Source organism: Gossypium hirsutum, chromosome A06 (genome assembly GCF_007990345.1).
Source record: "Gossypium hirsutum isolate 1008001.06 chromosome A06, Gossypium_hirsutum_v2.1, whole genome shotgun sequence".
NCBI classification, from domain to species: domain Eukaryota; kingdom Viridiplantae; phylum Streptophyta; class Magnoliopsida; order Malvales; family Malvaceae; genus Gossypium; species Gossypium hirsutum.
Genome location: NC_053429.1, coordinates 9169217 through 9241305, shown reverse-complemented (window position 1 = coordinate 9241305; position 72089 = coordinate 9169217). Strand labels below are relative to the sequence as shown.

At 33.7% G+C, this 72089-nt stretch overlaps 1 long non-coding RNA gene and 1 pseudogene across 2 annotated transcripts; both read right to left on the bottom strand.

Moving 5' to 3' along the window:
- Positions 1 to 49537: 49537 nt before the first annotated feature.
- LOC107963530 (protein SRG1-like) lies at positions 49538 to 51849 on the bottom strand (annotated as a pseudogene).
- Positions 51850 to 61817: 9968 nt separating this feature from the next.
- LOC107962566 (uncharacterized) lies at positions 61818 to 64793 on the bottom strand. Of its 2 annotated transcripts, none has more exons than XR_001701683.2 (3): positions 64151 to 64793; positions 62615 to 62718; positions 61818 to 62323 (listed from the first exon to the last, which is right to left on the bottom strand). It is a non-coding gene; the product is annotated as an uncharacterized lncRNA (long non-coding RNA). The 2 variants fall into 2 exon arrangements; XR_001701682.2 differs by having other exon boundaries at positions 64627 to 64791.
- Between the last annotated feature and the right edge of the window lie 7296 nt (positions 64794 to 72089).

The window sequence follows — 72089 nt, the reverse complement described above, 5'->3', positions numbered from 1 at the left end:
GGTACTTTTTGGATAGTAGAGATGGGTAGGTTGATTATATCCCCACATGGAGTGTAAGGTTGGACAGAGTTTGAATGTAAAGGCTAGCTGGGTAGGATTTGATACTACATAACTGTTACTGTACTGAATATTGATACTGTAATGGGCTTAGGCCCAAACTATGATTGTATTCTGACTGCTTGTTTATATGGGGATTACACACTGATTTTACATAAACTCACCCCTTCTGTTTAATCTGTTCAGGTAATCCCCAGACATAGGCGGGTCGGTGCGACAGAGGACTCAGTGGTGGCTACACGTTTTCTGTTACACTGTTTATTAAGTATTTAAGATTTTACTTTTAATTGGGAATATTTTACTGTAATATGACCTCTATGGATTTTTACTTAACTTTGGATTTGCATTTTTGGTTTATTACTGCTAGCAGTAGAAAAGGACATAGGTTTTCAAAAAGATAGATTTTTATCAAAAATACCACAAATACGCAATCTGTTTTAAAAGCTTCCGCATTGAATAAACGTTTTCAAAACACTCGACTGATTAAATAACTCGAGATTAGAAGTAATAGGTAATAATACAAAGTTTCTAAACAAAAATTATTTTTAGGAAAAGTTATGGTTTTCAAAATACTACCTTGTGACATCACCTAATCCGGCCATAACATCCAGACCGGGTTTGGGGTGTTACACGGCCTACCACATGCCCGTGTGCTAGGCAGTATGATAAATTCAATTTTTCACAATTTAGGTGCAGGTTTCACACGGCCAAGACACACGCCCGTGTTCTAGGTCATGCATCACACACTGCTGAGACACACGCTCGTGTCTCTGCCCATGTGCCCAATTCTGAGCATTCTATTTCTCAAATTTTAAGATGCAGGGGACACACAGCCAGGCCATATACCATGTGCTAGGCTGTGTGTTATACACGACTGAGATACACGCCCGTGTCTCTACCCGTGTGGACGAAAATAGGCTATTTTCCAAGCCACATTTATCACCCATCTAATCATATACATACACTAACACTTAAACATATTCACAAGTCATATCAAGACAATTAATTTAAGTAAAAACCAAGTCTCATGCATGACATAATATCACATACAACTAATGTACTCTTCGGTACCTCAGATAACAATTTATTATCATGTTAATTTATCATTCATACTTACCAATTTACCAAATTCATATATGTATGATCACATTCATTCTTTAAACATGATAAATTCACTTATAATTATATCAAAACATGTTCATCACAGGCCATTCCAATGGCTAGTTATAACCAAATCATTACATGCCAATATGGCCAATTAACCTATAACTGTCATTATAACCATAATTGATTTACCATATGTACCTAAATGGGCGTATGGATAGTGTGAGTGATCTCCGCCAAGCTTCTCAATCCAACGAGCTTCCAAATTACTGTAGAATAGGGGAAAATAAAATAGAATAAGCATATTATGCTTAGTAAGTTCGTATAACATGGTAATAAACTTGTCATTCATTTAAATTCAATATAAACGTACAAGGCATATTTAATCAACTAAATCACGAGCCCTAACATATATCCTCGTCACCTGTGTTAGTTATGCATTCCACTATAACATCAAGAAACATATATGGGTTCAACAATAATCAAATTTCCATATTCATATGCTTTTCACATCATGTATTTATGTAACATGTACAAATCATATCCTTGTATTTCAAGTTAAATTTCATAATAATTCATCTCGATCTTTGATTATTCCATGTTAAAACTTTATTCATTAAATCATTCGAAATATCAATGTCACACAAATAGTACACTCAAGGTGTACAAATCTATAATTATGGATGAACGTATCCATCAAATAAATTTCATGTACAGATATCATCATCTCATATTTCCATATATCATGTTTCATCACTTTCATGTATTTCAGGCAGATACGTGTAATAATACATTTCCTATTCATATCTTCTCATGTCAGGATTTTTACCTGTTGAATTTATTAGAAATATCAATGGATACACATGTAGTACACTTGATGTGTACAAATCAGGATTCGTCAATTCATATTCAGGGGTACCCGTTAGGGCACATAACCAGGGAGCACACTCTCGAGCCACATATTAGGATGCTCAGATGAGCCATGTAACAGGACACTTATCAGGGCTAAACACGAAACTCATAAGAGTTTTACTCAGAAAGCTTATAGAGCTTATCAGACATCTTTGAAGAGATAATATCAAGGAGCACCGGATAAGGTAACAGGGAGTTCAAGCGAGCTTAACAGTACGCTCATAAAGAGTTGCATTTGTGTCCGTATTATATGCAGGATCACAACCGATCGCACATTAGGACGCTCACAAAGAGTTGCGGTAGTGCGCAACACATGCTAAATCACTACCGATCAGGATGCTCGTAGGAACTATATAACAGGATGCTCGAGAAGGATTTTTTCAGGATTACTCGTCCGAGCTAAATTCCGTCTGCAACATATGCATGACATTAATATTAATACAGGAAAATAATGTATCCATCAACTTTCATTTATTCAAACAGGATTTAACATTTTTCAGGCATTATCAGCCATGTGATTATTTCTTACATTTACAATATTCACAATACTCAAATAAACACATTTCACATTCATTTCAAGCATAAAAGTAACATTTTTATCATTTATCATTTATCGGGCATTATCTTTAATCGAGTTTTTTCGAATATGTTTTCAATTTCATACATATTTGACATTTATACAATTCACATACACAAAATCTAATTCAAGCATATAAATATACAATTTAGTTACACGAACTTACCTCGACAAATGTTGGTGTATGTAAAATCCACTAATCCGATATTTTCCTCTTTTTCTAGTTCTAACTCCGAATTTGGTCTATCCGAATCTAAACAAGTAAATTTAACATCAGTTTAATACAATTTAAACTCAGTTCAGTCTAATTCACATCTTAGGAATAATTAATATTTTGCCCCTAAACTTTTAATTAATGACGATTTCATCCCTAGGCTCGGAAAATGAAATTCATGCAATTTAATCATTGTTCCAAGCCTAACTGATTTTTACATGTAACATTTACAGCCCATGTATTTCATAAAATTCAGAATTTTTCCATGATTTTTACAACTTTTCAATTTAGTCTCTAAATCATGTTTTCATCAAAATTCACTTTGTAAAAGTTGTTTATCTATCAACAAACTTTCATATTCTACCATAAATTTTAAAATTTCAGCATATTCATCCATGGTAAAATTTTCATACTTTGATAAATTTACAAATTAAACCCTAAAATAGATAAATTAAGCTATCTTGATCTCAAAAATATAAAATTACTAAAAACGGGACTAGATTACTTACCCAATTAAGCCTAGAAAGCTTGCTTTATCTTTCCTAGGGTTTCCATGTATTTTGGGGAAGAATATGACATAAAATGATGATATTTTTTTATTTAATTAATTTATCACCTTTTATTTTTCATCTTTCCAATTTCATCTTTTTCTTTATTTTATTTTCCATGGATGAATCATCATCCTTAACAACTAAGCATTTTTAATGGTCTAATTACCATATAAGGACCTCCAACTTAAATTTCTATAGCTATTTAATCCCTTTAGCTATTAGAACTCAACTTTTTCACTTTTGTGCAATTTGGTCCTTTATCAAATTAAACATGTAATCGATAAAATTTCTTTATGAAATTTTCACACAATATTATTAGCACACTATAGATCATAAAATAATATTAAAATAAATTTTTATTTTTGAACTCGGATTTGTGGTCCCGAAACCACTATTTTGAGTTTATCGAAAATAGGTTGTTATATATGGAGCCCTATTGCTCAGTGTATGGTTTGTTTATTTTCGTGCGATGGTACTGTAGATCTAGAAGTGTCAAAGTGATCAGCAACATCCAATTCCAATTCTCGACTTAACAAAGTTTGTATATATTTTGTTAAGCTTAAGGCAAATGGAATGTACTTAGGGTTTTGACTTGTTTTTAGGTCCATTTTTGAGTGTTTTGGTTTAAATGGTAAGTTATAAAATTTTGAAAGTCACTATATGAACTTGATGACATGTTTATATTCTAATCAAGTAACACAAGTGTATACGATTTGAAGAAGGTTTAAACGAAGACATAAAGTTATTGGTTGGCATTTTGGAATTAAAAGAATTTGCTGTACTGGTTGACCGAGTACAAAAAGCTGAAGAATTGAGTAAAGAAAAGAGACAAGCTGAGATGGAAGCTTGGACTTCAAGTAAAAGATTTGTTGGAAAGTCATATCAGTCATCCTCAAAAAAATTAAAGAAATATCATGATCGTTCCACTACCTCTACGGGGTATTTTGGGAAAGATAGATGTATATCATGCTCCAGTCCAAGAACCCAGGTTACATCTGTAGCGAGTGCAGGTAGTGTTAGAAATACCAAACCCAGATGTAAGCACTATAATAAAATACATTTTGGGGAGTGCCACATGAAAAGTAAAGCTTGTTTTAGATGTAGTTCCTGTGACCACTATCTCAGAGACTGCCCAGAAAAGCTTGAACAAAATACTGTTCAAACCTCAAGGCCGAGCAACTCCGCTAGAGGTAGACCACTTTGTAATCTTGGCAATGTGAGTGGTAGCCAGGGTATGAAAAAGATTCAACCGTCAGATCTAAAGTACGAGCATCGGGTAGAACTTATGCTATTCGTGCACGTGAGAATAATTTCGCACCCGATGTTATTACTAGTACTTTTTCTCTTCTTGATACTGATATAATTGCTTTGATTGATCTTGGTTCAACATACTCATACATTTTCACGAATTTAGTGCCTAATAAAAATTTACCTGTCGAGTCCACTGACTTTGTAGTTAAAGTATCGAATCCCTGGGCCAGTATGTGATAGTGGATAAAATTTGCAAGAATTATCCGTTAATGGTATGGGGTTATTATTTCTCGGCTGATTTGATGTTATTACCATTTGATGAATTTGATGTAATTCTAGGCATGGATTGGTTAACTCAACATGATGCTGTGGTAAATTGTAAACAGAAGCATATTGTGTTGAAATGTCAGAATGGTGAAATGCTCTGTATGGAATCTGATAATTTGGATGGGTTGTGTAATGTGATATCAGCCATGTCAGCACAGAAATATGTTAGGAAAGGCTATGATGCTTATCTTTTTTCCGTGTTGGATACTAAAGTGTCTGAATTGAAGATTAAATTAGTGCCAGTTGTCTGTGAGTATCTTGATGTGTTTCCAAAAGAATTACTTGGATTACCGCCGGTAAGAGAAGTTGAATTTTCTATAAATCTTGTACCGAAAACAGTACTGATATCTATAGCACCATATAGAATGGCTCCTACTTGTAACGCCCCGAATTTTGGGCCTAGAAGTTTTGGATTTTTTGCATAGCGTCAGTGAGGAGGTTGCACATATGTGTTTTGTCGTGCAATTTAATGACAGAATAGTCTTGCTAGTTTGGTGGTTAAGTGGAGTGTTAGAAAATCTTAAGGTTCTAGGTTCGAGCTTTTGGGTGTTCATGTTTGCTTTTTATTTAATTTAATTTGATTTGTTTTAGTTAATAATTATAATCATTTATAATTATTAATTAATTATATTAAGATTTTCTATTATAATTTCTATTCTTTTTTTATTCACGTTCTCCTATTTTCTCTGGCTCTTCTGTTTTTCTTTATTTTTCTTTTTTGCTTTTGAGAATAACACTAAAAATTCAGTTTGGCTTGTTGACTTCGGGAATTCCACTCCTCTGTCGTCACCTCTGATTGCAAAATAGGTATGGGATTCGAACTGTAACTACGCTATTTCTATTAGTTTATTTAATTTGTAAACTCTCTATTCGGCTTTTCTTGAATGTAGGCTAACTGATTGGTTTTGGGTTTTAAATCGATGAAAGTGATAGGAAGCATCACTTTTTGATATATGTTGATAGGGCAAAGGCGAAGGATGATTCCGGTGGCTTAGACGGTGGTTTTGTGCTATTTTAGGGAGTGGTTTCGTGACCTCCCCGACGACCACACTGGCATGTGCCTTGGCACACAGCCGTTGGGATTTGGGAACTAGGGTTCCGGGCCAAACTGGGTGCCATACGACCTAGCTACACGGTCGTGTGGTCGATTTGTGGATTTTATTGAAATTCACACGGTCGTGTCCCTTGGGCACATAGGCGTGTGGGTTTGGGAATTAAGGATTCTTAGTTTTAAGAGTCACACGGCCTAGCCACACAGCCGTGTGGCTGATTTGGAGATTTAGGGATCCCACAAGGGCGTGTGTTTCGGAACACACAGCCGTGTCTGGTGGGCACACGAGCGTGTGGGACTCTCACATGGTCGTGTCTTCTCTGCACCTTATTTTAGTGTTTTTGGATAGTGAGTTAAACGGCCTATTCGTATGGCCGTGTTCCTGCTTTACATGGGCGTGTGCCTCTGTCACACAGCTGTGTGCTACCCTTCACGCAGGCGTTGGATCCTCACACAGTTGGATTGCTCCACACGGGCATGTGGCCTTATCTCGCCAAATAATGATTTTAGGTCAAACTTAAGTGTAATCGCAACTTTGTGTGTTCCAACCCTCGACTGAGCTTTACTGAGGGTAATTATGACTCTGATTTGGGCTTGATGTGTGTGTCATTTGTGATTGGTTGTGTGATAAGTTTGATACTGAATTCGAGTTATGAGTGTGCACATGTATGATTCTATAACTGACTGATTGGATGTGAATGTCTGCTTCTGGTTGAGTATCTGAGACTGGTATTCTGATTGTGTACATCTGACTACATACATACATACATATGCATAAACTATTTTGGGTGGGATTTTGAAGAGAAAGAAGATTGATTGAACTAGCAGCTATTCTATTGGTTATTGATAGCCCCTAATACCCAGAGGGTCGAGGGCGGTTCCAATACCCTGAGGGTCGTGGGCTTTACTAATAACGGTATAGCAGATTATCGCATTGCACTGTATTGCATGTACGTTGGCCACGCTATGTACCATTGACTGAACTAGCAGTTTTACTGCAACCTATCGGTATAGCGGATTGCCGCATTACACTATACCGCATGTACATTGGCTACGCTACATACTATTATCCGAGTTGGCAGTTCATACTGCATGCCTGTACTGTGGTTTACCGCATTGCATAGTACCGCTTATATGCTAGCTTTGCTGTATAATATACGTGATTGGCAGTCTATTTGCATATTAGTAATCCCAATATCTAGAGGGTCGTGGATAGTCCTGATAGCCATCATTGCCGAGCTTACCGAGATAACATCAGTTGGATAGTGCTGGGTTGGATAGGCCTTATGAGGTCGAGTGGAGTGTTTGGCGGGACGAGCTTAAAGCTCTTATGAGGAGTGATGGGGGACGGAGAGGTGTGTTAGCTGGATAGGTGGGTTTTCTTGTAACTCAATTGCATTCATATGCATCATACTAACTGTTCGACTGAAATGTCTGATTGACTGATCGACTGAAAGGCACTTGTACCTACGAGAATTTTATAGACTTTGACTACGACTGTCTCACTAGATAGTTACTGTGATTACTTAAGAATTACTGCTACTGTGTTTGAATGGTACGTAAGACTCTGTGTGTGTCTAATTGACCCATATGACTGTAAAGCACATATGTTATGTGTTGATTTTGGGCGAATTCGCTCAACTGTCATCTGTCTGTAAGTATGTTCTACTTCTGTAGTTTAACTAGTTTGATTTCACAATGAGCTCGAGTAGCTCACCCCTTCTTCTGTTTCTTCTTTTAGGTATAGTTCTTAATACGCAGAGGTCTTGGACAGTTTTGAAAGAAATGAACTATAATTTTTATTTCAGTTTTTAATTGATATTCGGTTTAAGTTGAATTGTAAAATTTTATAAGACTATGGTACAATTTCAGTGTAAAACTTTTATTGATGCGGTTATTTTGTTAAACTTGCGGATGAAATTTTTAACGTATACATGTTTTTGGATTATTAATAAAATATATGTTTTGGGAAAATGGAACTAAGGTCGACTGGTTTTGTAAAATTTTCTCACGACCACTTCGGTGATCAATGTAACATCCTAGATTCGGTCTAGACTTCTAGGCCGGGTTTGAGGTGATACATACTGAATTAAAGGAGTTGAAAGCACAGTTGCAAGAATTGATTGATAGAGGCTTTGCTCGACCAAGTTTTTTACCATGGGGTGCATTGGTTCTATTTGTTAAGAAAAAGGACGGATCATTGAGATTGTGTATTGATTATAGACAACTCAATAAAGTCACAATCAAGAATAAGTATCCATTGCCCCGCATTGATGATCTGTTTGATCAGTTGAAAGGTGCCACCGTGTTTTCAAAAATTGATCTCCGTTCTGATTATTATCAATTACGAGTGAAAGACTCGGATGTGCCAAAAACAACCTTTAAAACCAGGTACGGACATTATAAATTCCTTGTGATGTCGTTTGGCTTCACTAATGCACCTGCGGTATTTATGGACTTGATTAATAGAATTTTCAGACCGTATCTGGATAGATTTGTTGTTGTATTCATTATTGATATTTTGGTATGTTCTCGAGATGAAAATAACCATGTTGATCATTTGAGAATCATTCTGAAAACTCTGTATGAGAAATAATTGTACTCTAAATTGAGTAAATGTGAATTCTGGCTTTGAGAATTTAGTTTTCTGGGATATATAGTATTAGCTGAAGGCATTAGAGTTGATCCGAATAAAATTTCAGCAATTGTTAATTGGAAACCACCGAAAATGTATCTAAAGTCAGAAGTTTTCTGGGATTAGCTGGTTACTATCGAAGATTTGTATAGGGATTTTCGATGATTGCTTCGCCGATGACAAGGTTGTTGTAAAAAAATATGAAATTTGAGTGGTCTAATAAATGCCAGCAAAGTTTTGACCAGTTAAAAGACCTATTGTCTGAAGTTCTAGTTCTAGTTCATCCTGAATTGGGTAAAGAATTTGTGATTTACAGTGATGCATCATTGAACGATTTAGGTTGTGTTTTTATGCAAGAAGGTAAAGTAATAGTCTATGCTTCTAAACAGCTTAAACTACATGAAAAGAATTACCTGATACATGATCTTGAATTAGCAACAATTGTATTTGCCTTAAAAATTTGGCGACACTATCTGTTTGATGTCACAGAAAGATTTGAATCTAAGACAACGCAAATGGCTTGAACTACTAAAAGATTATGATCTGGTTATTGATTATCATCCGGAGAAAGCAAATGTCGTTGCAGATGCTCTGAATAGAAAGTCTTTGTTTGTTTTATGAGCAATGAATAATCGGTTGTCATTGACAGATGATGGCTCAATTTTAACTGTAAAAGCTAAACCGATATTTCTACAGTAGATTTGTGAAGCCCAGAAAAATGATGATGAGTTATAGGCTAAACGAGTACAATATGAGTCGAATTCTGATTCAAAATTTGAAATTAGACCTGATGATTGTCTGCTATTCTGAGGCAGAGTCTGTGTACCGAAGAGTTCGGAGCTTATATAGAAAATTTTGCACGAAGCTCATAATGGTACTATGTCTGTTCATCCGGGGTGTAATAAAATGTATAATGACTTGAAAAAGATGTACTGGTGGCCAGAAACGAAGCATGATATTTCTAAATTCGTATTTAGATGTTTGATATGTCAGCAAGGTAAAGCTGAACACCAGGTAACTTCGGGATTATTATAGCCAGTTACGATACCGAAATGGAAATGGGATAGAATTACCATGGATTTTGTGTTGGGATTACCCCTATCTTCGAAAAAGAAATATGCTATTTGGGTAATCGTCGACCGTTTAACGAAGTCTGCACACTTTATTTCAGTACATATGGATTTCTCATTGGACAGATTAGTAGAGTTATATGTTTTTGAGATTCTTAGATTACACGGAGTGCCAGTCTCCATTATTTCTGATAGAGATCCTCAGTTTACATCCTGATTCTAGAACAAGTTACAAGAAGCTCTGGTTACGTAGTTACATTTCAGTATTGTATTCCATCCTCAAACTGATCAAAGTGTGTGATTCAGATTCATGAAGATATACTTTGGTACTGTGTATTAGAATTCGAAGGTAATTGGGAAAAATATCTGTCATTAGTTGAATTTGCATATAATAACAGTTATCAGTCAAGTATAAAGATGGCATTGTATGAAGCTCTATATGGTCGTAAACGTAGAACTCTGTTGTGTTGGACTAAGCTCAGTGAGAAAAAGATAAACGGAGTTTATTTGATTCGTGAAACTGAAGAAAAAGTGAAAGTGATCAGAGATAGTTTGAAAACAACTTCTGATCGTCAAAAATCTTATGCAAATATTAAACGAAAAGAAATAAAACTTTAGGTTGGTGACAATATATTCTTGAAAGTATCGCATTGGAAGAAATTTCTTCTGTTTGGCCGTAAAAGAAATCTAAGTCCAAATATATCGAGCCATATGAGATCATTGAAAGAATCGGACCTGTTGCGTACCGATTGACATTACCGCCAAAGCTTGATATGTTTTCCACGTGTCTATGTTACGACGGTATCGGTCAAATCCTTCACATGTTATTTCTCCAACGGAGGTTGAGATTTAGCCTGATATGATTTACAGTGAAAAATCGATCAAAATTCTGGCACGTAAAACAAAAGAATTGAGAAATAAAATGATAGCTTTAGCAAAAGTCCTCTGGAAATGACACGGTATAGAAGAGGCTACTTGGGAACCTGAGAAAACAATGAGAAAGCAATACTCGAACCTCTTTACTGGTAAAATTTTCAAGGACAAAAAATTTTAAAGGAGGAGAGTTGTAACATCTCGTTTTTAGTGAAATTAGAACAGTGGTTTCAGGACCACAAATCCGAGTTCGTAAGAAATATTATTTTATGGTCTACCGTATGATAGGAATATCGTATAAAAATTTCGCTAAGAAAATTTCACCGATTACATGTTTAATTTAATAGAAAGGACCAAATTGCATAAAATGAAAAAGTTAAATTCTAGTAACTATAGGTATCAAATAGCTATAGAATTCAAAATTAGATGTCCTTATATGAGAAATAGACCATTAAGAGGAGTTAGTAGATAAGTATGATAATTCATCTATGGAAAATTAAATAAAGAAAAGGACTGAATTAGAAAGATGAAATAATAAAAGATGATATTTTAATTAAATAAGAAAATATCATCATTTTCATCGTCTTTCCCAAATAAAAAGACATGGAAACCTTAGTTGGAAGAGCTTGAAGTTAGCAAGCTTACTTGGCTTAATTGGGTAAGTTATCTTGTTTTGTATTTAGTAATTTTTATGTTTCCGAATCGTAGTAGCTTAATTTAGCTATCTCGGGGATTAATTTGCAAATTTATCAAAATATTAAAGTTTTGCCATGGATGAGTATGCATGAATTATGAAATTTATGGTAGGAAATGAAAGGTTGTTAATAGATAAACAACTTTTGTAAAGTAAATTTTTATGAAATTGTGATTTAGAGACTAAATTGTAAAGATGTAAAATTCATGGAAAAATTCTAAATTTTATGAAATATATGGGCTCTTAATGTTACATGTAAAAATCGGCTAGGCTTGTAATAAGGATTAAATTGCATGAATTTCATTTTCGGAGCCTAGGGACAAAATCACCATTAATTAAAAGTATAACGGTAAAATGGTAATTTTGCCTAAGATGTGAATTGAATTGAATATGAATTGTATTAAATTGAGTTAAAATTACTCGTATAGATCTATATAGACGAAATACGAAATTAGATCGAGGAAAAGAGAAAGTGTCAAATTAGTAGACAACAAATCAACGAACACTTGTCAAAAGGTAAGTTCGTGTAACTAAATTTTGTATATTTATATGTTTAAATTGAATGTTCTGTATGTGTATTGTATAATTTACATGTATGAAAATCGGTCACATATTCGATAATGCTCGATAAGTATTAAGTCCCGATTGAATAAATAAAATTCGATGGATACAGGGTTTTCGAAGCGGACATACCATAGCTCGAAAGAGCATCCCGTTATTAGCCCTCATGAGCATCCCAATATTTGGCCCTCTCAATCTTCCCGTTATATGGTTCTTACGAGATTCCCGTTAATAGTTCTTCAGAGCATCCCGATCGGTCGTGATCTTGCATGTGTTGTGGGCACACTGCAACTCTTATGAGTGTCCCGTTATATGGCTCTTTGTGAGCTTCTCGATTAAAGGCTCTTTGTGAGCTTCTTGATTAATGGCTCTTCGAAGCTTCTCGATATTAGCTTGCTTAAACTTCCTGATGTATGGCTACCCGGAGCTTCCTAATTAATGGCTCTTCAGAGTTACCCATTATTGGCTCACATAAGTTTCCTGATTATGGCTTTTATGAGCTTCCCGTTATACAGCCTAGATAAGCTTCCCATTACATGGCTCACATGAGCTTCCCATTATATGACTTGAGAGAGAACTTTCTGTTTATGTGCTCATATGAGCATTCTTGGATATGAATTGAGGATTTATAGTTTTGTACACTTCATGTGTACTACCCTTGTATCCATCGATATTTTAAATGATTCAACGGGTAAAGTTCCGATATGAGATAAAATAAATTCAAGATGAATTACTATGAGAAATATTTGAAGTACAAAGATATGATATGTACATGTTCACGGATACTTGAAGTGATAAATACATGTATATGAAAATTGAATATTGATGAGCTCATTCATATTTCTTGGTATTTATGTGAATTACATGACTAACATGCTTGATGAGGATATGTGTTTAAGCAATTGGCCAAATTGGTTTGAGCAAGTTTAGTTAGCTTACCTTAAATGTGAAATAAATGGTAAGTTAATTTCCTGTTATAGGAACTTACTAAGCATTAAATGCTTAGTTTGTTTTATTTCCTCTATTTTATAGAAACCAGGAAGCTCGTTGGGGTTAGAAGTTGGTCGGAGCCACATCACACTATCAATCGCCCTTTTTCGATATATTTATTAAATCAACTTTGGTATAATGGAATCTATAGGTTAATTTGGCCATTGATGGCATGCAAATATTTTGTTGTGATTAGCCATTTGAATAGCTTATGTTTGATACATTTTGATATATATAAGTATATGGCCTTATCATGATTTATATGTGTCTTGGTATAATTAATTATTGGTTAACTAATAGGCAAATTGTAACATGGCTTGAGTTGGTATAATTGGTATAGATATGATTATATATATGTAAGTGATCAAATTGTTAAGCATGGATACTTGATTATATAAGATGATATGATATGCATAAGACTTGGTTATGGTTTGATTCAAATGTTTTATATTGGATTGGGGATGTATTTAAGTGTTAATGTAGGTGGAGGACAAATTTGGGTGAGAAATAAGGCTTGGAAATGACCTTATTTTGTCCACACGGGCATGTGTCTCAGCCATATGTGACACACGGCCTAGCACATGGGCGTGTGTTTTGGTCATGTGTCCTCTGCATATTTGAAATTTCAAAACAGAATGCTCAAAATTGATCACACGGCCTGGCACACGGGCATGTGGCTTGGCCGTGTGACCCCTGTACCTACACATAGCATAGCACATAGGCGTGTGACTTGGCCGTGTAACCCAAGTCAGAGAGTTACACGGGTACAAACACGGGCTGGTACACGACAGTGTGCCCTATTTCGAATGCCAACACGGCCTGACCACACGGGCTTGTGTCCCCTGCACCATGGAAAATTTTTGAGACTTAGCAAAAAATTTTCTGAGTACCCGGTTTAGTCCCGACTTGTTTCTAATGTATGTTTTAGGCCTCGAGGGCTCATATAAGGGACTTTATGAATAATATCTGACATGGATATTAAATAATATGAAATGTCTGTATTTGATCTGTTTATTCCGATAATGCTCCGTAACTTTGTTCCGGCAACAGATATGGGTTAGAGGAATTACACTTAAAAAATGAACGAACTGACTTGTGTCTTAATATTGAATACTTCGGTAGTTTAATAAAAAAAAGAATAAGGAAGAAGGGAATGTGTGCTTGAGAACGTGTTTTAGCAAAATCAATTTTAGCAAACGCATTCTTGAAAGGGTCTTCAGTGTGCTTGAAAACATACCCGAAATTCCCGAGCTCAGGGCATCTATGGTAAGATGCCCTGGGCTCGGGAATCTCGGGTATGTTTTCAAGTATCTCTTTCAGATTTTCGATGAAAATACCTATTTTGTGACACGTTTTTAACCTAAGATGCCCTGGGCTCGGGAATCTCGGGTATGTTTTCAAGTACCTTTTTCAAATTTTCAATGAAAATGCCTATTTTGTGACACGTTTTTAACCATGGATCGGTGTTTTTCTTTTCAATCTCACCCGCCCCCCGCGCCTATAAAATGGGGGCTCTCCTTCCATACTCTATCATCCCTAAACTCATCATCTCTCCCGATCATCATCCCTCTACTTTACAATATTACTCTCTCAATTTTCTTCATCGCTTTAGTGTTCAACATCTTTGTTGATAATATTTATTCTTGTTTGAGGTATTCTTGAGCCATCGATGATGCAATATTGCTTTGAGAGACACACATTTCATATATCGTGCCGAGATGTGACCATTACCTAAGAAACTTATCCTATGGAAGTTAGTTTCTAGGGTGACGGTGCTTTATATGGTCACGGGTACGTCAAAATCTCGGTTGACGATCGTTATGAGGTCATGGATCGTAGTACAACTGGGGAGCTAGATGACGGTCGTTATGCGGTCAAAAACTCAAAATTTTTGGATACTCGAATATATTGCCTTATAAATACCATACAGAAGCTTGAGGGCATAATCATAGGAAAAAACTATAGGGCTTCCTACTATAATCGACATAATTTTTTTCTCCATTTCCACACAGCTAATATCTTTAACCTTTGTTCTTATCCAAATGCAGGCATCGTCGTGGACGCAAGAGAACTTTCAGACGGGTAGGGACTATTTCACTAGAGTAAAGTTGATGCTCTTTTCAGGGAAAAAGCGATTGTCGTTGTTAAACAAGCCATTAATAATTACAACCACTATCGCGCCAACCCAAATTTGACCTCTACTACACCGAAACATCCACTTTCCGCCTAAGAGTCCTATTGTGTCCACATGGGTGTTAGCCTTTGGATAAGAATGAAAGGTTAAAGATGTTGACTGCTTGAAAATAGAGAAAAAATTACATTGATTACATCAGAAAGCTATTCGTTTTTCCCTATGATTATGGTCTCAATCTTATTGATATACATAAGACATCATTTGCGGATATCAAAAAAGCTTGAACTCGTTACCGCATGACAACCATCAACTGGCCCCCCAATTATACTCGAACCCATAACCGCATAACGGCTGTCAACTGGCCCCAGTTATATTCGAGCCCTTGACCACATAACGGTCGTCAACTGGGACCTTCACTTAGGCTTCGACCCGTGACGTATCAAGTATTGTCGCCCTCAAAACCTAATAAAAACCCTAAATCTTAAACCAAAAAAACCCCAACCCTAATAACTAACCCTAATCTTAAAAAACCTTAAAAAAATTGGTGGTCGAGGAGAGAGAGTGTGAAAACGCGTTTAGTGAGTACGCTTTCACACTCTCTGTCCATATCAACTTATTTTTCTAAATCTTATAAAAACAACCTATTTAACCAATTAACTAAAAATGTAACCTATTTAACGAAACTCCAACTTCCTTACTAAACAAACTAGTATTTTAAGAATTAAAATTTTACATATTTCTCTCAAATATCGTCAAATTATTTTTTATAGAAACAGTAGTTTCGGGAGTTTTCCGTCTTGAAGTTTGTATCCGCTGAATCACATGGGAGAGAGATTATGTTAGATACCAATTTGATTACTAAAATACTAAAATGTATTTATTTCTAGATGTGGTTGTGGATAAGCTTTTGCTTTTGTTAGATATCACCTATTGATATCAATACGGCATAAGTAATGGTTATGGGATGGGTTAATCTCTTCTTTTTGAAGGAAAGGCTTGAAACAAAAGGAAAAGTCAGCATCAATAGCTACAGTTTCCATGATATGAGAAGTTGATAAGATTACGACGTGTGGTTGTAATCATACTGGAATTTAGTCATAAATGTATGTACAAGCTTACGAATCACACATACTTTTACTGGTCCAAATATTAAAAAATAAAATAAAACAAAAATTGCTAATTTTGAGAGAAAGTAATAATGGTGAACCATTAGCTGATCATTGGAATAATTTTATGATCTTACCCTCTTTGGAAACCAAAGCCAAAGGTCAAGGTGATGAAAGAGTGTTTTATGGTCCCTAGAGAAAAAGCCTTCATATCAATAGGAATTGAGATTTTTAAAAATATATATATTTTAAAAATAAGGATTTAATAATTTTTAAAGAAGAAAAACTTTCATTGAAATGCCCTGAAGGGCCGTTATGAGCTATGATCTTTGTTGTTGAGTCGTTACCTTACAAAGTCCATTTTAGGTTACCAAAGAAATAAGTTTGTTGCATGGACATGAATTAAAGATCTCTTGTGGGTGTGCTGGTATCCACCGAAAAATAAGGCTCTCTCAATCATCACCTTTCAGTAATTTGTGGGCATTTTATTTTGATAATAAATATATTTTGTTATTATTAGTCTAAATAACAATAATATCATTAATATCTATTTTTTTACAAATCAATCATAATTTTTTTTTTAATTTTTAAATAAGAATGTATTTAAAGTCAAATTTATCTACCATAACAACTATATTAAAAGATATAAATCCGGAGAAATAGAGTGAAAGGAAAGAATTGTGAAGCGGAGAAGATGGGTGGGCGTTGAGTCCACTTGTATGGTTGAAACTTGAAAAGCTTCTTCCGATTCTTTTCTGCCGTCCATAGAGATTTTAAGTTTTGTGGACTTGTATATCCCAAAAGGAAAATCAAATTGGGAATGCACGTACTCCATCTATTATACTTAAAAATGACTTGTTTTCAACGCCATAATTGCAAAAATTAAAATAAAAATTAAAGAGATTGAATAGTTATGAATTATTTAGTGAAATTTCTCGATTTTAACATGGTATTTATCTTATATCAAGCCATGCCACATAAAATGTGTTGATTGGCTAAAAAAATGGTATTTTTCTAATAGTAGATGTGTTTATGGGTTGGGTTAGTCTGTTTGAAAAATGAGAGAATTTTAGTAAAAATATAGGCCCAAAAAATGGACTTAAACAAAAAAATAGGCCTCAAGTCAGACTATTTTAGCCCGGCCTGGCTGCAAAAAAAAAAGAGAGATTACTTTTTTGTTACTTTTTTTATTATTTTCTTGTTGTTTTTGCACTTATTTGCTATCATTTCACAATTATGTTGCTACTATTTTGTTGTTAGTATTTGGATATTATATAACTCTTGTTTTACTGTTTATTTTGTTATTATTTTAGAGGCATTTCAAATTTTCTTGTTAAGTTGCATTTATCTTAGTGTTATTTAGACTAATTTACCTAAAAAGGCCCATTTTCAAGCATATTTACGGAAATAGGTCGATTACAAAATTATTTACCAGAAAGGGCCGATTTTGGCAAAACGCTCCCATGTAGGTGCGTTTTAGGGGGGAAATGGTAGTAATTCGTGCCCCTATGGGAGCGTTTTTACCACGTCAGTAAAAAAAGCGCTGATGAGGACGCGCTTTGTTGACGTAGCAAAAACGCTTCCCTAGGGGCGCATTTTGCTTTGTGTTTTTATAGGTTAGTGATTTTTGCATGTTTAGTCCTTAGGGTTTTTAGGGTTAGGGTTTTGCTAAAATAAGTTAGGGTTTAGGGTTTAGGTTTTTTTTAAAATAAGTTAGGGTTTAGGATTTTAGTAGATTTTAAAAATAAATCTGGATTTAGTGTTGTTTTATAAAAATTATTTAAATTAGTGTTTATGGTTTTTCTACAGTAGTTCCTGAAAAAATAATTTTGAGAAGACGTTTCTGAACAAATAGTGTCAAAAACGCTTCAAGAAGGATGCAATGTCAGCAAAATTTTTGAAAAAAAACTCCCACGTGAACACTCTTTTTCTATAGTAGTTCCTGAAAAAATGATTTTAAGAAGACGTTTACGAACAAATAATGTCAAAAAGCTTCAAGCAGGATGCAATGTCAATAAAATTTCTAAAAAAACTCCCACAAGGACGCTCTTTTTCTACAGTAGTTCATGTTTGGCTTTAGGCTATAAATAAGGAAAATTTCATTCTCAGGTTGCATAAGTTACAACAAGAAAAATTAGAGAGGCTAAGCAGAATAGAAGTTGAAGATGAGTGAACGTATTAGTACTGTTATATACTATGATTGTGAGGTCTGTAACACCGAGAATGGCATTTTTTTATCAGAGAACACAGCGTGAATGGTTTTTAACAAGAGAAAGATTTTACAGAATTTCGTAAAAGAATTAGGCGCAAAATCTTCAAAACAACGCCAAGTAAGGTTTCTTCTATTAAGTATCGATTTTGTGCTTTGATTGATCCCGTGACATGTGACTCATTTGATATCAAAGGTGGTCGTAGCTTTGAGCTGATGGTGCAGACTCATTTCGCTAGTGGATCACCCTATCTTGAGTTATAAACATTTGCGACTTCAACATCAATTGCTATTCGAGAGGAATACACGACGCCTAGCCAACACTCCGTTAGTGAGAGGCAGAACACGAAAGCGCTCGTGTTTTGTGGCAGTATGGAAAACACAACTCTTGCACGACACTCGATTAGTGAATGAGACATGCACATCGGTGGGTCGATGTTCGATGCTGGAAATACGTATTGGGGAATGAAATCAAATTCTAGTGGTTGGCAATCTGCATCTGATTGAGGACATTATGAAACATCCAAAAGAAGGGATGATGTACTCTCTATGACGTCCACCGGCAAAGGGACTTCATACATTGCAAATAATGGTGGGTTGGATAATGAGTTCGATGTGGATCCACCTCAAGAGCTCAGCCCTGGTGGTGCAGAAGTTGCATTATTTTCTAAACTGAAGCCTGTTTCATTCGAACCTGAAGACATTGAAAGGGGTTCAGTTGAAGAAAAAAAAGATTCGTGATTCAGGTTGTACTCGCCTCCAGCCTACATGCATAATGTCGATATATTGATAGATGATGCGTTGGAGTTTCCAAATCTACCACACAGAACACATGATCGTACAGGTTCGTTATTAGATTCGGGTGAATTGAAAGTTGGTAAGGAATTTTCTAGTAAGGATAATTTTCTTGGTACTTTGAAACAACATAGCATCAATCACGGGTTAACTACAACGTGGTTAAATCCAAAGCCGAGAAGTTCAAGGCCAAGTGTGCAGTGCAAGACGGTACATGTTCATGAAAAATCATGGCTTCTTTTAGGAAAAATACAAGCTTGGGGGAGATAAAAAAATACAAAGGTCCACATACTTGTGTTGCCGGTACAGTATCACTAAGTGTTTAGGGTTTTGAATAATAATGTTATTACTTAATGTTACATTATTTAACGTACTTCTTTGACAGGTGTTTCACAAGATCATCCCAAGATGGGTTCAGGTATGATAGCTAGCTCAATACTACCGATGTTGAAGGTGGATCCGAAGACTTCTGTGTCATGCATAATTACCAGTATTCGTAGCCAATTGAGGTACGCGCTCTCTTACTGCAAGGCTTGGATAGATAAGAAAAAGGCGTTGGAAAAGATGCATAGGGTGGGACACTTCATATAATGAGGTTTGGCAGTGGTGTCAGGTGCTAGAAAGGTACGTCCCAGGTTGCATAACAGACCTTAAAACGGTCCCTGCGTACTACAACGACCGATTACTCCATGAATGTCAAGTGTTCAAGCATCTATTCTGGAGCTTTAAGCAATGCTGGGATGCATTTGTGTATTGCAAGCCATTGGTACAAATTGACGTTACCTTTATGTATGGTAGATATACCCATCGGCTATTACTAGCTGTGGCATAAAATAACGGTACTAGAATCCTTCTAATTGTGTTTGCAATAACACCAAGGGAGTCAGGTGATGATTGGGATTTCTTTCTTTCTAAGTTAAGGTGGCATGTATGCCCCCAACCTGATATCTGCATTATATCAAATCGAGGCACTAGATTACTAGCCACAATTGAGCAACAGGGAAGCCTATGGGATCGCACACACCATCGGAATTGTCTAAGGCATGTTGTGTCCAACTACTACGGGCAATATCGGTCTACGACTAAATGACAATAAGTGACCAATATGGGTATTTAATCTCCATTAATATACTTTCATTTGTAATGTTCAATTTATTCTTAATGGAATATTGGTATGTAATTTTCACTATCAACTTATATTGGCAGGGTATGAGATCAATAAGGACCGTTTTCATGAGATGTTGAGGATTTTGCGTTCAGTTAATGATGAAGGAACAAACTACCTTTGTAATATACCTTTTGAACAATGGACACAAGCATACGATGACGGCCTACGATATGGTCATATGACCGTAAACCTGGCTGAATGGATAAATTCTGATATAAAAGAAACGCATCATTTACTGATAACTTCGATTGTGCGAGAGACATATTTTCGTTTGGCGGCACTATTTCCAAAGTGAGCAGTGAGTTATAAAGGCCAAATGTAGGAGGTCATGTATAGTTCCGGAAGGTTTTGCAGGAAATTAACAAGGCGAAGGCGCGGGCCAACATGATGCACACAGTGTGTCACGATCGCGACAACCTATAGTTTCGTGTGACGGAGTTTGACAGATCGAGCCAATGTATTACTGGCGGGAAATGTTGTGTACACCTGATAAATAAGACTTGCGACTATGGGGCGTTTGACGCACTTCATTATCCATGCGCTCATACAATTGCTGTAACAGTCCGGTTTAGACCTTAGTCGGAATAGTGGTTTCGGAACCATAAAATCTGAGTTCAAAAAATATTTTAATATTCTTTTCTATGTCTGTGATATATAAATTTGTATCTGTGAAATTTCTGTGATTTAATTTGTCTGTTTCTGTGCTCGATTTTACAAAAAGGATTTAATCGCGTAAATGATAAAATCTATATGTCAGATATTCAATGTGTTTAATTGGCAAGGCTTTGTATTATATGGCCTTATGTGGCAATTATTTCATTGAATTTTTGCCTAGTCATAAATGACCTTGTCTCATGTAATTTATATGTTTATTAATGAAGGATACAAGGGTAATTCATGCTTTAACATGAATTAAAGAAAACAAAATTCATGCATGTGTTCATAAAACACCTATTAAAACCGAAAATCAAAGAAAATAAAAAGAAGAAAACTCTTTTAGGTTTCGGCCTTTGTTATGAATTTTCATCTGTTTTTGATAATTTCTACGTTTCTATGATCGTTGCTTCGTGTTCTTCAAAGCCCATGTCGAATTTTTGTTTCTGTTAAAGATTTCATGAAATGCCATTGTTGATATCATGAGCTTTGTGATGTTTTTGGATGAATTATGAAGGCTTGGTAAATGATTATCATGTTTTATCTTTGGATTTTTGATGAAATAGAGCTAATTGGGCTAATTTGTGAAAATGAGGTTTTGAAGGACTAAATTGTGAATTAAATATGTTATTTGGGCTCGTATGGAATCCATGTATATTTGGCCAAGCTATAGTCTTGGTGAATTTTGCATATTGGTGATTTTGTGGAAAATGGACTAAATTGTCAAAGTGTGAAAATGTAAGGGCTAAAATGTAAAGTGCCCTAAATATGTATATATGGATTAAATTGAATGAAATGAATGATTGAATGGTTGAATTTGTATTGTATTAGATCAAGAACAAAGAAAATCAGACTTAGATCGGGGGAAGTCTAAAATAGTTGAATAGACGACTCTTTTTATCCGAAATCCGTCTTAGGTAAGTCAAATTACAATTACTTGTTAATTGAAATAAATTATGTACATATAAACTGTAATTTGTATTGGATGGCCTTGAGAGCTTGATAAATGGATTTTGAATAAATTCTGATAATATGATAGTATCCGAAAAGCTTGTATGTTTCTAAAAGAAAAGTTAACATCTGTCTGAGACATAGTATAAGACCGTGTCTGAGACACAGGCCTTGATTGAGATTTACGTATAAGACCATGTCTGGGATATTGGCATTGTATCTGATTTCGTGTAAGACCCTGTCTAGGACAGAGGCATTGATATTGAATTACTTGTAAGACCACGTCCAGGACGTCGACATTGTACTTGGTTATGAACATCTGTATCGTTTCTGAACCGTCTGATGATAGCGTACGAAATATGAGTATATAAAATGTATAACCTATGCAGGTACCTTTGTATCGTACTAAATTTCTGAATATGAAAAACTCTGTCTCTGTGAAATATGTATGGAATGGGAAATGAAGCATGACATATATGTAAACAATGGTGTATAGTTAAGTATGAATTATTCTATGAAATGGTTATGAATCTATATGGTTGAATGGTACATATATGCTTTAGTAATTAGACCAATTGTATTTGGCTTACTAAGCTCTTTGTAGCTTACTATGTGTGTTTACTGTCTATTTTAAAGTTATCGTAGCTACTGAAGGCTCGAGGATAGTTGAGGATCGTAACCACACTATCGATCTCATTTTAGTACTTTTGAAAGTATATATATTTTAAAGTATGGCATGTATAGGCTAGAAGGTCTATGTATAAGTTTTGATGTGTATATTTTATGCCATGAGAGTTGGCTAACAAATGAAAAGTTTGTGTATGGTTTTGGTGTATGTTTGTAATGTGCTAAGTTCTAATGTATTTTAGTCATTCTTAAGCATGAAATTGGTTGGAAATTTTGGTATTAATGTTGTATATTATTGCTTGTAGGTTTGGCCCCAAGAGAAGTGGCAAATTGGCTTAAACCAAGCCTGCATTGTGCCACACAGTCAGGGTACACGGGCGTGCCTTGTAGCCGTGTAAGAAAAGCAGTATTCTCCTAAGAATCACATGGTTTTGACACACGGGTGTGTCATATGGCCATGGGCTAAAGTCAGTAGCTAGCTAAGTATCACACGGCCATAGTACACGGACGTGTCTATTGGCCATTTGAAAAAGTCAGTATAGGACCTATTTTTGTCACAGCTGGTTCACATGGGCGTGTTTAGTGCCCGTGTTGACACACGGCCTAGTCACACGGTCGTGTGACTTTAACCATTTGATAGAATTGGATAAGTTCTAAAAATTTTGAATAGGTTCGGTTTAGTTCTGATCTTTCCTTAAATGTATGTTTTAGGTCTCGTAGACCACATTGTTGAATAAATTGGCGATAAATGCTTCTGTATTGATAATATATGATATCTGTGATTCTGAATTGGCCCGAAATGTTTTGTTTATCTGGTAATGCCTCGTAACCCTAATCTGATATCGGTTACGGGTTAGGGGTGTTACATTTTATTGGTATCAGATTTATAGTTTAGTCGTTTCTAAGACTACCATAGCGTATTTGAGTCTAGCTATACATGCCATATATCTGAATCTGTGATAGTGTGATGACTCCTGACATTGAAATATGCTTTTATATAGCAAATAGATCCCGATAGAGCTGTAGTTGACGATGTTGAAAGCAATGCGCCTGCTCCCGTGCAAGGGACAGTGCAAGATGATTCACGACCGGCTATAAGTAGCCGTGATATTAAGGCTAAGAAAGCCTTCTATTAGATGATGAATAATTGGTTCACTTAGTATATTAGAACCAATCCGACTGTACAACAACCTCCACCGCCGGTTAATCCTTCTCAAACTCCTAATATGCCACGAGTGAATCTGGTACAGTTGAGTAGACCACTGGTTGATAAGATTAGAAAGTATAGGGCTAAAGAGTTTCGAGCTACAACGAATGATGATGCTGAAAGGGCCGAATTCTGGTTGGAAAATACAATACGAGTGTTTGATGAAATGTCTCTGAATCCTAAGGAATGTGTAAAATGTGCCGTCTCACTTCTGAGAGATACAGCATATCATTGGTGGAAAACTTTAATATCTGTAGTCCCAAGTGAACAGATTACGTGGGATTTCTTCCAATTTGAATTCCGAAAGAAATACATTAGTCAGAGATTCATTGATCAGAAATGTAAAGAGTTGCTCGAGCTTAAACAGGGCCGTATGTCTATTACTGAATACGAACGTGAATTTGTGATATTAAGCCAGTATGCCCGAGAATGTGTATCAAATGAAGCAATAATGTGCAAAAGGTTTGAAGATGGATAAACGAAGATATCCGTCTGTTAATTGGAATTCTTGAAATTAAAGAAATGGTTGTGCTCGTTGAGCGAGCTTGTAAAGCTAAAGAATTAAGTAAAGAGAAAAGAAAAGTTGATTCTGAAGCTAGAGATGCTAGAAAGAGATCTTCGAGTAGATCATTTTAGTCTGTGCCAAAGAAATTCTGAGATGAACAAAGTCATCCAAATGCTAATGTGGGACATTTAAACCGAGATCGAGCTAGATCGCATACAAACTTTAGAGTCTCTGCTACTTCTGTTGCAAGTGTTGAGAATGTCCGATCTGAGAGACCTAAATGTAAACATTATGGAAAAAGACATCCGAAAAATTGTAGATTGAATGATCGAACCTGTTTTCGATGTGGATCTTTGGATCATTTTGTTAGAGATTGTTCTAAACCTGCTGAACAAGAGAATGTACAGAATTCGAGCCCGAGTAACACCTCAGCTAGAGGTAGACCTTCCAGAAATACAGGAAATGTTAGCGGAGGTCAAAGAGCTACTAGGGATACTGCTGTTAGATCTGAGGCCAGAGCACCTGCCAGAGCCTATGCTATCCGAGCTCGTGAGGAAGCTTCGTCTCCAGACGTGATTACTGGTACTTTCACTCTTTATGATACTTCTGTGATTGCATTGATAGACCCTGGATCAACGCATTCTTATATTTGTATGAATTTAGTGCATAGTAAGACTTTGCCTGTAGAGTCTACTGAATTCGTAATTAGAGTATCGAACCCCTTAGGCAAAAGTGTCATGGTTGATAAAATTTGCAAGAATTGCCCGTTAATGATTCGAGATATATGTTTTCCTGCTGATCTGATCCTTTTACCTTTCGATGAATTTGACATAATTCTGAGAATGGATTGGTTAACTCTACATGATGCTATTGTGAATTGCAAATGAAAAGTCATTGATTTAATGTGTGAGAATGATGAAATAATCTGAATTGAGTCTAGTGATTTGAATGGACTACCAGTTGTGATATCTGTAATAAAAATACGGAAATATGTGAAGAAAGGTTGTGAAGCCTACTTAGCTTATGTGTTAGATCTGAAAGTGAATGATAAGAAGGTTGAATCAGTGCCTGTTGTTTGTGAATTCTCTGATGTGTTTCTTGAAGAATTCTGGTTTGCCTCCGATTCAAGAAGTCAAGTTTGACATTGAATTAGTACCTGGTACTACTCCGATTTCAATAGCTCCGTATAGAATGGCTCTGACCGAATTAAAGGAATTGAAATCTCAGTTGCAAGAATTGATAGATCGAGGGTTTTCTAGACCGAGTTTCTCACCTTGGGGTGCTCCTGTTTTGTTTGTGAAAAAGAAAGATGGCATAAAGAAAATGTGTATTGATTACCGTCAGCTTAACAAAGTGACTGTAAAGAACAAATATCCTCTGCCTAGAATTGATGACTTATTCGATCAGTTGAAAGGTGCTACTGTGTTTTCCAAGATAGTTCTGAGATCGGGTTACTACCAGTTGCGAGGAAAGGATACTGACATTCCAAAAACTGCTTTTAGAATAAGGTACGGGTATTATGAATTTTTAGTTATGCCTTTTGGATTAACAAATGCACCTGCTATTTTTATGGAGTTGATGAATAGAATTTTCAAACCGTATTTAGATCAATTTGGGGTTGTATTCATTGATGACATATTATTTATTCACGAGATGAAACTGAACATGCCAAGCATTTAAGAATACTGCTACAAACTCTGCGAGATAAACAGTTGTATGCAAAGTTTAGTAAATGTGAATTTTGGTTGCGAGAAGTTGGTTTTCTAGGTCATATTGTATCGGCTTCCGGTATCCAAGTTGATCCAAGCAAGATTTCAACTATTCTGGATTGGAAGCCTCCGAGGAATGTATCTGAAGTCCGCAGTTTTCTGGGACTTGCCGGTTACTACAAACGATTTGTAAAAGATTTCTCTGTGATAGCAACTCTGTTGAAAAAATTGCTTCAGAAAGATGTGAAATTTGAATGGTTTGAGCAATGTCAGAAAAGTTTTGATCGGTTAAAAGCTCTGTTAACTGAAGCTCTGGTATTGATACAACCTGAGTCAGGTAAAGAATTCGTTGTTTACAGCGATGCTTCATTGAATGGACTCAGTTGTGTTTTAATGGAAGAAGGAAAAGTTATTGCTTATGCTTCAAGACAATGAAAGCCGCATGAGAAGAACTATCCGACACAAGACCTTGAGTTAGTTGCCATTGTGTTTGCTTTGAAGATCTGGCGTCACTATCTATGTAATATCCTGAATTAGGGCTTAATCGGAATAGTGGTTTCGTGACCACAAATCTGAGATAGAAATAATTATTTTAAAATGATTTTGATGTTTATGATATGATTGCATGATTGTGTGAAAATTTCGTGATGAAATTCTATGCCTAAAGTGCTTAAATTGAAAGTAGGGACTAAATCGAATAAGTTGCAAAACTTGCATTCTAGAAGTTTTTAGTATGAAATTGTTTTGGAATATTAATGAGGAGGTCTTAAATAGCAATTTGACCAATTTTAAGTTCATGGACAAAATTAGGACATGGAAGGAATTTTTGGAAAGTTTAGTAGTAAGGGTATTTTGGTCATTTAGTTATTAAAATGAATTAAAAACAAAATTAAAAGCCAATTTTTGTCCATCTTCTTCATTAGGCCAAAATTTCAAGGGTTCTCCATAGCTAGGGTTTGTTTCAAGCTTCCAAGCTCCATAGTAAGTGATTCCAAGCCCCGTTTTTAATGTTCTTTACGTTTTTGGAATCCCGGAAGCTCGATTAAGCTTATGCTAGCAATAATTCAACCTAGGGTTTATATTTGGAAAAATACCCATAGGTGAAATTTGTGTATTTTGATGTTAGACAACTTGTGCTACTCGGTTTTTAGTGAAAACGAGTAAAAGGGCTTAATCGGTAAAAATACCTAATAGTCACAAGTATATGTTAGAGAGAGAATTTGATGTTGCCATAGAAGGGAAAAGTGATCAGCATGTTATAAAACATAAGAATAAGGAATAAAGTTTAATTCCCGAGCCTAGGGGCAAAAGTGTAATTATGCAAAAGTTTAGGGGCAAAAGTGTAATTTTCTTAAAGTTCGTATTAAATGCTGTTTTGATAAATGTATGTATTAAATAAGATTAATTTGGTATTATAGATCAAGAAAAACGAGATTCAAGTCGTGATCGAGGAAAAGAAAAGATTGTGGACTAAATTGCAAAATCTTTATATTTTGGTACCAAGGTAAGTTCATGTGTAAATAATGTAGCATAAATGTTATTTTTAAGTTATTAATGTTAATTATATGATATGCTGATTTTTAATCGTGAAATATTATGCTTTGTGGTTAACGTTGAGTAATATGCAAATTATGTTTACTACTTGATAAATATGAATTGCTACCGAGTATCGGTTCTGATATTCCATGGAAGACGGCAAATGTGAGATCGAGGGAAAAAGCTCGTTTGAACCTTAGGAATAGATTAGGATATAAGTGACATGTCACTAGGATGGTTGAGCATCCGAACTCGTTGAGTTGAGTCCGAGTTCACTTATGGATGCAAATGTCCGAACTCGTTGAGTTGAGTTCGAGTTCGTGAGATGTAACTAGGCATCCGAACTCGTTGAGTTGAGTCCGAGTTCATTTATGGATGCGAACGCCCGAGCTCGTTGAGTTGAGTCCGAGTTCACTTAGGGGCGGGTTACATGATTTCTTGATTACATATGTGGCACTTATGTGCAAATTATCCATGTATCCGAGTTATATTCCGATGTGTTCAACGGGTGAAATTTCTAGTTTAATGGAAGAGCACTTAAGATATAAGTGACATTTTGGGTAAGTGTTGTGAAATGGACACTTTGGACAGGTATGTTCTTAACCCTCGGGTTGAAAATAGATACAACAACGATAAGGTGGTAAGATGATGAATGATGTTTAAAGATGTGATATATGTTTTGGTGGTACCATGCTAAAGTTGTTTGGTATATTTGTATTGTTATGTTACTTGTTATTTACATATGAACTTACTAAGCATTTATGCTTACTCCTTCCTTTTCATTCACTGTAGTTTTGAACAAGCTGGCTCAGGAATCGGGACAGGTCGAAAGTTCGATCACACTATCCAAAGGACTTTTATCTTGGTAAATGGCTTGTACAACTACTTAAGTATGGCATGTATAGCAATATACCTATTTTGTGTAAATAATTTTATGATATGGCCATGTTTGGTTGAGAAAATGTTTGATATTGATAAGTCATGGTGATGGCTAATTTAGATCATGTTTGATATCATGGAAGTTTAACAGGTTATCTAGTTCATAAAAATTCATGGAAAGATGAAACTTGCCTTAAAACAGAATATTGCTGCAGCAATGACATAAATTTGAAAAATCACTAAAAATAGTATAAATAGAACTAAATGATGAGTATGTTATGAAATTGAATCTTAATGAGTCTATTTTCATATGGATTGAACAAAACAGGAATATAAATTATATTGTATAAGATATTTAAACTTTTACGAAACAGGGCCAGAGTGATTTCTGGATCCCCTGTTCTGACTTTAAAAATTCATAATAAATTTTACTAAAATAATTAGAAGTTTTTATTTATATTTAAAGATTCCTTATTGAGTCTAGTTTTAATAGAAACAAATCTCATAGTCATTGAAATTTTTTATAGAGATATATCTGATTCGTAATACACAGAGGTCAGAGCAGTCGAACCCTGAAACAGGGGATACTTTAATTAATAAACTTACTAATTGGACCAATAAACAGTTCTAGAAAAAAAATTAGTAAATAGATATATGAGTCTAGATTCAGGGAAAATTTACGGATCTTGATTTCGAGTTTCGTAACTCAAGATATGATTTTTCTTGTAACTGTGACGCGAGTAGCTAGAAAGCTGTGAATGTAGAAACAAATGATTTGAAGTTCTTAAATTGATAAATTATGTTTGGCAACCCCTCAAGGTCGACTCCGGTGATGGTCTCGGGCGTGGGGGCGTTACAATCTATTTGGTGAGAAATGTCACGTGTTTTCTGATCATAAAAGTCTGAAGTATTTAATGACGCAAAAAGATTTGAATTTGCGACAGAGAAGATGGTTAGAACTGCTAAAAGACTACAAACTTGTGATTGATTATCATCTGGGTAAAGCTAATGTTTTTGTTGATGCTCTGAGTAGGAAATCTTGTCTGCATTGCGTGCTATGAACGCTCATTCAGCACTAGAACTGTCTGATGATACCTTGGTTTGTGCTGAATTGGAAGTAAAACCCTTGTTTTTACAACAGATTATCGAAGCTCAGAAGGTTGATAATGAGATTATGGCTAAACGAACTCACTGTAATTCTGATTCTGATTCTAAATTCCGAATAGATAATGATGACTGTCTGAGGTTCAGAAATAGACTTTGTGTTCCGAGAAATCCAGAGTTGATTCGGATGATTTTGAGTGAAGCTCACAGTAGTAAATTTTCTGTACATCCGGGGAGTACGAAAAAGTATAACGATTTGAAACAACTATATTAGTGGCCGGGAATAAAAAGAGAGGCTGCCACGAGCGCTCTCGTGAGCTTGGACCGTTATGGGCCTCGTCGGGTCGAGTTGAGCCGTCCAGGCCCAAAGGACTCGTGGACCCCACACGGACAAAATTTATGATAAATGGAAAATAATGAATTGGGCTACGGTGTTTGCATAGCCGTGACTGAAATTGGGTTAAATGGGCCACACAAACGTGTGGGCCCACTTGGGCCGAGTAATGGGCCTTGGGCCCATTTACACTATTTTGGCCATGTGGGTTATCTGAGTCGTTCGAGACGACTAGATCTTTCGAAAGGTCATTTTTTGCACCAAGACCCTAAAAGCATTTAAATGACCGAAATACCCCTGAGGGTTAAAAATTACTGTTTTATCCCTGACTGACGAAATGGCCTTTATAACGCTAGCGGTAGGCTAGTTGATGTGTGTATGTCATTTATATTACTGGTTTTGAGCATGACATACTGCATACACGTAATATTTATGACACGACATCTGTATGGGGTTGGGTTTATGATATGGAGGAAGTACTGTACTGATACCGAATAGGGCTCAAGCCCAGACTATTACTGCATGCACTGTTTTCTATAGTCTGATAGGGGATTACACACTGAGTTTTTGTAAACTCACCATTTCTTTTAATTGTACAGGTAATCCTCAGCCTTAGACAATTTGGAGTTGCAAGGGACTTGGGGTGGTCACACGATCACAAATGACTTTATTATTTAATAATTTTATATGTGGGTTTTGTTTTTGTAATAAGGCCATTCAGGGATTTAACTTTTAATTGGGCTATGAGTCGGTATTTATCAACAGCTAGGAACATTGGGTTTTCAAAATAATAACGTTTTCTGTAAGCAAACCTGCAACTTTAATTCTGATAAAAACAAACGTATTGAAAACTATACACGTTTTAAACAGCATGATACACTAGGCATACACGGGCTTTAAAACTATAAAGGCTTTTGCGACAATCGGGTTAACCTCATAAGCTTGACGGGTTTTCGGGTAACTGATGTGGCACGTCAGATTCAGTCGTAACGTCTAGGCTGGGTTTGGGGTGTTACAGGGCGTGTCATATGGCCGTGGGCTAAAGTCAGTAGCTAGCTAAGTATCACACGGCCATAGTACACGGGCGTGCCTATTGGCTATGTGAAAAAGTCAGTATAGGACCTCTTTTTGACACAGCTAGTTCACATAGGCGTGTTTAGTGCCCGTGTGTAACACACGGCCTAGTCACACGGGTGTGTGGCTTTAACTGTTTGATAGAACTGGTGAAGTTCTAAAAATTTTGAATAGGTTCAGTTTAGTTTTGATCTTTTCTTAAATGTATGTTTTAGGTCTCGTAAACCACATTGTTGAATAAATTGGCAATGAATGCTTCTGTATTGATAATATATGATATCTGTGATTCTGAATTGGTCTGAAATGTTTTGTTTGTCTGGTAATGCCTTGTAAACCTAATCTGATGTCGGTTACGGGTTAGGGGTGTTGCAATTGCAGCCTACCAGAATCTCCATTTGGATCCCATAAGATATGTCGACCAAGTGTACAAAATAGAATACATGTACAATGTGTGGAGACACGTATTCCCACTAGTCCCAGATGAACATAAGTGGTCATCTGTATCGCTTGCTCCATTTAAGTTGTTATCGAATTGAGAATTGTGTCGCAAACCAAAAGGTCGACCTTACTCGAGTACAATACGTAATAATATGGATATCCAGGAAAGAACGAACCAACAGAAGTTGTGTAGATGGTGTAGGAACCCAGGTCATACAATTCGATCATGTCCAAACCGAAATAGTTGATAATTGCTGTAATGAAACTATATTGCATTATTTATATTCCGCTTTATTCAAAAGAACTTCTATTTTATTAAAAACATAAAATTAATTTACTATTAAAATATTAAAAATAACTTTTATTTTATTAAATGAAATAATAAAAAAACAGTTTGTACAAATATATTAAAAAAATCAATATATATGCCGGTTGGAATCAGTGCCACATTGGGGTGGTCGACGATTACGCGCTGGATTTCTCCTTGGTTGCTCAAGGCGGAGGTTGTGGTTGCTACGATTGTGAGTGTTGAGAGGATGACCCACATTGGTAGAATAAAAAATGTGGAGGTGTTTGAATCCCATAAGGAGATAGGGAATGGTAATGGGATAAACTCGTTGACGGTACCTCGTGCGATCCCTTTGGCGACAATGGCTTTGTAACACCCCTTAACCCTTTTCCGTCACCGAAACAGGATTACGGAGCATTACCGGTCATTATAGTTCAAATACCTCTAAAACATATTAAAATAGATAACCTAAGTGCCTAATCAATGATTTCTCACAATTATCATATTTATATTGCTAAAACAATCTAACAAATCATTATTCAAACCATTTCTAAATTTATATCAATTTCTTCTAAAGTTTACCTATTTCATACTCATAAATACTTTAACTTAAACATGCCATTTACATTCACTACTCAAAATGACATACATATGACTTCCTAGGTACATGTCATTACCCAAAAGAAAAGTACATCACCACTTTGAGTTTGGATCAACTTTGGATACTGATTCGACGATCTGACTTTACCTAGCCTGCGCACGGAAACAAACCGTACGCTAAGTATAAACTCAATGGTATTTCTATAATCCGAACATTTTAAAAAAATAACATAAACAATCAAACATATTTAATTCTTCAAAAACATTAAACAATCAATAAATCAATTCACACACTTAACATTCATCTCTCATCAATAGCTATTTCAAATAGCTTCTCTACACTTTGATTCACAAAACTTCTCACAATATCAATACCCATTTCATGAACCCATAGTTCATACATTTCATTTGCATATCTCAATTCAATATCTCATTTCAATCCATATCAAAATCATTCATTATCATTCATATCATATCAACTTACCATCCTAGATAGCTTTCACTGTATAAATATAATTCATGTGTCTCAGCCCACATTGCACTTCGTCATTCAGTATCAATCATATCACTGTTATATTAACATGACTCGGACTCTGACGGATACATGGATCCAACCAAACACACCAATATGGCACCCAGTGCCTCATCGGATAGTTCGAAGCAATAAGTTGACACCCAGTGTCTCAGCGGCCATGCCGAAGTAAGTTGGTACCCAGTACCTCATCGAATCTATCTGAAGTAATATAATGACACCCAGTGTCTCATCAACTCGAAGTCGAAGTAACCCTGAACACTTCCAATCCTATAGCATGCCAACTATATCCGACTTAGCCCGATACAGTTAATAGGGTATTCAATTCACTTTTCAATAACAAATATTCAAATATCACAATTCTCATATTTAAAATTTTCAAACAAAATATATTTCAATTCAAATAATCAAATATACTCATAATTCAATTCAATTCAAATAATCAATATATATTCAATATATATATACCAATTCAATCAATATAAATTTAATAAGTTCATCACATACTATATCAATCCATTTCAATTGCAAAACACAATAATTCTCACCTTAACACTTACCATATACATTAAATAAAAATATAACAATTAATAACTAGTTTTGGATCATAGAAATACAAACTGTATTTTCTGAGCTAACCCTCGTTGACTTTCTTTTTCACTTTCTTAGCCGACGTCTTCGGCTTAACATTAGCTACAGAATTAAAACAATTAAAAATTATCAATACAACACAATTCACATCAATTATTTCAATTTTTATTCAACTTTTGAATAAATTCTAATTTAATCCCTAACGAAAACTAACTTAATTTTTCTTTACAATTTATTCTCTATTTTTCATTCAACTATCACTTAAAACCAATTTCAACTCTCTATTTCACCATAAATCCCTAATTTCGAATTTCGTTCAATTTAGTCCCTAATATATAAAACTTATGATTTGATTTACAATTCAATCCTTATCTCAATTCTAACTTAAAATTCTATCAATTCTAACCCAAATTCTTCAATTAATTCAACATAAACAACATTTAAAAATCAACTAACTTTCAAAATTTCCATATAAACCAAATAGTATTTTAATCTAGAATTCCACAAATATCAAAATTACAAGAAAAGGGATTAAATTGACTTACCATTTGAACTTGAAACCTTTAAAACTGTAATTTTCCTTTTTCTTTTCTTTCTTTCTTTTTCTCCTTTCTTTCCCCTGTTTTTGTTTTTGCTATTTTGTTTCTTTTGTTTCTCTTTATGTTTTATTTGTATTACTTACTTTACTTTACTTTATGTTTATAATAATATAATATAATATAATATAATATAATAACATAATATCTTTTACTCAAATGATAAGTAAATAATTAATTAATATATGAATTTTATTTTGACAAATTTTTTTAATCTATACCATCTACTTGTCATAATTTGATTTATTTATTTTATTTACTTTATTTAATTGATATAATATAATAATAATATAATAATAAAATAATATTTTATTAAATTATAAGTAAATATATAATAATTACTAATATATGTATATTATTTATACACATGAAAATTATTTTTATCACACACATGTCAATTTATGGTTCTTTAGTCCCTTGAATTTTCTCTATTCTATAATTCAACTTTTACCCTATATTAACTCTAGTCCTTATACCTAATTACTCCTAATTTAAACAAATCCACCTATCAAAAACCTAATTAATGTAACAACCCGATTTAGACCCTAATCAAAACAGTGGTTTCGAGACCACGAATCTGAGTCAGAAAAATATTTTAAAATTATTTTCTGTGTTTATTTTGTGTGAATTTGTATATCTGAAATTTTTGTGATTTAATTTTGTCATTTAGGTGTCCGATTAAATAAAAGGACTTAATCGCGTAAAATGAAAATTAGGTGGTTATTTCTAAAAGGGGCTAATTTGCACTTGGCTTTGTAAATGAAAGCCTTAAAGTTGCAATAAGCCCCAAATTAGGTGTAATGGACGGCATTAGACATAGAATATAAAATTTCATTATTATTTCATTAAGGGTGAAATGGAAAATGAAATAAAAAGTTATAATATAACATATTATAACATATAATAAAATCATTTTCATCATTTTTCATCTCCTAATTTTCGAAACTTAAGAGAAGAATAACTACCTAGGGTTCGACCATCTATTTAGCTCAATCAAGGTTCATTTTCTTCTCAGTTTTTGATAATTTCTACGTTCTTTAGATCGTTACTTCGAGTACTACAAAACTCATGCTTGAATTTTTAATTTTGATGAATATTTTGAGTTGTGTCATTGTTGATAGCTTGTGATTTTTGTTGTTTGATGATGAAAAATGAAAGATATGTTTTAGATTAACATATTTTACATTGGAATTTTTGATAATTTTGAGTAATTAGGACTTAATTGCAAAAATAATAATTTAAGGGACTAAAATGTAAAATTAATGAATTATATGGGCTTGTATAGACATGGGTAATATTCGGCCTAGCTTGGGTATGGAGAAATTTGGTGTATTTTGTGTTTTGTACAATAGGGGCTAAATTATAAAAATTATAAATGTCAGGGGTAAAATGGTAATTTGCCCATTGATGTGTTTCGGACTAAATTGAATGAAAATATGTTTTAATGAGCTTAATTTGAAAATGTTTAGAACAAGAACCAAAGAAATCGGATTTGGATTGGGGAAAAAATGAAAGTTGTCGACTAGCAGCCCCGTCCCATTTTACGACATCCGAAGTGAGTTTATAAGCAAATAGACATGTTTATTGATAGTATAATATTATAATTACATACTGTTATGAAATGTTATAATTAAATTATGCTGAGGCTGAATATGTTAAATTTGGCTATGACATTTTTGAGTTCGATTCGACCGAGATGCGACATCCGAAAGCCCCGTATGAACCTTAGGAATAGCTAGGATACATATGTCATGACATAGGATTCCGATATATGAGTACGAGTAAGACCATGGCATCGATTTGTGATTTTCGATACGTGTTTACGGGTAAGACCCTGTCTGAGATAGTGGCATCGTTTTGTGGCTACATGTAAGACCACATCTGGGTCATTAGCGTTGTACGATTTATGTAATTTTCTGAGTGCCTTATCCAATTCCGAATGGTTCATCGGGCAATGATAAGCTATATTTGAATATGTCATGTGCCAGGTATGGATTAATTTGTTACCAAGTCAAGGTAATGACAGTAAGTAATTAATATTTGATACAATGACTTATTCAATAAGTATGGATGGTGAAATTATATTATAGTAATTGGAATTGGGAAAGATATACATAATTGTACTGCAATTGTCTTCGAATGATATGTGATATGATTATTAATGGTACCAAGTACATTCGGTCATTTGGATAATGTATATATAATGATATATATTACAATACTTGAATAGAAGTTATGAATATAAGTGAATTCGATTGTTAAATGATATCTTGGCTTCGTAAATGAAGTATGTATTACTTGTGTTGGTTACATAAGCATTCGGCCAAGGTGAGGATTTTGTATAAGAATGAAATATCATGAGTGAATGTGGTAGGTTGAGAATAAACATATTCATATCTGAATAGTTCAATTGAATTTATTATGAGATTGTTATATTATTAGTTTGTTTATTTGCTTATAGCTTACTAAGCTATAATAGTTTATCATGTGAATGTTTGTTTCTGTTTTATAGATTTTGGGAAGTCAAGTTACAAGCTTAGGGAAACGTCTACGAAGCTCATCACACTATCCTCTATTTTGGGTACTTTTATAAGTTAAATTAAAGATTATGGCATTTATAGGCTAAAGTATGTTTTGGAAATGTTCAATTTTTGGTTATGTATAAAGCCATGCAAAAATGGCTAAATTTTTAAATTGGTTTGGTTATGTGTTTGGTTGTGGCTATTTCTTTACTTGAATTTGGTTATGTATGATCATGGTATGAGCTCATTAGGGTTAATATGTTGTGAATTAATGAATCAATAGTTAAGCTTATGTGTATTATGTGCGTTAAAATAATGGATGATTTGGGTAACACCTATAGTTGATTCGGTAATGGTTTTTGCATGAGTAAAAAAATATATATAAGTGGAATGGTTGTTATATTTTGCTAAAGTGTTAATATATGCATTTGTGCTAAGGAATATTCGGCTATGTTTAGGTGTGATTTGGTTTGATTTTGTTACATGTATTATATGTTATGTTTGGCTGGTTGGAGTGTATTCAGCCTTGATACTTAGATTATTTTGGGAACTATGTTATATATCTATGAGATGATTATAATGGATATTGTGTAATAGTGATTTCAGTTTGCTGGATATGTGGTATGTGTATGGCAAATTATATAAGTATGATGCATTGAAGTTACCCTTTGTGACCGAACAGGTAATTAAATTTTTTGTTGTGTGCATGTATTTCTATTCATGGTAACTTGGCATGTGAAATGGGTATACTTTAGTCATTATATGCGCCTAAAGTGATGAGTTAAAGTAGCCAGGTATATGTTTTGGTTCGATCATTGAGCATAAGGGTTGGGTGCTTTAAAATGTCTTTGATGTTCAAAATTACTAAACAAAATTTATAGTGGATTACTTATGAATTATTTAAGCACATGAATATGTTTGTCCAATTGGTAACGTGTGAGAATGTTTCTTGTATGCATGTTTCATAAGCTATATGAAATGTATTATTTGAACTTATAACTTGAATGTATATAAATATTTTTAATTGTGCATTGGCCAATTAATTAATGTAATAAATACGTGATATTGTTTGGTCTTAATTTTTCATGTGCTTAAAAAAATTATTATATATAACTTTGAGTTTTAATGACTCTGCATTATGATTTAAATTATACATTTAATAGTAAAAAATAGGTTTATGTTTTAGTTATGTGAATATAACAAATGTGTATATGTAAGTGTCCTAAATTTGGTGTCTCGTCCGGTAATATCTCGTGACCCCATTCCATCGACGGATACTGGTTAGAGGTGTTACATTTTATTGGTATTAGAGCTACAATTTAGTCAATTCTAGGACTAACATAGCGCATGTGAATCTAGCTATACCTGTCATAATTATATACTGCGATAGTGTGATGACTTCTGACATTTGAAATGTGTTTTCATATAGTAAATGGATCCTGACAGAGCTGTAGCTGATGATGTCGAGAGTGTAGCGCCTGCTCCCGTGCAAGGGATAGCGCAGGTTGATTCTCAACCGACTTTGAGTAATCTAGAAAGTGAGGCTAAACAAGCCTTCTATCAAATGATGAATGACTACTTCACCCAATATATCCAGACTAACCCGGCTGCACAACAACCTCCAACCCCAATTAATCCATCTTCCATGCCTGTTGTACCTCAAGTAAGTGATCCGTTACGATTGAATAGACCACCTGTTGATAAAATCAGGAAACATGGAGCTGAAGAATTTAAAGCCACTAATGATGATGACGTTGAGCGGGCTGAATTCTGGCTTGATAATACTATCTATGTGTTTGATGAGCTGTCCTGTACTCCTGATGAATGCTTAAAATGTGCTATATCCTTGCTTCGAGACACAGTATACCACTGGTGGAATACCCTAGTATCAGTAATTCCGAGAGAACAGGTGACTTGGGAATTCTTTCAGACTGAGTTCCGTAAGAAATATATCAGTTAGAGATTTATTGATCCAAAGCGTAAAGAGTTTCTGAAGTTGAAACAGGGTCGGATGACCGTGACAAAGTACGAGTGGAAATTCGTGAGACTCAATCGGTATGCCCGAGAGTATGTTTCTACTGAAGCCATAATATGTAAAAGATTTGAAGATGGGTTGAATAAAGATATCAAACTGTTAGTTGGCATACTTGAGATAAAAGAGTTTGTGGTACTTGTTGAGCAAGCCTGCAAAGCTGAAGAGCTTGGGAAAGAGAAAATAAAAGCTGACTTTGAAGCTAGAGATGCACGCAAAAGAACATCCGGTATGTCATTCTAGTCAGCATCAAAGAAGTTTTGAGATGATTTTAGCCGTTCTAAAGCCACTTCAGGTTACTCCAAACGGGATCAGAATAGACCACCAGTAAGTTCAAGAGCTACCTCAGTAGTGAGTGAGGGTAATGTTAGATCAAATCAGCCCAAGTGTAAACATTGTGGTAAACGACATCCTGACAGTTGCAGATTACATGATCGGGCCTGTTTTAAACGTGGATCGACAGATAATTATATTCGAGATTGCCCAATGTTAGCTGAGGAAAATCTAGTACAGAATATGAGATTGGGTAACACTGCAGCTCGAGGTAGACCACCCCGAAATACTGGTAATATGAGTGGCAGTCAGAGGGGGACTAAAGATACGACAATCAGATCTGAGGCTCGTGCACCTGCCAGAGCCTATACTATACGAGCACGAGAGGAGGCTTCATCCCCATATGTTATTACTGATACATTTACTCTTTATGATACTAATGTAATTGCATTGATTGATCCTGGTTCTACTCATTCTTATGTATGTGAGACATTAATATTCAGCAAGACTCTGCCTGTTACTGAGTTTGTGATTAGAGTGTCAAACCCCTTGGGTCGGTGTGTTATGGTTAATAAAGTGTGGTGTGTAGGAATTGTCCCTTGATGGTTCGAGATCTGATCTTTCCAGCTGATTTGATGTTGCTACCATTTGATGAGTTCGACATAATTCTGGGTATGGATTGGTTAACATTACATGATGCTGTTGTGAACTGCAAAAGAAAGACCATTGATCTACGGAGTCAGAATGATGAGATTGTTTAGATTGAATCTAGTGATTTGTATGGTTTACCAGCTGTGATTTATTCGATGCTAGCTCAGAAATATGTGAGAAAAGGGTGTGAAACTTATTTTACCTACGTGCTCGACAGTAAAGCGGCTGAAAGAAACATTGAATCAGTACCTATTGTATGTGAGTATCCGGATGTGTTTCCAGAAGAATTACCGAGTTTGCCACCTATTCGGGAAGTAAAGTTTGGTATTGAGTTAATGCTTGGGAGGACTCCGATATCCATAGCTCCATACAGAATGACACCTACAGAATTAAAAGAATTGAAAGCTCAGTTGCAAAAATTGACAGATAGAGGTTTCGCGTGAACGAGTTTCTCCCCGTGGGGTGCACCTGTGTTGTTTGTGAAAAAGAAAGATGGAACTATGAGAATGTGCATCGATTACAGACAGCTTAATAAGGTGACTATAAAGAACAAGTAGCCTTTGCCACGGATTGATGATCTGTTTAATCAACTGAAAGAGGCTACAGTATTTTCGAAGATAGATTTGAGATTAGGCTACTATCAGCTGCGAGTTAAAGACTCCGATGTGCCAAAGACTACTTTCAGAACGAGGTACGGACACTATGAGTTTTTGGTTATACCTATCGGACTCACTAATGCACCTACTGTTTTCATGGATTTGATGAATTGGATCTTCAGATCGTATTTGGACCGGTTTTTGGTTGTGTTTATAGATGACATTTTGATATACTATCGTAATGAAGCTGAACATGCCGAACATTTGAGACTTGTGTTGCAGACCTTGCGAGAGAAGCAGTTGTATGCGAAATTCAGTAAATGTGAGTTCTGGTTAAGTGAAGTCAGTTTTCTGGGCCATGTGGTATCAGCATCAGGTATTCAGGTTGATCCAAGTAAAATTTCAGCTATACTGGATTGGAAACCTCCGAAGAATGTTTCTGAAGTCTGAAGCTTTCTGGGACTTGTTGGTTATTATAGACGATTCGTGAAAGGTTTCTCTATGATTGCAGCCTCGATGACAAATCTATTACAGAAAGATGTTAAGTTCGAGTGGTCAGAGAAGTGCCAGAAAAGCTTTGAACAGTTGAAAGCCTTTTTTACTAAAGCTCCAGTGCTAGTTCAGCAAGAATCAGGTAAAGAATTTGTTATTTATAGTGATGCTTCATTAAATGGTTTGGGCTGTATTCTGATATAGGAAGGCAGAGTGATAGCTTATGCCTCAAGACAGTTGAAGCCACATGAAAAGAATTATCCGACACACGACCTAGAACTAGCAGCCATTGTGTTTGCATTGAAAATTTGGCGTCACTATCTGTTTGGTGAGAAATGTCATGTTTATTCTGATCACAAAAGCCTGAATTACTTGATGACTCAGAAAGATCTGAATTTGAGACAAACGTCGATGGTTAGAATTGCTAAAAGACTACGAGCTTGTGATTGACTATGTCCCGGGAAAGGCTAACGTTGTTGCTGATGTTTTAAGCCGAAAGTTACTGTTTGCTTTGCGTGCAATGAATACGCATATGGCCATGTCTGATGATGGTTCGATAGTAACTGAATTGAAAGTGAGACCGTTATTCATTTAACAAATATGTGAAGCCTAGAAGGTTGATAATGAATTGATTGTCAAACGAGCACAGTGTGAGACAAATGCTGATTCAGAGTTCAGAGTTGATGCTGATGACTATTTGAGATTCAGAGATTGGATATGCGTTCCGAGGAATTTAGAGTTGATTCAGATGATTTTAAATGAAGCACATAGTAGTCAATTATCTATTCACTCAGGTAGTACAAAGATGTATAATGATCTGAAACAGCTTTATTGGTGGCATGGTATGAAACAAGACATCTCTAACTTTGTTGCAAGATGTTTAGCCAACAAGTAAAAGCTGAACATTGGTGCCTTCAGGATTGCTTCAACCTATCATGATACCTGAATGGAAATGGGATAGAGTTACGATGGATTTTGTATCAGGTTTACCAATGACATCGAGCAAGAAAGATGCAATCTGGGTTGTTATTGTTAGATTGACTAAATCGACTCATTTTGTTCCGATACGTACAGATTACTCATTGGATAAGCTAGCTGAATTGTATGTCTCTCAAATTGTGAGATTACATGGTTTGCCTATATCTATTGTTTTGGATAGAGATCCGAGGTTTACATCGCGGTTTTAGAAGAAACTGCAACATGCACTAGGTACGAAATTACATTTCAGTACTGCTTTCCACCTGCAAATAGATGGCCAGTCTGAGCGAATCATTCAGTTACTTGATGATATGTTAAGATGTTGTATTCTCGAGTTTGAAGGTACGTGGGAACGATACCTGTCTCTGATTGAATTTGCGTATAATAACAGTTATCAATCGAGTATCAAAATGGCACCTTATGAGGATTTGTATGGTCGAAAATGTCGTACGCCACTGTACTGGACTGAGCTTAGTGAAAACAAGATACACAGGGTTGACTTGATTAGAGAGACTGAATAGAAAGTAAAAATGATCCGTGAAAGTTTAAAGGCAGCGTCTGGTCGACAAAAATCTTATACGGACTTGAAACGTAAAGATATATAGTTTCAGATCGGAGATAAAGTCTTTTTGAAAGTCTCACTGTGGAAGAAAATACTCAAACTCGATCGTAAAGGCAAATTGAGTCCGAGGTTTATTGGGCCGTATGAAGTGATAGAGCATATTGGACCAGTTGCTTACAGACTATTATTGCCATTTGAGTTAGAAAAGATCCACAATGTATTCCACGTTTCAATGCTTCGGAGGTATCGATCTAATCCTTCACATGTGATTAGTCCATCTGAGATCGAAATTCAGCCTGATATGACCTATGAAGAAGAACCGATCTGCATTCTGGCTCATGAGATTAAAGAGTTGCGGAATAAGAAGATTTCGTTAGTTAAAGTATTGTGGCATAAACACAGAGTTGAGGAAGCAACTTGGGAGCTAGAGGATATAATGAGAGAATATTATCCGAACCTATTCACCAGTAAGATTTTCGGGGACGAAAATCCCTAAGCGGGGAGAATTGTAATAGCCCGATTTAGACCCTAGTCGGAATGGTGGTTTCGAGACCACGAATCTGAGTTAGAAAAATATTTAAAATTTATTTTCTCTATTTATTTTGTGTGAATTTATATTTTTGAAATTTTCGTGATTTAATTTTTTCGTTTAGGTGTCTGATTAAATAAAATGACTTAATCACGTAAAATGAAATTTAGGTGGTTATTTCTAAAAGGGGCTAATTTGCACTTGGCTTTTTAAATGAAAGCCTTAAAGTTGCAATAAGCCCAAAATTAGGTGTAATGGACGGCATTAGACATAGAATATAAAATTTTATTATTATTTCATTAAGGGTAAAATGAGAAATGAAATAAAGAGTTATAATATAACATGTCTGAGCCCCTTTTAATGGAAAAATAAAATTCAATGAGGATTTGGTTCATCCTACACGCACACGTCACGGGCATCCTGCTTTTTTATGTTATCTGGACTTGTATGTAACGCGCCTGCTGGCACAGAGTTAGCCGATGCTTATTCCCCAGATACCGTCATTACTTCTTCTCCAGGAAAAGAAGTTCACGACCCGTGGGCCTTCTACAAACTTGCTATAAAAATAGAAAACTTTTCATCACTTTTTTTATCACTTTTTCTTTAGCCTCCGGGCTCGAAGAATTTTTAAAAAATGAAAGAGTTTTACCAATTCCAACAACTTTTCTTTTTGATTTGAAAATAGTTTGAATCGGATCCTTTCGATTTCTATACCATTTCTAAAAATGAAGCAAGGAACTCTCCCTTTTTTATTCTTCGCGTCCAGGATACGTCCCGGATCATTAGATAGGAATCCGAAGATGAAGAGAGAAACAAAGAATATTACTACGGTGTAAACAAAGAGTTTAAGAGGAAGCATTACACAATCTCCAAGAGCATTTTTTTGGAAAAAGAAGAGAATAGATTCCCCGTTTTTATACCACATATCCTATAGAAGAATAACCACCTAGGGTTCGACCATCTATTTAGCTCAATCAAGGTTCGTTTTCTTGTCAGTTTTTGATAATTTCTACGTTTTTTAGATCGTTGCTTCGAGTACTACAAAACCCATGCTTGAATTTTTAATTTTGATGAATATTTTGAGTTGTGCCATTGTTGATAGCTTGTGGTTTTTTTTTTTTTGATGATGAAAAATGAAAGATATGTTTCAGATTAACATATTTTGTATTGGAATTTTTGATGATTTTGAGTAATTAGGACTTAATTGCAAAAATAATAATTTAGGGGACTAAAATGTGAAATTAATGAATTATATGGGTTGTATAGACATGGGTAATATTCGGCCTAGCTTGGGTATGGAGAAATTTGGTGTATTTTGTGTTTTGTGCAATAGGGACTAAATTGTAAAAATTTTAAATGTCAGGGGTAAAATGGTAATTTGCCCATTTATGTGTTTCAGACTAAATTGAATGAAAATATGTTTGAATGAGCTTAATTTGAATATGTTTAGATAAAGAACCAAAGAAATCGAATTTGGATCGGGAAAAAACGAAAGTTGTCGACTAGCAGCCCCATCCCGTTTTACGATGTCCGAGGTAAGTTTATAAGCAAATAGACGTGTTTATTGATGGTATAATATTATAATTACATACTGTTATGAAATGTTATAATTAAATTATGCTGAGGTCGAATATGTTAAATTTGGCTATGACATTTCTGAGTTCGATTCGACCGAGATGCGACGTCTGAAAGCCCCGTATGAACCTTAGGAATAGCTAGGATACATATGTCATGACATAGGATTCCGATATATGTGTGCGAGTAAGACCATGGCATCGATTTGTGATTTTCGATACGTGTTTACGAGTAAGACCCTGTTTGGGACAGTGGCATCGTTTTGTGGCTACATGTAAGACCACGTCTAGGACGTTGGAGTTGTACGTTTTATGTGATTTTTCGAGTGTCCTATCCAATTCCGAATGGTTCATCGGGTAATGATAAGCTATATTTGAATATGTAAAACGAGCTATGTGCCAGGTATGGATTAATTTGTTACCAAGTCAAGGTAAGGACAGTAAGTAATTAATATTTGATACAATGACTTATTGAATAAGTATGGATGGTGAAATTATATTATAGTAATTGAAATTGGTAAGGATACACATAATTGTACTGCAATTGTCTTCGAATGATATGTGATATGATTATTAATGGTACCAAGTACATTCAGTCATTTGGATAATGTATATATAATGATATATATTATGATACTTGAATAAAAGTTATGAATATAAGTGAATTCGATTGTTAAATGATATCTTGGCTTCGTAAATGAAGTATGTATTACTTGTGTTGGTTACATAAGCATTCGACCAAGGTGAGGATTTTGTATAAGAATGAAATATCATGAGTGAATGTGGTAGTTTGAGAATAAACATATTCATATCAGAGTAGTTTGGTTAAATTTATTATGAGATTGTTATATTATTAGTTTGTTTTATTTACTTATAGCTTACTAAGCTATAATAGCTTATCGTGTGAATGTTTATTTCTGTTTTATAGATTTTGGGAAGTCAAGTTACAAGCTCGGGGAATTGTCGACGAAGCTCATCACGCTATCCTCTATTTTGGGTACTTTTATAAGTTAAATTAAAGATTATGGCATGTATAGGCTAAAGTATGTTTTGGAAATGTTCAATTTTTGGTTATGTATAAAGCTATGCAAAAATTACTAAACTCTTAAATTGGTTTGGTTGTGTTCTTGGTTGTGGCTATTTCTTTACTTGAATTTGGTTATGTATGATCATGGTATGAGCTCATTAGGGTTAATATGTTGTGAATTAATGAATCAATAGTTAAGCGTATGTGTAATATGTGCGTTAAAATAGTGGATGATTTGGGTAACACCTATAGTTGATTCGGTAATGGTTTTTGCATGAGTAAAAAAAAAATATAAGTGGAATGGTTGTTATATTTTGCTTAAGTGTTAATATATGCATTTGTGCTAAGGAATATTCAGCTATGTTTAGGTGTGATTTGGTTTGATTTTGTTACATGTATTATATGTTATGTTTGGCTGGTTGGAGTGTATTCGGCCTTGATACTTAGATTATTTTGGGAACTATGTTATATATCTATGAGATGATTATAATGGATATTGTGTAAGCGTGATTTCGGTTTGTTGGATATGTGGTATGTGTATCGCAAATTATATAAGTATGATGCATTGAAGTTACCCTTTGTGACCGAACAGGTAATTAAATTTTTGGTTGTGTGCATGTATTTCTATTCATGGTAACTTGGCATGTGAAATGGGTATACTTTAGTCATTATATGCGCCTAAAGTGATGAGTTAAAGTAGCCAGGTATATGTTTTGGTTCGATCATTAAGCATAAGGGTTTGGTGCTTTAAAATGTCTTTGATGTTCAAAATTACTAAACAAAATTTATAGTGGATTACTTATGAATTATTTAAGCACATGAATATGTTTGTCCAATTGGTAACGTGTGAGAATGTTTCTTGTATGCATGTTTCATAAGCTATATGAAATGTATTATTTGAACTTATAACTTGAATGTATATAAATATTTTTAATTGTGCATTGGCCAATTAATTAATGTAATAAATACGTGATATTGTTTGGTCTTAATTTTGCATGTGCTTAAAAAAATTATTATATGTAACTTTGAGTTTTAATGACTCTGTATTATAATTTAAATTATACATTTAATGGTAAAAAATAGGTTTATGTTTTAGTTATATGAATATAACATATGTGTATATGTAAGTGTCCTAAATTTGGTGTCTCGTCCGGTAATACCTCGTGACCCAATTCCAGCAACGGATACGGGTTAGGGGTGTTACAATTAACCACATAACTAACTTCGTAAATATTTTTAATAAATATTTACGAATCTATTTTTCGAAAATAGTGACCCAAAAATGCACTTTCTAATACCCGTAAATTTTGGGTCGTTACAGGCCTATATATCATCGGTTGAGTCGGAGTCATTGGGAAAGGAGATGCACTGGGTCATGCATTCCAACCTAGCATAGGACTGGGAAAAGGAAACATATAAGGGTTATGATACATATAAGGGCTAGGATACGCACCTGGCATAATCTGAAGGGACTGTGTTATGGGTGTCATCGGTTGAGGCGTTAGGCCCGGTGATTGTGTGGGCGCTGTTGATGGGCCCGTGTTGTCATCCTTTCTCCTTGGATTTAAAGGGCTCCGTCGTTCCTTTTCGACATGGATTTGCCGACGCCTTTGCTCCTCTAATAGCAAATATGACTTGCTATAGATCTTAAACCATGGCATGTAATCCGACGTGCACGCTAACTCTGGGACGATGATCGGTTCGTGATCAAGTATATGATCATACCGGTTTTCCCAAATTTTGTTATATTCAGACTAGAATACTGGCCAGTTCGTATTCGTTTGCCGTAAGTCAATTCTGTGCTGGTCATCGAGCACATCAACTTCCTTAGGAATCGATTGTCGGAATCCAAATTGCTGTAACACTATATCCGTCTGGTGCATCTCGACAATAGCATAGTTGACCAATGAGACCTTAACATGCCAAATGTTTAAATTTTGAAAGAATTCTTTCAGAATTACTGGTCGTATTGTCAGATCCTCGTATGGTGTCCATTGAAACTATATGAACGGGATAAAAATATTAGTTATATACATAATACTAAATACTAAATATGAAACGACTATTTTATGTATATATATTTTATTTAATACTTACTTGCGCTTCCGACCGTTGATCTAATAAAAGTCGTATATCTTCAAGAGCGGTAGGTATTCCGACATAACTCGCGGGATGGTTCCACTTAATTAAATAAATTTTCAACATACAATTTTATTTTAAATCTATGGAATAATTGTAAAATCAAATAAAGATTTTACCTCGTTATGAGTGGGAATGTATATGGGTGGTTCACTCGAAAACATAAAAATGGAAACTAAAACCCAGCCCATGATTGTAGTAGTGATAAGCAACCTCCAATTTTAGCTTTATTTGGTGGCGTCGCCCCGCACATCTCCCGGTACAATGTTGCCAACACGATAGACCCCCAACTATGTTCGCCAGTTGCTCTAAAATCAACGAGTTTCAGTAACCACCTCAGATGTACGAGGTTTCGTGATAAGTTTGGCATCAGATAACCTCCAATCATCTCAAAGATGTATGCCCGAGCATATCGTATTCTTTCTACTTCAGTCGAATCATTCCCCGGCTCAGGAAATGTGTCTTGTAACCAGCCCATCTCGATCCAACCTCCGTAAATATTATCCAAAATCACACCTAAAAGATCGTAGCATATGACTCCCCAATCAGCAGATTGAACGGACCCGGTGAATGCGGACCCATCCACCGGCAATCCTAATTGTAATTGGACGTCTTCCAAAGTGATAGTACACTCTCCACATAGAAGATGGAATGTGTGCGTCTCAGGTCTCCATCTCTCTATTAACACGCTGATGAGTTTCGGGTCCAACTTGCACCCTCGGTCTATAGTGGTCGCGTGCTAAAAACCTGCTTCCCAAGTAATTTTCTATCAACGGTAATGGGGGACCAGACATATTATGAATATAACATTGTAATACCCGATCTACAGACTGTTATAAAAAATTATAAAATAAAAATTAATTAAAATTACATAAATGAAAAAAATATTAAATAATATTCAAAAATTAAAATTAACCCTTACTATTTTCATTTGTTCGACGGAGATATGTTTATGATCGAGACGAATTAATTCCCCGACCATTGCTAACACGATCAAATATTTTTGAAATTATAAAAATAATACTAATTTAGAAAAAAATTAAAGTGAATAATTAATTAAAAAAGCTTTGAGAAATTTAATTAGAAATTTAAATGTTTTAGGGAGAAATTTTAGAGTTTTTTTGCTAAAATGTGAAGAAATAATGTGAGAAATAATAGGAGGGGGTTTTATACCTTTTTTTGACCGTTGGACCCCCCAACGGTAAAAAAAATAGCTGTTGAGTTTAAAAAACAATGAGCAAAACGCGCCCCTAGAGCAGCGTTTTTGCCACGTCAGCAAAACGTGTCCTCGTCAGTGCGTTTTTGGCTGATGTGGCAAAAACGCTCCCCCAAAGGCACGTTTGTAGGCATTTCCCCCCTAAAACACGTCCACGTAGGAGCATGTTGTCAAAACTGGCCATTTCCGATAAATAATTCTATAATCGGCCCATTTTTCGTAAATATGCTTGGAAATGGGCCTTTTTAGGTAAATTAGTATGTTATTTAAGTATATATATTTTGTAAGAAATTTATTTTCAATTTGTTAGTAAACATTTATTTTAATATTTTTAGTATTTTTTATGTATTATATTTATTTAAAAAGTTATATAAAATAATAATAAATTAATACAGCCGGGTTAGAATCGGGTTTAGCATTTTTATTTGGGTTGGGCTTGGCCCAAACCTAGTAGACTGACCTAAATTTTTGTTGGGATCAGATTGGCCCATGGACACCTCTATCTAATAGTACAGCGGCACCAAATTAAATGATTTTCAATTTTAATCTATTTGTATGTTTGATTTGTTTTCTTTAGAAATTAAATTTAAATAGCAGATAAAAATATAAGAATAATAAAAATATACCATTCTCATTTTTATATATTTTTAAAAACAATAAAACTTAAAAAAACTATATATTTTTATAATTTTTTAAATTATCTAAATATATCCCAAAAAATTTCCTCAAGGAATAAATTGAAAATGTTTATATTATCAAGACGTCACCTTCTTTTTCAGCTAATATAAAAAGAATAATTGTTTCATTAGGTCCTTGAACGATTTAAATAATTACACTTCAGTCCAATCTCGTCACTATGTCAAGCGACTCCACTAAAAAATTATTTTTTAAAAAGTATGATTAAAGTATGGTTGAGAGAAAAATAGATTAGTAGCACCGTTGAACACTATTGAAAACGACTCATTTCGTAAATAATTTTTAATTTATGTAATTAAATTAATTACGTGATAAATTAAAATTATTTTTTATACTTCACTCTGCATAAAACAGTACACTTCCAATGAGAAAAAGAAAATCAATAAAAATGTTGCAAACTGATGAGAATCTTTAATTTATTAATACAAGAAACACAGCAGCAACTTACACTCCACAGGAATTCCGAATTAAAAATCAACTAGCACACCGATGATAAGACAAACATGAAACGGCTTGATTTGTAATGTAGTTGTGTAGTGTTTTAGTTTGTATTAGTTTCTAGAGGTTGAATCCTCAAGTAATCCACATACGACTTTCCACGGAGCTCGCGGGTGTAGAGACCTTTGAAGTAGTCAGCAACGCCTATTCTTTTGAACAGTGGTGGAGTTTGTGGGGAAAGGAGGCTTGGTGCTGGACCCAAATCCCCATCCAATCTCGGGCTATACACCGTAACTATTGAAAGCCTTTCTTTAACTGAGTTCACGGTCACACGGTGCTCAACGCTTGGGTATACCCCATTGGATACTATCTGCAACCTCAGTACAAAACAATACCTTTTAACACTTAATTAAAATTTAATGGTTGATCATGCATTATATAAATTAATAACTACCTCCATAATGTCTCCAATATTGACCACAAAAGCATTTTCTAGGGGTCTAATGGGGACCCAAACACCACTTTTCTTTACTTGAAGGCCTTCCATCTCGTTGATTTGGATTAGAATGGTGAGGCCAACAGGATCAGAATGAGCGCTTAGACCAATTGCAAGCTCTGGCTGTGGGCATGGAGGATAATAGTTCATCCTCATCGCTTGAAGCCCCTCTTCAAACAGGACTCTCATGTCATTAGGGTCCATCCCTAGAGCTTTTCCCATATGCTCTAACAGTTTCATTGCAAGATGTCTCAATTCAACAGAATAAACTTCCAGGGTTTTTCTGTAATTAATTATTAAAAGAAATAAGACAAAAAAAAACCATTAATTTATGTTTGCTAGAGTTGTTCATGGGTCGAGTAGGGCTGGATCCAATCAAAATCTTATGTCCGTTTACTAGGCCCAGATTCGGCTCAAAATATGTGTCTAAAATTCTACACAAGTCCCATTCGGATAAAAATATTAAAACTTGGACCCGGCTCGACCCGCACATATTATTTTTTATATAAATTTTAAATATATATAATACATCAAAAATATTAAAAACATTAAAATAAATATTTTTCAACAAATTAAAAAAAATTAAAATATATATACTTAAATAATACAAAAAATAGATACAACTTATTAAGCAAATGACTCAAAAATAATAATAATATTAACAATAAAATAAGTGTTATATAATATCCAAACAATAACAACATAATAATAATGAAATGGTAGCACAATAAGGGCAAAATAACAAGAAAATAGAATTAAAACAGCAAAAAAATAATAATAATAATAACAACAACATAATTTTTTCGTCATTTTATGAATTAGGGCCAAGCCTGGAGAAAAAATGTCTTACTTGAAACTCGTTTATAACTTTATTTTTTTTATCCAAACTCTCTCACTTTTCGGACCTGGCCAATTCTAATTCCAGCGAATTTTTTATCATCTCAGTATAAAGGTGGTAATGACTATTCTAGTCAGTATCTTTTTTTAGAATGAATTTATTGACAGATGCTGATAAAGAACCTGAGGGTGCTTGGCAGATTAGGGAATAAGTGAGGTTTTCTCAAATAAGTTGGAAGGGTGATCATGTAGAACATATCTCCCCAGTTAAGCTTCTGCTCCTCGGACACAACAAAGGCCTGTCCAAACCCCTCTATTTCATCTGGTTTTTGCCAAAGTTTTTTCTTCTCTTCCATTGGAAGATTGAAAAATTCTTGGACCTCCATCTTCACTTTTTCCACCAGTGAAGTGCTCACTCCATGGTTGATTAACTGCAACACAGTTCCATGCATGTTTTAGAATTTAGAGTCAAACCCAAAATCTCACGTGTACTGCCAAATCTTAGTCTTTAATATATTGGTTTTGAAACGGAAATTTGAAGCTGCAGATAGCTAGTAGGAGAAGAGGAGTACCTGGAAGAAACCCCATTCTTTGCATGCATGATGCAACCGCTCTAATTCTTCTCATGAAAATAACTTGTGCATATCAATAACAGGGACTAGTGGCAACGGATTTGGGTGAGATGGGAAGGGAGGGTCTTCATCAGTGCGTATGTATCGAGGGGGAACTTCTTTCAATGGCTTCTTTGATAACTCTTGGACACTAGGCACCAAGAGTGATCTTCCTAGCTTTGCTAACTGTAGGTTCATAGTCATTGCTTTGAGAATGGCATTGCTACCTCTCTCTCTCTCCAAGTAAAAACGGTGATAGTTAGATGACAATTTTCAACACCTAAATAAAGGAAGTTACCATTATACTCTGCTGGTTTCTCCTTTCAAAATGCGTATGTAAGTAAATAATTTAAAACTTGCGACTATTTTAATATATATTTTTTTAATTCTATAAATAAAGTTAAATAATGGTTATATATCTTTTAAAATTTTATAAGCGGATTTAAAATAATATTATTTTAAAAAAATAAAAAGAACAGAATAAAAAAGCTTTAAAAGAAATAGGATAAATATTTAAAAAAAAAAATTTTTCTCCAAGCCGTTTGCTTCTTATTTTTTGTTTTGTTTAGCAGCAGTGTTAGCCTTCGGGCTGGCCATCACCTACCTTTTTCCTCTCTTATCAACCCTTTTTTTCTTTCTTCTTCTCATTTTCTTCTCCTTATTCACTACACAAGTCTTCTCTCTTTTCAGTTTGTAGATCTATTTTGTAGGTATTTTTGGTGTCATCACAAGTTGTGATGGACAAATGACGGTGCATGTTGTTCGCTAAAACTCCACCAGCCACCAATAGATTTTCTTAAAAAGTGGGTGGCTCATCGTCAACTTCTTAATTTGTTTCTGGTTTGAGAGCATTTCAGAATAATAAATGATTCCACGTGTCGATTTGGACTTTTGTTGCCTTAAGTTTTTTATGTTTTTGTTTATTTTTTCATTGTTTAATAAGTCTTTAGTTTTAGAAGTTTTTGTCTGCTCTTGTAGCACTTTTTTTAGTCTTGTTTATGCATGTAATTTTAGTTTTACAAGTGATTTTAGGGATGATTTTGTTGCCATCATCTCTAGTTTGGTGAATACTCGATTCTTTTTTCGATTTTTGCTCGCCGCTTTGGACAAAGCCAATTGTTAACGTGTCATAATGTGCTATTGATGCTGAGGCTAAAGTTTTTGTTGTGTTGATGGAGCTCGTCCTTCACCATTTACGACGAGTGTTTGCTATTTTTTTCTCTAAATTATATAGTTCCATTCATTAAATGAATTGATGAATTTCCTTTAAAAAGAATAGGATAAATAAAAATTTTCTGAAGTAGTTGGCAATTAGTATATAATGGATCATAATCGTTTTAAATATAGTGTAATAGAACAGTCCAAAGATACATTTGGTTCCTTCCACAATTTGATCTTTGTCAAACACCGAAAACTCTTCAAATAAGATTTGTTTCGGAATTTGACCATGTCGACAAAAAGAAATAAGTTTAGTTACGTATTAAAATCAAAATTGTATTATTTTATGTTGGTAACGTCAGCATAAGGGAGATTCAATGTTGCATTGATTTGAATGAGATTGAAAATGATTAATAAACGTGTTCACTACATTCTCAAAGTTATAGCATCGATTCATAAGTTGTGTTTATATGGTAATTTAAGTGGGTGCATGTACGTTTTCTTTCTCTTGTATAGTAGTAAAATAATAAGTTACTTACAAAAATAATTGTGAAACAATATATTTTTTTAATGTTCATGTTTATTTTATTGTTGTATTTAGGATTTGTGGTTATCTCTTCTAACAATATCGCTTTTAAGGTTTAAACATATGTCTCTTTTTTACAAATGTAATGTGCATCCAGTTGGTACCAAATATTAATGAAGTGTACAGACTAGAACACATGTATAATTTATGGAAATATGAATTCCCACTAGTCCCAGATGAGAGTATGTGGCTGTCAGTGTTGAGCGCCCCATTCGAGTTGGTACCAAATATTCGATTGTGTCACCACCCAAAAGGTTGGTCGAATTCTACTCAGATATGCAACAATATGAATGTCCGAGAGAGGACCAATCAACAAAGGTTATGCAACTATTGTGGGAACCCAGGGCATACGAGGGCAACATGTCTACAATTGCGGGATACATTGAGGACAACACCTCATTAACATATTTTATTCATTTTTTACACAATTTTATTAATTTTTATTATACACAAATTTATTCTCTGTCTTTTTTTGTACAAAATTTGTCCATTCTTTTGTATACTTCATAGATCGTTTGGTCACATAACATGTTTTACTTTAATTTTTTCATAAAAATTAAGTGTGAGATAATTTTTACCTCATTCACTATTTTGTTTGCCATGGTGAAATAACAAATAAGGATAGGTTAAGGCTTTTCCTTAAGGTTTCAAATTTAATTTTTGGGTATAGTTTATTTAATATTATTAAATTATGAGTTGATTTACATTATAATAATTTACCTTTAAAATTTTGTAAAATTATTATTAAATGTTTGATATCAAATATTATGGAAGAAAAATTTCTATACAATATACATTATAATTTAGCAAAGTGAATTATGAGTTGCAACAAAAATATAAAAAAAAATGACATTGATATCAATTATATTTAAATCACAAAAGTAAAGGAAAAAATATCATCGGTGTTGTCGGGCCGAATGTGTGCCACAAGAAGGTGGTTGATGGTTACGGGTAGGATTTCTTCATACAAGTTGGGGTGTTGGCTTCTCCTCTTTCATTGTCACGTTGACCCCCGTCTTCATCTTCACCTCCTTCTTCCGCGATTGAGTATGGTGTCATCCTATCCTCCCATCGTGTCTCCTCCATTGTACGAGAAAGTGGTTACGAAGATAAGCCACATTGACAAAACAAAGATACAGAGGTGTTTGCGACACTATCGGTGCATAATTGTATGGTGTCGCATAAGTTAATTGCGCATAATATCTGGGAATCATTGTTGTTGGCGGATACGTCGACATTGGTGTTGACATTTGTATCTAGATCATTATCGTCATCGGGGCGTAATATGTTAGGGACAGAGGTGCTGCAAAAAACACAACTAGAGGAGGTGTAGATGTATGATGTTGCAGTGATGCATAGTGTAGTGCTTGTGTAAAATACATGGGGTTAGTGAAAGGAATAGAAATATATATGGAGCGAACTAATCGGGATGTGATGTAGACACCGGTGCCCATTGTTGTGTTGGAGCCGATGACGAACCCATCACACCACGTGCTCCGGACCAACGATTCTAAGGTGATCATTGTGGCTTCCTCGAACGAATTTGCCTACTCGTCTCCACTGACAATAGATATGACTTCCCAACAAGTTTAAACCATGACATGTACTCAGCAGAGGTCGCTATCTCTGGTGCAAAAAAAAGTTCATGGATGGGTGTGAAAATGTTCCTACGATCCCAAATGTTGATCTATTCCTTGTGGAATTCCCGCCAATTTTCATCAGTTTTCCCTTGCAAATCAAGCTTGTGTAGTGCTTTGATGTATTGCAATGGTGATAGAATATTTTGCCTTCATCCAAACTATTACTTCACTCAATCAGATTCATGCATCTTCACCATTGCGTAAACAACCACTGGTACCTTCGTATGCCACATACTCCAATTGGCCAAATATTTGGGCAGGATGCATTTTACGATTGCCAGATTAGTGTATAGCATTCATTCAAACTGTAGTGCACAATTATAAATTTGGTTATCTACAAATATTAAATTCCAAATCACTATGTAATTATTATATTTTTGAAAATTTTAATAACTAATCTCGGCTTCCAAGCGTTGATATAATAGCATCCAAATTTCTTTGAACTACTCTGGTTGTCCCACATAACTTGGCGCATGGTTCCACCTACTCAAACAATATGTTAATTCAAACTTATAATAAATAAACAACATTTACTATAATAACTATATTATTATTAAATAGATTTTACCTTGTCACCAGTGAGAATGTAAAAGGGGCGTCCACTCGGGAATGTAAAATGGTAGCCACCATCACGCCTATAACTGCAGCAGGAGCAGACAACCACCAATTGACATCTTATCTAGTTTTGTCGCCTGGTACAACTCTCGTTACAATGTGGCCAACACAACTGATCCCTAACTAAGTTGACTGCATTCTTTAAAAGTCGACTAGATGTAGTAGCTACCTTATGTGTATCAAATTTTGAGATTTATCAGGTATTAGAATGCCCCCGATTAACCTCAAGATGAATGTTTGGGTGTATTGTTCTTTTTCAATAGCAGACGCTTCGTTATCAAGTTTATTGAAATTATCTTTCAACCATTTCATCTCTATTTGACCACCTTGGAACTTGTTCAGCACCTTCCCTAAAAATGTCTCGCAAAGGTCCTCCTAAGTAGGAACGACCACTATCCCTATAACAACTGACCCATCTATTGGTTAACCGAGTTGTAAAATTATGTCCTCAGGTGTGATTGTACATTCACCGCATGGTAGATGGAATATATATGTCTCGGGTCTCCATCTTTCCACCAACGCGTTGATAAGTGTGAGGTCTAATTTATAGCTCCCGAGCATACAAGATACATGTAAGAATCCCGCATCTTACAAATGATAACAAATTTCACTGGGTGCTCTCGGATAAATTGTGTATGGACCCCTTCAAAACCCTATCACCCTCCTATTTATATCAATAAAATATTTTAAAAATTTTAAAAACTTTAAAATTAACTTAATTAAAATTAATGGAAATAAAAAAAATTCCCTTACCATTGTCAATTGCATAGCGAAAATGTACTTGCCGTCGAAACAAATAAGAAAACTTGTCATTCGAGAAAAATTGATCAAAATGAATAATTTACAAAGTAATAAAGTAAAACTAGATTATTTTAATACAAAATTATTGGAAAATTTGGAAGTAATCTTGAGAGAATTAAAAGAATTGGATTTGAGTGAAACGAGTGGAAATGACATAGGTATATATAGGAAAAAGTTCTCGTTGGGCCATTTATAATTTTACCATTGGCCGAATTTGAAATTTGACCATTAGGAATTTACTGTTGGAGGAAAGTGCACCCTTTCACACACTCTCTCCAAAAATAGACTATTTCCTTAACTTTAAATAAAAAGGCCTATATGGCCAAATATTTTTAATTTTAGGCATATGTCCCCCATTCAGTCATATATATATATCAAATAATTCAAAAAGAAATAAAGCTTGGAAGTTACTGATGACAAGTGAAAAAAAAGCCAAGAAAAGAATATTTTTTTCTAAGTTTTTCATTTCATGAAAGATTCCACATTACATTGTTTTCTCTACTCGAAAACTAGGTCTCTGTACATTTTTAAAATAAGAAAAAATTCAAAATAATTGTTTTGTAATAGTTTAAAAAAGGGTTAAATATAAAATTAGTACCATAACTTGTCAACTTCTCTCAGATTAAACTTATAGTTTTTTTTCCTAGTTGGTACCCAAACCTTTTTTAGTCCACTATATTGGTACCTAAGCTAAAGAACATTAATTTTTTGCTGACGTGGCAACGCTGAACACTCACGCACTACCACATGTCACTCTATTTGACCTAAAAAGTTGTTATCTTTTAATTATTTTCCATTTCATTTTATATTTTCTAAAACCCTTTCATTTATTTTTTTTTCCTTTAACATGTCCTTTTCCCATCATCTTCTTCTACCTCTTTAGTTGCTGCAACTTTTTTTTCCTTTCTTTTTTTCTTTTTCGTTTCTTTCTTTCACCATCTCTATCTGACCTCTTCATCTTCTACCTGTTAGGATCGTCCCGATTAAGCAACGAACAAGTAAAAATAGTAGAAGAAATTGAGAAGATGAACACACAAATTTAACGTAGAAAAACCCCTCAAAAGAGGATAAAAAACCACGGGCAAAGATAATTTTACTATAATGGCAAAAGAATGAAGAGTACAAAAGATGGAGATAAAAACTAAACCCCGAAAACCCAAAAAACAAAGAACCCTCAAACGTAAACACAAAATTCTCTCAATGTGTTATGAGTTCTAATCTAATGGGTGTCTCTTAATTCTAAGATTGTAAAGGAGCCTATTTATAAGCTAAATTAGTAAGTCAAATAAACTATACTAATAAATGCTAAATATATTATACTAATAAATACTAAATCTTCTAGAAAGAAAATATATTTTTGTTTAACTTGACTTGCAAGCAATCTCTTAGAATTTGGGTCACACAATTCTAACAATCTCCACCTTGACACGAATTCTTTCAATGCCATCTTTGCCAAAACCCGCCACGGGCCTATCTTGAACTATGCAGGGAATTAACTGAGTCGAATCTATGCTTAGAAGCTGGAAGACTTCTAGCCTTCGACTTGTACACTGCCAAATCAAAACTAACCCGGGTCTGATTTTTACGAATACAGTGCCCTAACTTTTCAAAACCTGCATCCAAAAGAGAACCTCTCTTCAACAAAACGGTCATACCTTTTTCCCTCCTATGACCAAGTTGTCTCCGCTTCAAATGAGTTGACTTTGACTCCGTAACGGACGAGGGACGTCCGATTTCACCAGTCACTGTAGAACCTTCCAGAATATAAAGACTGCCGGTTCTTTTACCTTTTAACAAAACGAGAGCTCCACGAGATACTTTAATGTCGCTCGACTCGATGTTGATTCTGCATCCTTTCAAGTCTAAAATACTCAAGGAAATGAGATCCTTTCGTAAATCAGGTACATACCTGACATCTGAGAGTGTCCTAATCGTCCCATCGTGTATCCTAATTTTAACAGTACCAATACCGATTATTTTACTAGATGAATCGTTTCCCATGTGCACAACTCCACCTTCAACTGAACTGTATGTGGAGAACCATTCTCTATTGGGACACATGTGGAAAGAACATCCTGAATCTAGGATCCACTCAGACGTAAGCTTGGAGTTATCGCTCGTTGACACTAACAAGAAATCATCACCGCCTTCATCGACCAAATTAGCACCAGCTACATCTTCCTCGTTACTCTCAGCAGCTCTTTTATTTCGCAGTTTATAACAATCTGCTTTGACGTGACCTAACTTTTTGCAATAGCGACACCTTTTGTCTCGTTTCTTTGATGCTACCAAAACGGAAGCTTGTCTATCTGCTTTGCTATTCAAATCAAACTCATTGTCGAGTTTGTCTCTACTCAACAAATGACCCTTCACATCTTCGAACGAGAGTTTGTCTCTGCCATAAATCAGGGTCTCCCTGAAAGACTTGTATGAAGAGGGTAAAGAGCACAATAATAGCATGGCTTGATCTTCATCGTCAATATGAACCTCAACGTTCTTTAAATCATTTAAAAGAGTAATGAATTGACTGATGTGATCTTTAAGAAGCTCACCTTCGTTCATGCGAAACGTAAATAGACGTTGTTTCAACATAAACGGTTAGCCAGAGACTTAGTCGCATAAAGAGTTTCTAACCTTTTCCACAAGGCGAATGAGGTCTTCTCCATCAATACCTCCTGCAATACTGTATTCGCGAGGCACAACTGGATTGCAGACAAGGCCTTTTCATCAAGCTCTTCCCATTCTGTTTGATTTAGATTCTCAGGCTTTTTCCCTGTAACAACCTTTTTCAAGCCATTTTGAACTAGAATTGCCATCATCCGAACTTGCCACAGATTGAAATTTGTCTCACCATCGAACTTCTCAATTTCAAACCTTGTTGCTGCCATCTCTGACCGGGCTGATCTATGAAAGTTAAACTAGCTCTGATACCACTTGTGAGGATTGTCCCGATTAAGCAACGAACAAGTAAAAATAGTAGAAGAAATTGAGAAGATGAACACACAAATTTAACATGGAAAAACCCCTCAAAAGAGAATAAAAAACCACGGGCAAAGATAATTTTACTATAATGGCAAAAGAATGAAGAGTACAAAAGATGGAGATAAAAACTAAACCCCGAAAACCCGAAAAACAAAGAACCCTCAAACGTAAACACAAAATTCTCTCAATGTGTTATGAGTTCTAATCTAATGGGTGTCTCTTAATTCTAAGATTGTAAAGGAGCCTATTTATAAGCTAAATTAGTAAGTCAAATAAACTATACTAATAAATGCTAAATATATTATACTAATAAATACTAAATCTTCTAGAAAGAAAATATATTTTTGTTTAACTTGACTTGCAAGCAATCTCTTAGAATTTGGGTCACACAATTCTAACACTACCTCTCTTCTATCTATTTCGGTTTTTTTTTCCTTTCACTAATTGTTTTGTTTTCTATCTCTTTGTGTTTCGTTTTCAATCCAAAAGTGAGAGAAACTATATTTGATTTTTTACAAGTTGAAAAAAGAGGCTTAGGTCTCTTATGTAGCCATTGATGTGCAAAAATACCAAACATCCTTTAGCTTACTGCCTCAGAGATGCTTTGTAATGAAGGTTGCCATGTTTTTGATCTAGAACTAGAGTTGCTTGACGTTGTTGATCTTACTCTTTGCCTTTCATGTTTGTTCACCTATAGATGGTTCAATATTTTAAACATATATAATAGAGATCCAAATTAAAGATAATATATTATATAGATGTTTTTAAGGAAATTCACCTTATTTTGCTTATCTGATTCAGATCTCTTACCAACTTTCTCATTTGGTTCTGATTCTTGTTGGTTTTTATTCATCTTTGTATGTTTCTTTGCATACAATCCCTTCATAACCTCTAAGAATCCCCAACAACTCAAAATCATATCACAATCCCAAACAAGAACATTACCAATACAAAAAGAAAAAAGAAAAAAGAAAAAGAAGGATAGCTTGAGTGGTGATGAGCCCGTAAACATGGCAAAAAAGAAGAGTATTAGTGGGGCAGAGAAGCTTAATCCTAGTTAAACAAACAGGGTTGACGTTAAATTCTTAGATAAAAAGCTTTAAATCCTTATAAACTTATAAAGTAAGAAGATAAAAATCCAATGGAGCTACTTGCATCTACCCTTTTTTTGTTCTTTCTTATATTTTTCTTAGGAAACAAACAGAAAAAAATCCAACTACCCAGAAATTGAAAAAGTGAAAAAAAAGCTTGAAAAAGAAAATCCAAAAAAGAAGATGAACCCAAGACTCGAAATATAAAACAAAGATAAATCTAATACCTATAAGCTAAAAAGAAAGCAATTTAAATAAAAAGAAAAGAACCCCCCCCTTTTTTTTTGTTCTTTCTCATATTTTCTCAGGAAACAAACAGAAAAAATCCAACTCCCCAAAAATTTTATTAATTGTTGAGTTTCAATAATAAGTTCTTCATTTCGGGTTTACTGGGTAATCCAAATCTTTGTAGCCTAAGTTTGAACCTACTTCCTCCATGTTCGAGAATCAAACTCAGTACCTTCTACATTGAACAAAGAAGCAACAACAACAACAGTAGAAGGTGAAGGACAGGAATTAAAATCAGCCATTGAAAGAAAATGTATTTAGCAGAGAAAAGGAAATTGAGAAAAAGAAAGCTAACCAAGAAAAAGATAGAAAAAAAGAAAGAAAGAAAATTGGGAAGAAGAAATGTCATCTGGAAAAAGAAAGAAAAGAAAAGAAATATTTTTTAAAATATTTTTATTAATTTTTAATATTTTTTATTATAATATATTCATGACAGTCATTTACGCCACATGTCACAATCTTCTTTTGGCACTTGTCCTGGACTTAACAACATTAGACTCAGGCTACCGATTTAATGGACGTAAAAAAAAAGTTTGGATACCAATATGATAGAAATGAACAATTTCGAGTACCAATTTTATATTTAGCCCTTTAAAAATAATTAATTTTTAGAAGAATTTAAATAAATAGTATGATATTAATCTGAAATACGACATTTTATAGTTGAATTTAAACCAACTTGATTTTTTACCATATTCACACGAGCGGCATTAAGGCTCCCTTTGTTTGCCAGTAAAATGTCTTCCGAAAAATGATTTCTGGAAAATAATTTACTTTTCTAAAAATGATTTACTTTTCTGGTGTTTGAATAAATCTGTGTAAAATATTTTCTGTTGTTTGACAGATTTCCTAAAAATATTTTCTGAAAAAGCTGTTTTTACATATATTAATAAATTTATATTTTAAATTGTTTTTACATATATTGTAATAATTTATTTATAAATAAATAAATCAAATTAAATATATAATAATACTCAATTATTAAGCTATAATATTAACCGTCATAAATTGAAAACAACAAAATTCTATTCACACTTTTTTAGATAAACATCAAACACAAATAATTTAAGAAGAAAAAGAGAAACCCCTATAACATAGGTTTTCCTTGTATACATAATGGAAGTTTATTAGCTTAATATTGATGATCACAAAAACTTTATTGTTCATCAATTTAATTTAACAGAGAAATTATTTTTTCTCAGACAAATGTATAATTTGAAGACATTGAAACTAGGAGTTCAAGTCAAAGCTCAAAGCCTTGTATAAATATACAATCAGTGACAAGGAACCAATTAATATCCTAAGAAAGCTGTTCTATATTGGTACAGGCTTCAACTTCTGCTGATTGTGTAAAATCCAATATGTCATCAACAACTTGGAATGATAGGCCAAGATTCTTTCCATATTCATACATTTGCTCTGCTACACTACGATCAGCTCCACTGAAAATGGCGGCTCCCTTGGTACTAGCTGCAATGAATGAAGCTGTTTTGTAATAATTCTTTAGCAAATAGTCCTCAAGTTTGACATCACAGTCAAACAAACTCGATGCCTGTTTAATCTCACCACTTGCAAAATCCTTAATAACCTGCAATATCATTAATGAGGATACACTTGAGGCTACCAATTTGCTACAGTTTCACTCTTAAACACCACCACAACTACCAATTTGCTATATATGTACAAAGAACATGGACGCCTCACATTTACACATGCACTTATTGTATATATTGAAATAGAAACTGTGTCTAGTGCCCTTATACATGTGTATGGAAGGCTGCAACCATAGCCTTAATTATCCCAAAGAAAATAATCACAGTAAATACAACCAATGCAAGTGCTATGAATTTGAAACTTGCAAAGAGCTCTAAGCACCAACCTGTTTGAAGAAATGGACGCGCCTTTTACTCGCAGTAAAACTCTAGGAAGTCGCTGGTTCGAACTTAAACATGGCCTACTTGAACTACTTACACAAACTGGTTGCTGCATGACAAAGACAAATTCATTATAGCATTCCTCTGAAAGACACTCAAAATATTCATTACTGAAGAATAGGTACTAGCAACACTAGCTTAATGCACTTAATTGTTAAGTAATTTCCCTAAAGTAAAAGCAAATCACAAAGTAATGCAATATCAAGCAATCTTATCTATCTATATACATATTATATGTTATTGGATGAAATTTACAGCAATTTAGCTTAGGGCTCAGAACTCAGATAAAAATTATCGAGGAAATTTTACATTACATAACTACTTTTGTTCATAAACGAATATAGAACCCAAACCACATGAATGTCGATTGAAATTCAGCACCTCCCACTTTTCTTTTTATACTTTTCATTCGTTTGAGAAAGAAAATGATAATCACAGGAACTTAGCCACCACTTGAAAAAGGTTCAAGCATCTAAAGATGGACAAAGAATTCAAATATTTACAAGGAAGAACAAACCCGAAAGTGGAACTCAAAGAGAGCAAACCCGAAAGTGGAACTCAAAGAGAGCAAACTGGAAACCCACAGCAGATCAGAGATCAAAGAAGATAAAATCACTGGATGATGAAAAAATCAAAACAGAGAAAGAGCAGATCGAAATGGAAGTATTCAAACCATTTCTCGATGAAAGAAAAATGCAGTAATTTTATCTCAAGCTAGTAACAGAAATATATATATGGAAGAACAAGAAGTAATAATAAAACAAAACAGCAAACATAAAAGAAAAAAGGACCGCTAGGTTTTCATTAGTCCTCATATACACATTACACAGGCATAAGAACACGATCTAATATCCGTAATATCCAGATTTATCTTACAATCAGCTCTCAGCATTAAATTTTCTTTCAACAGATAAATACTCAACTTCTACACCTATTATTAACTCTAAAAAATCCATTGCTACAAGTACAAAAACTATATACAATTGCAAATCCTTTCTAATTGTGCGAAAAACAGAAAACATTCCTTATTGTTACCGAAACAAGGATTGATCTCAGGCTGCTGAATAACAAAGGACATCTAATTTTAGCATCATTCTATTACAACACTAGGTTGAATCAAATTCCAAATCCAAAAAAAAAGAAAAACTCATTTTCTAACTATGAAGGACCGGAAAAGGAGCATAAATTACACTACTAATCATTAACAATAAACAAGTAGCATATCTAATAATCCAGAAAATATTCATTAATCTAGAACAAAGCAAACAAAAAAATTATCAAGCATGATTATTTTAAATTAGGTCTCATGAGCTAAACTCTTCTGTATTTCACACATGAAAAATCAAAATTAAAGAGAATTAAAGAAAACCGAAAACCCAAACAACATTCAGATGAATTATACCCAAAAAAGAGGTCTGAATTTTACATTAAAAACCGGAACTTTCAGATAAAAAAATAGAGAGAAAGGAAAATGGAGATACCTATATGAGATGGGAAAACGAGATCGGCGAAGACATTGATGCATAAGATACATAAAACTGCTGCTACCAACGTAATAAACAACCTCATTTTCTCCCCTTTTGGAGAGATATTACTTTCAATTCAAAATTCAATATTTAACCCCGCAATTATTCTCTTTTTTTTTCCTTCTCTAAAATGAAGGTAAAAATATTCGATTATGAAGAAAAAAAACATAATGAGTCGGTATCCAGAGCTGGTGAAGATGACGATGAGAGGTGGGCTACTGGACTGGAAGTGAAATTACGACCCAATGGGTTCATTTGTGCTAATCAAGCTCCGGAATTTCAGGCATAAAATCAGGAATTTCAGGCAAACGTAAAAGATGAATATGAAGAGAGATCAACAACAAAAAGAACAAAAACCTAGAAGAGAAGATGAAGAATGGAAGAAGGAAAATGAATGAAGAACGAAAGAGGAAGAAGAAGAAGGAGCTTACCTGATGAAGGAGGAACCGGAAAATGTCTTACAGAAATAAAATCTGTAAGACATTTTCCAAAATTAAGGGCCTCCTTTACCGTGTTTTGTAATTGATTTTACTCGAGGAAAATATTTTCAGCCTAAAAAAGCTTCTCCGGAAAATGTTTTACTTCAAAACAAATGTACCCCAATATAAATTGAGCACAATATGAATGATGTTAAATATTTTTTTTATTCACTGTATTTTGGAGGTACGCTAAGGAATATTAAAAAAATATTTTTTAAGAAATAATTTTCTTTTATTTTTTTGAAATTTTTAGAATTAATATTAAATTAAAAAATTTTGTAAATATTGAGGGCTAATTTTATTAAATTTTTAGAATTTGAATTAAAATGGTAGGTTTTGTAAACACTTAAGGGTTAAATTTGTTGAATTTTTAGATTTAATATCAAACTGATACAATGTATAAATATAGGAGAGCTAAATTTATTATTAGGTCAAAGAAAAGAAGAAGACCCTTATTAGCTTTTCATTAATCCCTTAATGATAACTAATGAAAAAATATTAAAATAATTAATTTAGTTATTAAATTGAAAAAAATTAATGGCTAAGTCATAAAATAAAACCAAATGCATAGTTAAATGAATATTTTTATAGTTTAAGTAAAAACGGGGATATTTTATCCAATTAACCTCAAAAAATAAATATTTACAAAAATGATCCTGTTTGAAAAACTATGACGAAAATAACTTGAAATCTACAATGTCGGACGGTGCTAGCACCACCCTCCATCATTCCCTAATCATGCCTTAATGATTGTCCTATCCAATAAAAAATAATATTTTTTTATGTCGGCACTGTAATGGTCCAAACCCGTATGTATTTTTTGGAAATACCCTAAAAAATGGGTATTCTAGGATTTAAAAAGAAAAAGAAAAAAAGGATAATATTTTAATAAGTGCCAACGTTGAAGTGGCTGACACCGATTCAAAACTTTAAAAATTTGATTTTTTTTTTATTTTTTGGTGCCGGTGTTGAAGTGGCCGATACCAATTAAAAAATTAAAAAATATTTTTTTTTATTTTTTGGTGCTAGTGCTGAAATGACGGGCACCTATTCAAAATAATAATAATAATAATAATGGATTAAGGAGAAAGAGAGCTGCACTCCGATTATGTTAGTTGGCCCAATGGACATTGGCGATGACTGACTTCATAGTGGAGTAAAGGTGGGGACTAAGGCAAATGAAGAAGGAAGAAGAGATGGAAAAAGAAAAAGAGCAGAAAAAAATGAAAAAGAAAAAAGAAAAAAAGAAACTAAAACCCATTGTAATCGTTATTGAGGGGAGAGAGGATATGAGATAAAAGCTCAATAAAAGATAAAACTCTTACCATTACCAAAGAAATAACAAGTTTTAACATTAATGGTCCACCAAACAAATTTTAACATTAATGTTCCACCAAATAAATTTTGAAATAATAATAATGCAATCCCTCCACTAAACACCAAACGTTGGGAATTTTATTTTTACTTACTAAAAATTATGGTATTCTTTATTAAATAACATTCAATTAAATATTTCTTAAAAATTTCATTCAATATATTTTAAACCCCTTAGCATTTAAAATATTTAAACTTAGATGTTAGCTACTATCTAATTCCAAATTTCATAATTTTTAATTAATATCTTATATTTCAAAAGGTTGCATGGACTTTGAATACAATCAAATCAAGTAAAAGCTATTCTTTTTATTTTGTTTTATTTTATTTTTATTGTTTTGGTTCTTTCTTATTACTATAAAATTAAGAATGATTCTTTTCAAAAATAGGAATGATATCATTAATTTTCATTTTAATTATTTTTTTCTGATTAGTTTTGTAATAATAAAGTAATTAGGGTCATGATGTTATTTTATTGGTAATTGTAAGAAATTTTCTCTTTTTAACTTTTATCTCACCTCCTCTCTCTCCTCAATAATGGATGAGTTTTTGTTTCTTTTTTATTTTTTTATTTTTCATTATTTGCTGCTCTCCTTCCTTTTCCATTTGCTCTAACCGCCTCCTTCACTCCACTATGCAGTCAGTCATTGCCAAAGTCCATTGGACCAATTGACATAATTGGAGTGCAGCTCTCTCCCTCCTCAATCTTTTTTTTTTATTTTGAACCAGTGCCTGTCACTTCAACACCGGCACCAAAAAATCAAAAAAATTGTTTTACTAAAATTTTGAACCAGTGCTGGCCACTTCAGTGCCGACACCTATTAAAATATTATGTTTGTTCTTTTTCTTTTTAAATCGTAGAATACATATATTGTTTAAAGGTATTTAAAAAAAATACATATGGATGTAAGCTATTACAGTGTCGGCATAAAAAAATATCATTTTTTATTGAACAGGGCAATCATTAAGGCTTAATTAAAAAATAATGGAGAACGATGACACTGTAAATTTTAAGTCATTGTCATTATAATTTTTCAAAGAATAAATATTTATTTTTTTGAGGTTAGTTGGATAAAATAGGATAAAAATAATGATAGTAGGATGACAAATTTCAACAACTAAAATAAAGAAAGTTATCATTATACTCTGTTGGTTTATCCTTTCAAAATGCTTATGTATTACGTAATTAAGTAAACAATTTATAATTCTTTTTAATGCTATAAATAAATGATTATATATATATATATATTAAAATTTTGAAAGCGGATTTTATTTGTTTTAAAAAATGATAAAGAAATTAAAAAGAAAATAGTCGTAAATTAACTTGGCAATGGATTATAATCGTTTTAAATATAGTGTAATAGAAAAGTCCAAAGGTATCAAAATCAAATTTGTATTATTTTGTGTTTGGTATACTTATACGTTACCACGTTTTTCTTTAACGAGTGTAATATGTCTTATCATTACATTAAATATTTTTATTATTTTTATAATATTAAGAGAAAAAAAATATTGTAATAACATTTAAAATTTCAAAATTAATATACATTTTTTTTACTTTTTTTATATTTATTTTATTGTTCATATTTAAAGTTTAGAGTTATCCTTTTTTAAAATATAGTTTATTTATAATAATTAATATATAAATATTTATTTTTATATTAAAATAATATAAAAATCAATATCTATCCAAATATTTGGAACTAAATTCTAATGTCTCGCTAGCTTTATATTCTATTAAAATAAGATATCCCCCGCAGCCAAGACAACTGGATCATCCATTCACAATATTGTATTCATAATCCTTCCCTTGACGGCAAGAAAGTAGAAATGGCTATGGTTGTGATTCTTTTATTTCAGATTTTAAGTATTAGATAATCTGAGTTTTACCTAACATTGCTAAGTTTCAAAGTCCCCCTTTAAATATAATAATGGATAAACAAATATCAAACAATATTTTTAAGCTCTTAAATTGTTTAAAATATTTTATAAGTCTTTATACTTTTCATAAATTTAAAATTTAATTCATATACTTTCATTTTTACGAATCTAGTCCCTTTACATTTCATATTTCAAAATTTAGATATAATTATTAATACTGTCAAATTTATTTTTGTTAAATTTAGATTCATTACAACGTCAGTGTTTTAGTTACATGGCTACCAAATAAGTATTTTTTTAAAAATATCACACTAACAAATTTTAAAAAAAAAATTAACAACATTAACAATTAGACCTAAATTTTGAATTTGAAAAATAAAAAGATTAAATTCCTAAAAAAAATTAATGACTAAAATTTAAATTTAAAAAGAATACATCAACTTATGACAGATTTTATCCATATAAATTAAATTTTGTTTCAAAATAGAACTTTACAACCTTTATTAAATATTATAGTGATTCGACATTATCTTATATTTTTCGATAGCATTCATTTATTGGTATGTATGCTTAAAAGGAGAACAAAAATGGCGCCCCAGTATACAGGAACATAAGCCCTAAGCTAAACATATAGTAGAAAAATAGTATAAGCGCCTCATCTTTTTTTAAGCAAGCCAGAACATTGGTGTCAACCACTAGATCCGAATTTACAAACTAGTGTGTTGTTTCTGATGATGATGATCCAGATTCAACCGATGACCTTTACCTAACTTATCAAGTGAAAGTCCATAAGGTCAAGTGTAAATAAAATGAATCATCAAAAATTCGAGACACCGAGCCCTCATTTGGCTCGGGAAAACCAAGCAACCTCAGACTTATCCCACAAGTCTTCAACGCAGCATGAAAGCTGGACCATCTCATACAAGCAAAGAGAGGAGGGAGAGTTGCATGTGCACCAAGGCAACCCAATATTATTCTGTTGAAGGAAACGAAAAGAGCCGAAAACCGGCTGAGGGAGAAGGACGCCCAGCAAAAATGACCAAGGGAGGAGCCGACGTTACATACGTTATAACTTTATTTTTTTTAATTTATTAAATAATATATTTAATTTTATATAATTAATAGAAATTGATCATTTTTAAAGGTTTAATGGTTTAAAAACTCTTAAAAAAAATTTCAGAGAAAAATCATTTAATCCCTACATTGTTTTTCATCTAATTGCACCATTAAACTGGAAAATTACACCTAAGTAATTCCTTCGGCCGTTAGCTTAACGGTTGCCTTTTTGTATTTTTTTTCATATTTTGAGTTATTTTTTATTATGTGTCACGTCACAGTTGTATCACTGTGAAATTTATATTTTTTTTAATTTGTTAAAAATTAATAGAATTTTATAAAAATGATAAATTTTATAAAAAAATATAAAAATATAATTTAATCATTACTGGTTCTAAAATCCAAACAAGGAAAAGATTGTTTTTTCTTGTTTTATTTCTACGTTTTAATGGCTGACGAGAATCAAGAGTAGAACCCGCAATAATCCCAGTCGCGGAAAAAGTGGCGTCTAAATGGCCCGTCATTGGGTTTTTTATTGAAATAATTTAAAAAAAATTTTATTTACTAAAATAAGTTGTCAGCCCGATTATTTACTAAAATAGATTATTTTTTCATTTGCGCCTATTTAATAGGCACAATTCAATTTTTTATATTAAATTTTTTTTAAAATAAAATATTATTTTTTTATTTTCGGAGTAGTATAACCTGCGTATAGATACGAATACAGGTTGCGCCTATGTTAGAGACCCAACTAGTTGAGCCTTCCTCTGAGACGCAAATGGTTATACCTATCTCAGAGGCGCAAATGGTGAGGCCCACACGCCTGTTGCTTACTTTTTTCCTATATATACCCTCAAAAATCAAATGAGCACGTACACAAAATTTAGCAGAGCAACATACACAAAATTTAGTTGAATGGAAATAAGAAGATAGGGAGAAGAAAAAAAAAAAGAAAAACAAGGAGGAGGATAATGTATTTTAGTTATTTCTTTTTAATTAGAATGTAAAGTTTTGTTAGTAATTTTTATTATTTGAAAGCTATTTTGTTAGGTTATTAATTTTGTTAGTTTCTGAATGAAAATTTTTGCATTAAAAATTTTATATAATTTTTTTTGCTATTCGAAACTGTTTTAAAAATTTTAAAATTTTTTTAACAAATCTAGTATTGAAGATGGAGAATCAATTTTTCGTATGTGTTTTTTTCGACAGAGAAATTTTGACAACAACCGTGGAATGTATATTTGAATGTCGCAAACAAGTAGCAATGAGATTTAATAGAAATATCTCGTTTGATGATATGAAGGAAAAAATTAGTGAAAAAATTTATAGACGTTGTGGGAGAAGTATCTCAAAACTTTTCTACAAGTTTTCAGTTTCGACGGATCCCATAAAATTCACCGAAATGGAACTCGTAGACGATGAAGACGTGGAGACAATGGTCGCTCTTTATTGTGGGACTCGAAGCAACCAAAATGCACCGATTTAGTTATCTACTGAGTTAGCTGGTATGAAGGCAACTAAAGATCCCACTCTATTAGGTGAAGAAGATGGAGCAGAAGGAATGAACATAAAAATATACGAATTAAAAAAATAAAAACATACATGATTAGTTTCTTTCAAACAAACAACTTATAAAAATAACAACAAATTTAATCAACATTTTAATAAATCAATACAAATTGTCAAATAAATGAAAAATCAAATAAAATTACATTATATAAAAATTACATGAAAAAAATACAAAACACTAGAAACATTGATATTTGTGGGTGTTAAATAATTTATATAACTTAATCTTGATATCCAAGTTGATATAAAAATAAATAAATGAGTTAACAGCAACCATTAACATACCAATACTTAACAGTAACTTAAAAAATTTAAATGAGCTTAAACATCATTTGTCCAAATTCATTTTCAAAATGAAATGATTTTTAATTTTTTTATAAACTTATGTGTTAAACTCACCAAATATTAAACTAAACACAGTAATTTATAACTTAATCCTAAATTACTAATAAATTAATTTTAAAATAATTACAAACACAAAAAATTTTAACATAATCCTAAATTACTAACAAATTAATTTTAAAATAGTTATAAAAAAATTACATTCATACAAAATATTAATCCGAAACTATAAACACTAAACATAAATATTTTAAAATTAATAATTAATAACAAAAAAAACCACAATATCCTAATTAAACTCTTTAAATTATAAACAAATTTATTTACTAAAAAATACATTACATTTTTTTTCTTTTTTTCTTCCCCTTTCTCTCTTTTCTTTCTCTCTTCCGGTGTGTGGATGGGATGTGTGCAGGCAGAAGGGGCAGCGGGGTGGGTGGTCTACTACTGCAGGAGGGGGACTATGCGGGCAGCCCATTCGCACCTACCTGTTAGGCTCGATTAATCGCGTCTATTTGACAGGCACGACCCGTTTTTACCCGTTAGACCGTATTTTTACCAGTATATATATTTAAATATTTTTAATAAAAATAAAAAAATATTTTATTTAAAAAACAAAAAAATTTAATATAAAAAATTGAATCGCGCCTGTCAAATAGGCGCGAATGAAAAAAATAACCCATTTTGGTAAATAATTGGGCTGACAACTTATTTTGATAAATAATTTTTTTTTTAATTATTTCAGTAAAAAACCCGCTCGTCATTACTTCCCCACTGCGACAGTTTTCTAAGGCTTTATTCAAAAGCAGGGTAGCCTTAATAGCCTTTAGTTCAGATCCAATGGTTTTTGTTTTTAACTTCTCTGACACTGACAATTTCGAGTCCTTTCCTCAACTGCTTGCTAGTGCCATGGCATTGTTGGTAGCTATAGCGACGCCATCCATCCAAATACTGAATCGTAAAAATAGTAAAATTTAATTGATATTGGTTTTCATTAGTTAAAAAGATATATTAATTAATATTAAGGGTTTTGATTTGCTAATTACTCTTTTTATTAGTTAAAAATATTATACTAGTTGATTCAAAAGTTTTTCCAAATTCGTAATTCTACATATTATATATATGTGTGCATTATAGAAGATAGACAATACTTGACTATGGGTGAAAATCTTATGTAACCAAATTAAAAAATT